General features: G+C 31.9%; 6 protein-coding genes across 6 annotated transcripts in view; 1 reads left to right on the forward strand and 5 right to left on the reverse strand.

Annotated features, from left to right (window-relative positions):
- Positions 1–16,046: 16,046 nt before the first annotated feature.
- Positions 16,047–27,995, reverse strand: LOC145576309 (uncharacterized). Its single transcript, XM_081634086.1, has 14 exons — positions 27,894–27,995; positions 27,719–27,802; positions 26,180–26,329; positions 25,834–25,989; positions 25,674–25,733; positions 25,280–25,417; positions 23,431–23,796; positions 19,156–19,311; positions 18,975–19,052; positions 17,585–17,737; positions 17,178–17,333; positions 17,013–17,072; positions 16,157–16,294; positions 16,047–16,064 (listed from the first exon to the last, which is right to left on the reverse strand). Exons 1-14 carry the CDS (start codon positions 27,993–27,995, stop codon positions 16,047–16,049), a joined length of 1,815 nt encoding a protein of 604 aa, XP_081490212.1.
- A 3,815-nt stretch (positions 27,996–31,810) lies between these two features.
- On the reverse strand, positions 31,811–35,413 carry LOC145601435 (zinc finger BED domain-containing protein RICESLEEPER 2-like). Its single transcript, XM_081657458.1, has 4 exons — positions 35,280–35,413; positions 32,439–34,703; positions 32,262–32,359; positions 31,811–32,172 (listed from the first exon to the last, which is right to left on the reverse strand). The coding sequence occupies exons 2-3, from the start codon at positions 34,696–34,698 to the stop codon at positions 32,262–32,264; spliced, it is 2,358 nt and encodes a 785-aa protein (XP_081513584.1). The 5' UTR covers positions 34,699–34,703; positions 35,280–35,413; the 3' UTR covers positions 31,811–32,172.
- A 2,588-nt stretch (positions 35,414–38,001) lies between these two features.
- On the reverse strand, positions 38,002–39,585 carry LOC145588630 (uncharacterized). Its single transcript, XM_081645250.1, has 2 exons — positions 39,418–39,585; positions 38,002–38,658 (listed from the first exon to the last, which is right to left on the reverse strand). The coding sequence occupies exons 1-2, from the start codon at positions 39,556–39,558 to the stop codon at positions 38,092–38,094; spliced, it is 708 nt and encodes a 235-aa protein (XP_081501376.1). The 5' UTR covers positions 39,559–39,585; the 3' UTR covers positions 38,002–38,091.
- Positions 39,586–40,782: 1,197 nt separating this feature from the next.
- LOC145588637 (uncharacterized) lies at positions 40,783–42,854 on the reverse strand. The gene is made up of 3 exons (XM_081645255.1): positions 42,714–42,854; positions 42,438–42,633; positions 40,783–41,509 (listed from the first exon to the last, which is right to left on the reverse strand). The coding sequence occupies exons 2-3, from the start codon at positions 42,555–42,557 to the stop codon at positions 41,015–41,017; spliced, it is 615 nt and encodes a 204-aa protein (XP_081501381.1). The 5' UTR covers positions 42,558–42,633; positions 42,714–42,854; the 3' UTR covers positions 40,783–41,014.
- A 5,306-nt stretch (positions 42,855–48,160) lies between these two features.
- LOC145588642 (putative LRR receptor-like serine/threonine-protein kinase At1g74360) lies at positions 48,161–52,111 on the reverse strand. The gene is made up of 2 exons (XM_081645261.1): positions 51,700–52,111; positions 48,161–51,515 (listed from the first exon to the last, which is right to left on the reverse strand). The coding sequence occupies exons 1-2, from the start codon at positions 51,779–51,781 to the stop codon at positions 48,262–48,264; spliced, it is 3,336 nt and encodes a 1,111-aa protein (XP_081501387.1). The 5' UTR covers positions 51,782–52,111; the 3' UTR covers positions 48,161–48,261.
- An 11,330-nt stretch (positions 52,112–63,441) lies between these two features.
- LOC145588651 (uncharacterized protein At5g01610-like) overlaps positions 63,442–64,157 on the forward strand; it is a 1,655-nt gene continuing 939 nt past the window's right edge. Inside the window, exon 1 of the mRNA XM_081645269.1 lies at positions 63,442–63,627. Coding sequence (XP_081501395.1) covers positions 63,523–63,627 — 105 coding nt within the window. The 5' untranslated portion in view covers positions 63,442–63,522. The remainder of the gene's footprint in view (positions 63,628–64,157) is intronic.

The following is a 64,157-nucleotide window of genomic DNA, read 5'->3' on the forward strand; positions in this document are numbered from 1 at the left end:
ATCATACATACCTACCACTAATAAAACTATTCTCATTGACTGAACTGAACTGAACTGAACTGAAATGAATATTTTATAAGAGAAGGAAATTAGGAGCTGAACTGAACTGAACTGAACTGAGCTGAATTGAACTGAACTGAACTAAATTTCAACGTAAGAGAACAGGCCCTTAATCAACTTGAGTTGTTAATTAAATACAATTATTTCTAAATTAAATTTTAATGTCATTGCAAAAATACACGTAACTACGTAAGTGGTGCAAATGAATTACCTTTCAAAGAAAGTTATATCAAGGACGGAGTATTTAATGAATAAACAATTTAATTGACAATTATAAAATTTTCTTAACTAAAACGTACCCGTGTTAAAGCACAAATTATATACTTATATGTATTTGTTGCGACGAAAAATAATCTTTGTATAACTTTAATATGTAGTTATGGTGGTGTTGTTTTTTTAAATTTAAAAAGTGATTATATAAATATAAATATATATATATATATATATATATATATATATATATATATATATATATATATATATATATATATATATATATATATGAGAATTGAGTTTAAGAGTGTTGTGGATAAAAATTGGGGGAAAAATGTTAATAGATACAAATCATACAAGCATACAGCGAACAATTAACCAAAAAACTTACACAATGTTTATCGGGATATACAAGTTGATTAACATCAAAGACGCTGTAATTCAGATTGGTTCTTAAGATGGGAACAGTTTTAAAAGGGCAACCACCATCTTTGATTTTGATGTCATCATCACCTTTTTGTTCTTGAAGTTTTTCCAAGTTCGGTATCTGCACATATATAAAAACCAAGTCAAATCTCATGCAATAGATGCACAGTTGTTATTTGTTAAATAAGTATTATTAAAATCAAAATATAAAAATGTAAGGACTCGACACACCAATTATTCAAATAAAAAGTATATAAACACTATAATAGTTACTCCCTCCATTTCACTTTGTTAGTCTCATATACTACTTTGAGCGTTTCAAAATGATATACCCATATGAAATATATTCCTAAAATTATTATAGGGTGAATGAATTTCATAATCTGTGAATAATTAATCTAATTGGGTGTTTAAATAGTCTAATAATTCTGATTGGTTAATATATATGCTAGTGGATTGCTGACATGTCAAAATCTTCCAATCAAGATTTATTATAGGCGATTTAATTACAGTCAATTCCCATAAATAAACTAATAAAACAAGAAAAGACAAAACATTAAATACAAAGCTGCAATCAGATTTCAAATTATTAAGAATCCTCCTTTTCTTATTTTAAGTGATTGATTGCAAAGGAGATTAACACAATGAAACGGAAGGAGTATAATAAACAACTAGTTTTTTGGCCCGGGCGCTGCCCCGGGTCATTGTATGCATATAAAAATACTATATTAAAAAGGAAAAAATAGAAAAAATAATCTCAACTTTCATTTATTCTGGAATAATCCGAACTTTGGGGGGTCTTCTTTTTCTTCAATCCCAAATACCGGTTACCAGTTGAATGGGTTATTTATTTATTTATTTATTTATTAAAGTGACATGTGTCACGAATCAATTGGCTAAAAAAATTAAAAACAAATTAAGAACAAAACCCACCAGCCAAAGCCCAACCACCTAGCCAATCCGGCAACCGCCCATGCCAGCCACCTACATACATTGGTGGTTTTATAAAAACAATATCGACCATTTGTTAATTATTAATTAATATGAAGTAACTAAATATTATATCGTATCATTAAAATTCCTTCTAGTAACAAATTTCTTAGTTAAAAAAAATACCTTTATTTAAATTTGGGTTACACATTTTAATACTTAAATATAAGTGTATAACTTATACTAAAGGTTGAGTAATGGAAAAAAAAATAAAATTAATTTTATAATTATTTGTTGTCAAAATATACACATATAAGTTGGCTATTAAAATTTTTGTATTTATGAACATGAATAACTCTTTTTAATACAACTTTATTATCATAAGATTTGTTGTTGGAGTAATGGTTAGAGTTTAAATTTAATGAAGATGAGGTCATGGGTTCAAATACTATTGCTCACAAATTATTAATTTTTGTGTGGAAACATTGATGATTGGTAATAGTATGTGACATGGCAACACGTGGCGAGATTGACAACACGTGGCAAGATTACAATGCTTGCCTTTGAGTTTTAATATTGATATTGATGTAATATTTTTGAAAGTTTAGTTTATATTTTATGTATGTACATCAATGGTCATTATATATTTAGATACAATCCTCTTTTAAGGTAAGGTAAGAATACTTTATTTTAAGCAAATACTTTTAGAGAGAACAATTATAATATGACGTTGTCAAGTGTCCCTTTATTCACCTTTAGTAATATGTAATAGATAGATAAATTATGATATACAAGTATATTAAATACTAATCATCAACAATATAACACATATTATGTATGAAGAGATATATACAGGAAAATGAAGAGAAAAGGAGATTTGTGTTATCATTTGTTTGGATTTCTAAAGCAAGGAGAGAAGGGAAGAAAATTGGAAAGGTCCATTTTTCTTTCCCTTTCAATAAACCAAATCCTTCCATTTAAAAGGAAAATGAAAAGTCACTTTCTCATCCCCCTCACTTCCCTTTCCCTTCCTTTTTTTCCTTCCCCTCCCTTTCTCTTTACTATTGTTATCCAAACATAGTGTAAAACTTCCTCTTTTTTTTAAGTTGACACCATTTGATTTTGCACTATTCACACATTTCATTTGACTAACTTTTATAATTTATTGCTATGAGCGATAAAATATAGTCATCTGAGATATTGTTTGAATCGTGCTAATGTATATTTTATTAACATCCATTTTTTTTTTATAATTTAACAATATCAATAATTAGAGATACTAATCGTTATAATAATGCGTTGGCTAGCTGGATGATAGAAAGATGTCAACTAAAAGAAGCGGAAATAGTATATGGAAATATTAAAAAAAAATTGTTATGAAATTTTATAATAATATTTTATATTCTAAAAAAGACTTTAACTCAACATTCATATTTTATACATTAATATAATCTATCATTCAAACATTTTTAAACTTTACATCAAAGTAAAAAAAACAAAAAAAAAAAAAAAAAAAAACGAGTAATTATACAACTCACTATAGTCAAAGTTATTACATCAATTAATAGGGTAAAATGTCAAAACGTATTAATTAATATATAATGGAGGATTTAATAATAACCAAATAAATAATGGAATAATTATAGTTTAAATACTCCATCCGTCCCCATTTGTTTGTCACTTTTGTTTGTCACTTTTGCCAATTTGGGTGCCCCTTGATGTTTGTCACATTTCATGTTTTCATAATTATTAAGATATATAAAAATACTTTTATATATACCCTCATTTTTTTGTGCTTATTAAGTCCTCTTCCTATTTTACTGTTTTACCCTAATATTTGCCAAAAATTGTATCAACTTTTGATTAATTTAATGTTTTATTCTCTTGAATCTCTTAATTTCTCTTCCTATGTATTTTAATTAGTACTTTTTTTAATTAGAAATGTCTCTTTTCTATGCACTTTTATTACTTTATTGATTGAAAAATTCACTTTCCCATATACTTTCATTACTTCACATTCTCCACCTTAATTCCCGTGATTTTTCTAGTGACAAATAAAAGGGGACGGAGGGAGTATAATCTTTAAATGTAGAATATGTTCAGTCATTGTACGCACTATATTTGCACCAAAAAAAAAAAATGTACACACTATATTCATTCATACAACAAAATAACTTGCCTTATATGCATGATTCTTGAGCAATGGATGATTAAACGCTGGTTGTTTGTAAAAGTCTACGCAATCATAAACATGTTTTGTCTATTGGAGAAAAAGGAGTTAAGAACAAATTATTTTTAGTTACATAAAGGCATAAAGAGAACTATGGAATAAGAGACTGAATTCTATATTACCTTGATAGTCTTCTTCACCTCTTGTTGGTTAGAAAACGTAGTCCCGCATAATCCACACAAAATCAATGATGAAAAAATCACTAAAAATGATGTTGAAGAAGTCATTCCTATTTCCACCACTAACTTTTGTTGTCCTAGAAATGAGTTATGGCACTCTAGTAGAGAGCTAAGATATCAGTTATATGTAAGTATACATAATCACAAAATTAAATAAAGAAATCAAGAGTATTATCATTGATTGGCTAAGGATAAACATTACCAAAAAAATTAGAATTATTGATATTAAATCACACTAATTAACATGGTAACATATCATGATATATTTATTATGTGTTGACTAATCACACTAATTAACTAACATGGTAATTGGTAACATATCATGATATATTTATTATGTGTTGACTAATCACACTGATTAACATGGTAACATATCATGAATATATTTATTAGGAAAAATTGCTCCCATTAATCTGAACTTTGCCTCGTCCGCCTAAATTAATCCTAACTTTGGATTATTATCTATCACTTCCAACTTTAGGGGGTATTAATTTCTATTGCACCCAACTTACCTGCAACCGGTTAATTCGGTCAACATTTGTGTTTTAGATTTTTTTTAGACACGTGTCACTACATGAATGGTCAAATAAAAAAAAATTTTAAAAAAAATTTAAAAAAAAATTGAAAAAACATAACCACGCAAAACAACTTCCACCACCACCACCACCCTCAATCACGCCGGAACCCTAACCCCAACCCTCAATTTCACCGCCCAACCACCGACTTCCACTAAAAACCACCGCCCTTTCTCCACCACCCATCCCAAACCCTGGAAACAACCCAGCACAACCATTTTCGTGGCTAATTGATGGGGAAGGGGGTGCCGTTTTCGTGGCTAATTGTCGGGGAAGGGGTGAAATTGAGGTGAGGGAAGGCAAAGGGATGGGTTTTGAGGGTGGGGGAAGCGAAGGTTGGGCGCCATTTTCCGGCTACGGGGGAGGGGTTTCGGGGTAGGGGAAGGGAAGGGGTGAGTTTCGAGGGAAGGGGGAGTGCTGGGCGGTGGTTTCCGGGAACGAGGGAGGGATTTTCGGGGGTTAGGGATGGGTTTTCGGGGGCGGGGGAAGGGAAGGGGTGGGTTTCGAGGGAAGGGGAAGGCTGGGCGGCGGTTTCCGGCAGCAGGGGAGGGATTTTTCGGGGGTGGGGGTGATTTTCCGGCAGGGTGGGGGTGGGGGTGTGGTGGCAGCCGCTTGGTATGGGTGGTTTGTGGGGTTTTTTTTTTGTTTTTTTTTTAAAAAAAATTTAAGCCAATCATACGCCGACACGTGTCTAGGTAACCTGCTACATCAGGTTGGATGACCTGTTGGGTGCAACAAAAATTAATACCCCCTAAAGTTGGGAGTGATAGATAATAATCCAAAGTTGGGATTAATTTGGACGGACGAGGCAAAGTTTAGATTAATGGGAGCAATTTTTCCTATTTATTATGTGTTGAATAACTTAGCTAGACTATCTTGTCACGTGTTTTAATTACCCTATATGTTTTTTTTAATATATTTCACCATGCACGACTATTTTAATTACTCTATATGTTTTTTAATAGATTAATTTCTCCGTATTCAATGTTATTCTTAATTAAGAGAGTCACAAATTTTTTTTTCTACGGTTTAATAAAATGAAAAGAGCATATTATGTTGGACTACTTAATGTGTCAAAATTTTTTGAACTTTTTAATAAAAGAAATAAATAAGAAGAATGTAGTCCATTTATATATTGAATTAATTTATAATTTTGATAAATTTCTCAATTTTTATAATATAGTGATTTCTATATAGAAAAATATATATAAATAATTTTTTTTTGTAAATGGGTTAATGTATATTCAATTGAGATTATATTCTTAAAAATATTCCATCAGAATTACATTGTTTTCCGAATGATTATTTATTTCCTTATTACTATGTAGTTATTAATTGCATATCAACATAAGAAAGGTAAATATGTTTGCTCATATGTATTGTTGACAAATACAAAATTTTTTCAAAATAACTTCCTTAAATAAAAAAATTATTTAAAAAAAAAAAAAAACTAAAGACACACCAGAATTTGACTCGTGTCATTACTTGTATGTCTTTTAGTATATAGTTACTGATATTGATATATGTTGGTAAAAAAATAAAAATAAAATAGTCCTATAATATATGAGATGGCTTATATAATAATAAAGATTTGAATAATTTGATTGATTTATAGTGGTTACTAGGTTGGAACCCGTGCGATGCACGGTTTATATAAAATCTATATTTATAATTTGAACATTTTTTTAAAGATGGATAAATATAAATAAGAATTATGCAACTTGTACAAAAATATCTGTACTTTTAAAATTTTAGATTGTCATTAAAATTATGATATAATACTTGTTCAACTTCGCCTAATACATATTTCAATGTAGGAGTCTATTTGTTAGTGGGCTATTTAAAATTATTTCATTTTTTAAGGATGTAATATAGAAGCTTCTAATATTCAAATTTCAAAATTATTAAATATGATAAATCAACGCAAACAAAAAAAAAAATATATCATCGTTGCATTTAGTCGGGAAAAATTTTATTATGAGAGTGACATGTGGACAATAATAGCTAGGGGTTAGCATAACTGGGTACCCTGTTTAAATTCCAAGACCCGAAACCGGAACATGTTGCAACAAGTTCCTCTAAATGGGAACCGAAACCATTAGTTAAACCGGTTCCTAGAAATTGGGAACCGAACTTACAGTTTTCGGCTATGATTCAGGGTACCCTATCTTGTAATACACTTAATAACTTTTTGCGATGAATACAGGGTCTAAGAGTTGAAAATTAGTGAAAATAGGGGTATTTAAAGACCGCAAAGTTTTGCCTCCGCTATGCTAAGATTCAATTCGGAGTACGTAGTATAAATGGTGAGACTCAACTTTGAGTTTTAAAATATAAAATGAGTTATTTTTTATCTCCAATAGTAATACCCAACTCACTTTTCAATTTAGCAACTCGTGTAAAGTTTATTTTCTCAATGGTGAGACTTCTAAAGTATTTAATGTCACTTTCAATTTATGGCCCACCATCATTTTTAAAGTTTTTTTTAGAAAAAAAATAAAATCAAAGCTTAAATAAATTACAAAATATATTATAATAATGTTAAGGGCCCACACTTTTTGTCAAATGAGACTCAAAGTTGAGTACTCAACTTAGCAACTTTCTTTTAGACTTGCTAAGTTTAGATACCAATTTATTGGTATCCTTTGTAAAAAATACTCTTTCTCTCCTAAAAAAACTCGCTCAAATCTCACCATTGGAGAGGGTCTATTACATATGCATAATGTAAAACTAATATGTAATCCCTCCGTTTTTAAATACTTGTTCCATTTCTCCATGCGCGGAGTTATAGGAGAAATTGGAGAAAGTAATAAAATATAGAGGTAATGGGATTGGTGGAAGAATAAAAAATTGGAAAAAAAAAACAAAAGTAATGGAGAGAATTGAAGGAGAGAGAATATGAAATTAATATTATTGAGTCCACTTGGTGAGAAAAATTAATTAAATATTGTTAAATCTTTCCAAACAAGAAAATGGAGCAAGTATTTAAAAATGGTCGAAAAAGGAAAGTGGAGCAAGTAATTAAAAACGGAGGGAGTAATACACTAATACCGTATTAATGTATAATATCTACTGTTAAACTAACTCGATTTCGGGATAAACTCAAGTTAGTTTAAAATAGCGGAAATACAACAAATATATGTAATATACCAGGAACGCCATAAGAACACCCCCCACTAAACTACCTACTATTTTAACCATTACAATTGCCAGAACTTAATTCTTCAACAAACTTATTCTTAGATGGTGATGGCATTGCTATGATAGCGAACTAGAAGGAGGAGAAAAGTGCAGTGAGCTCTAATGGAGGAAGGAGAAGGGGGAAAAAAGGGAAAGAAAGTACAAACTTACCCTCAAATAAATAACGGGGTTAATTGACCCCACTTAATTTTTGTAAAAAAAAGTTACTACTAACATTTACAAATAAAAGAAGTTACTAATTTAAATTGAATTACTTAATATGGGAAATACGATATCAAAATTTGAAAAAAATTTATCAATGAAAAACACACATATTTATATACCTCTTACATATTAGTTGCAAGTTTGGAATATTTAATGTCTCATAAATAATACCCCAAAGTTGCAACTAATATGCAACAGAGATATATGTGCAACATATAATATATAATATATAATGTACGAAGTATAATTTAATTTATTTTTTGGATTATTTTACAGTCACTATGAAAAATTATTTTAAATGTTTATTCATAATTTAGGATAATAAATTCAATTACTTTTGGTTATAAATTAGTTAAAAATGATTTTGAACCCACTTGTTAGAAAGCTTGCTCCGTCACTGTATACATGGTTGAACACTCAATTATAATAAACTACACAATATTAATGGAAAGAATTGCTTTTGTGCTATTGCAGTTACCCATTATTGAGATATGAGGGAGTATGAGAAAGGAGAAGAGTATGAAGCATAAAAATGTAAATCCCTCTTTTTTGGCTGATGATAATTCTTTTTAGTAAATCATTACTGTTGCACGCCTACAAATCATTTATTTAGCCAGATTTTTAATATTAGTTTTTATTTTTTTGAAATTTAAATTTAGATTAGATAAAATTGTTGGAGGGATTTTACGTTTTGGTGAGAGTGAATGAGAATTTAGCATTGAGATTTTAGAGGCTCCTCGTTAAAACAACCATTAAATTATATAAAAGATTAAAGTGTACGCTAGGATTTTCGAACTTAATGTTGATCATCTACAAGATACTAATAACTTCCGTTGTCCTTTTCTTAAGCATGACCATTTCTGACTTTTTAGGGGCTTAAGGGCAAACTAACAACGTGCCCCTATAATTTAGTATGTTTACGCAATATACGTACTAATTTTATGTGTTTACGCGATATACCAATTAGGAATGCAATTTCATAAAGGCAAATTAGGACTATCACATATTCAATTTCAATTTCATACAAAATTATGGTACAAGTACTAAGTGAAAAAACAAAATTGGCACCGGTTCAAAACCCCTAAATGCCACCGGTTTTGAACCGGTGCCAATGTGGGGGGTGCCAATAAGTGCATGAAAAAGGCAGCGGTTTGAACTGATGGCAAAAAGGATTTTTTGGCACCGATTCTAGTTCAAAACCGGTGGCAAAAAAGAGGTTTTTGGCACCGATTCTAGTCCAAAACCGGTGCCTTTTATGACCCAAAAAAATAATTTTTTTTATTATTTTTGTTTTTTTTCACTTGAATTTATCACCAAACTGTTATATATATACATAATATACTTAAAACTCATAATTTTCATTTACAATCAGTAATTTTACACTTGCAAAAAAAAAATACAAAACAATATACAACTGGATTTTTTTTAAGGAAAGCACAACGTAAATTAATTAATCAAAATAGCAGTCACTTGATACAAAAATGAGGGCTTCAGGTGGCACCTCCTCAATCCATACCCTAAGGCAATAAATTTTTTTACTAATCTGTGCTAGTTTATGAGCAGTCTGGTTATCCTTTCTACCGATGTGGGAAAACTTGATGTTGAGACAAGAGCTGGCAATTTCCAGAATAACAAGAGCAGAGCAACAGGAGCGTAGTAGCATAATAGTAGAAGTAGCAGCAGGCATCAAAGACAATTCTACTTCAGAAATTCACCAAAATGATCATCACTATACATGAGTCTTCACCAATTATTCTCCATGTTCAATATAATAATAAGCAATCATCATTAAATTTTGGGTCTTTATCAATAAAAAAAATGACTAAAATTACTAATCCCCTAAAACAGAGGATTAATCACTTCATATCTTCGTTTAAATCAAATAATCTATTATTTTCCTGCTAACAAACCAGCATATTGCTAACAAATCAATAACTTTCATGAAAGTATGCATATTAACTTTGATAGAGTTGGAGCATAAGATTCAGTAGTAATAGAAATATTTTACTAATGTCAGGCTATTCATATTACTAGCTAAAAAGTTTATATCACTTAAAAGAAAATAACAATAAGAGTACTAATGCAACTTCTACTACACTATTATTAATATTAAAAACCTGAACAAACATCATATACAGTAAAAGAGCAATTAAATATAGCATAAAAGAATCACAAGCAAACTCTCCAATGAAAATTCAGATGGATGATTGTGATCTCCCATATATACCACAAATAAGAAAAGGCATCTTAGTTCATAGTCAAAGTACCAATGCAAAACATGGATCACTTATACTGTCCAACAAGAATTTCACCAATCCAGCCAATCCACACACACAAAAAGAGAGTAAAATCTCCATCCCATTCTCTTGCATATAACTAAAGACATGTTCATATATGCATGAGTCTAGGGTAATCGAAAAATAGAGTAAGGAACCCCATATAATTCATGCGCATATAATGAAAATGAAAAAGAATGATACAAAGTCATATAGTAAAATATTTTCCCCTTCTTGGATCAGCAAGTCTCATTCTTAAGTGTGCTCTCGCCTAAAATAATTTCTTTTCATTACTTTTGTATGACAAACAAACATGGAGCAACATACAAAAAGGATGGAAATTTTGAATTTTGAGCTAAAACTTCTAGTGCCAAATTGAAAACAACTTACACAAGGCCAAGACTACAACAACATTTATATAATAATTTGAGTCCCAATAACAACAGCTTTTTAAGGACGAATACCTTTATGGAGACGTAGTTCTCCAGCTGACTGTTTTTTGACATGGGTCTTTCCATTAAGATTTTCAGCATTTTCATTTTGTTTTGCTTTCACTCTGAATAATTTAATTATCATCTCTGAACAACAAAAGGAAAAGGGTGAATAACAACCTCAATTGACCAGATACCAGAATTCATTATACAAGTACAATTTTGAAGTCTCATTGACATAGTCATAACAAATGAAAAGAGGAACAAAAAATTAAGAAACCAAACATAGCATTAAGCACATACATTATAAATCCCCTATTTTCGACCAAAAATCTACCCAAAACCGAGCATAATTGTGAGAAAATTGAAGTTTGAGTTTCGAATTTAGGGTTCATTTTTTGGTTCTACGATTGCAATAGATGTTACACACAGATCTAAGCAAAGAGGTTTGATTTTCGTTCAATTTAGTAGCAATTTGTTACGATTCTCTTAAAGTTAGGGTTCGTACTCAATAATATGGAATTTTGGATCTATTGTTGCTGAAGTTGCAAAATCGATTTTATGCAAGGTAAGACCTCTTCATCTCTTTTCTTTTTGTTCAACACTTCAATCTACATAGATATTTAGAGTTCAAATGTAAATTAACTAAGTTTAATCTTCTATTATGTTGCTATTTTTGCACGAAATTTAGAATTACAAGCAAGTTTCTAAATACAGCTTTTTGGGGTTCATATTCGAATTTAGGGTTCATCAAATGCAATCAAATCAAAGAAATTATGGATTTATACTCGATTCTAAGGATTTTTGGTTCTGTTTTGGTGAATTTTTGTAGTCGATTTCAACAAAGTTCAAATCTGTTATGTGTTCTTACTGTTTCCTAGTGTTTTCAACTAGATTGAATTTAGGGTTCTATTTTGGATGAACTTAGTTTAATTTTACTATTTTTTTGTATTTTTTGCACGGATTTTAGAATTGCAGATATACTTAGCCGTGAATAGATAAACTATGATGTAGTGTTTGTATTGAAATAATTTTACCAGGCCGTTTTGTTAAAAATAAACGATCACTCCTAGCCCTGCCTTACACCCCTCAAGAATATGAGCATCCGAGTTTACTTTAACACACCCAAGGCACAGTTTCTTCCAGCTTGTAGCAGCATCATTCTGTCTCAGAACAGAGGGGGGCAGCAGAACCTTTTTAGCGTAGCCATTGTAATCATGAACTAGACTTGCAAACCCCGCAGCCAGTAGCACACTATTCGGATTCTCACCTTGAAACATGATTAAATTTCTCCCTCTCCAAGCAACCCACATCAGTGCGGCCATAGAACGAACTAATTCTACATCATATTTCTTACAAAGCCATAACCATAGCTCTGCAAAATTATCATTTGGCGCATCTTCCAGGTTGGTTTTGTACTCACTGTAATGCCAAATTTCCTTTGCAACAACACACTCAAATAGAGTGTGATGAATTGTCTCATTCACACCACATCATTGGCATGTAGCGTCAGTTGTAATGTGACGATACCTTAGTAGATCTTTCACTGCCATATTCCCCTCCACGGCACTCCAAAGAAAATGCCTTAATTTTGGTGGCCCTCTTGGTTTTTGTATTAAGAAAATCCTGATCGAATCGTATAAATGCCATTCTTGGTTTTTGTATTAAGAGGTTTTGCAAATAATTGGCATCAATCCTCTATTCCTCTGCTAGTATACTTAATTAGAGGAACAACTATTAGTATTTTCTTGGAAAGGTAATGTAGTTGTTTAAATAATTGTAGAATATTATTTTGTTGCTTTGATGCTTCATTCTCAACTCTGATTGTTTATTGATTCATTGTATTTGATATCAGGAACTGGTGACTTTAAACTGTTTGCAAGAGAAAAAGGAAGTGGACTTCCATTACGGACTTGTTCGTGTTAGGGAAAATGAAGATTTTGTCCCTAAATTGAATTATTTTGGCTTCAAATTCCATATTATTTATTGGATTATTTTGTTATAGTTCTTAGGCTTGAAATTAACGCATTTGGTTTAGCAACATTTGGGTTGGTCTGGTGCTTGTGTTATACTTATTAATGATGAAGATGTCAATATTGTTTTGTTGTAAACTTATTTGACAGGTTGCTAATACAAGGCGCTGTCATTCCCAATTAATGGGTAGGCTAAAATACAAAGGAAATTATGTCGAAATTTGTATTTGATCTTATTATTTTTATTATGATTTTTTTTTTGTCTTGAAATATTGTATTATATGAAGGGATACAATTGGCAAATTATAATGTTACTTTAATGTGTGGATTAAAAAAAATTTCATTTGAATCACTCTTTAAAAAAGAAGCGACGCAAATAGTTCATTTTCTCTTCCTCAAACTAGTCATTTGCGTCACTCGTTTATTAAAGAAGTGACGCAAATATAAGAATATATCTTATTAAAAAGAGTCATTTGCGTCACTCGTTTATTAAAGAAGTGACGCAAATAACAAATATAAGTTACAAAAAAAGTCATTTGCGTCGCTCATTTAACAAACGAGTGACGCAAATAACTCTTATTTACGTTGCTCCAATGAGCGACGCAAATGACTTTTGAGTCATTTGCGTCTGAGTCATTTGCGTCGTGAGCAGTTGCGTCGCTCATAGAAGCTAGTGACGCAAATACAACCCAAATGAGCGACGCAAATGTAGGTTTTTGTACTATTGCCGGGGATGTTGTGGTGGTGGTGGTGGCTTTGCAGTGGTGGTGTTGTTGTTGTTGCGGAGATGAAAGAAAATCGACGGTGAGATGAAAGATGATCGAAGGAGAGAGGAGATCGAAGAGAGAGAAGGAGAGAGGAGAGAAGGAGAGAGGAGAGAGAAGAGAGGAGATCAAACGAGAGAAGGAGATAAGAAGGGAGAGGAGAGAGAGAGAGAGATCGAATGAATGAATAAATGAAGGAGGCGTAGGGGAGAGAGAAGGAGCTGAGGTATGGGTTATAAAGTAGGGCGGCTTTTGTTTTGTTTTTTTTTTTTTTTTTATTATTTTTTTAACTTTTGCCACCTGTTTAAAACCGGTGGGATTTATATTTTTCCCACCGGTTCGGTTTGAACCGGAGGCAATACTCTTCCCTTAAAATTCCACCAATTTTCCCCCTTTTTCTTCCCACCGGTTTTTAAAAACCGGTGGCCAAAACTCGGTGCCAATTACCATTTTTCTACTAGTGATTCCTTAATTCTTTTTAATAGCTATATATACTTTATTCCCACAATACCCTCACAAAAATATTAAATTTTTTTGCCATAAATTCTCCTAAAACTCTCATAAAAAGAAATCTCCTAAAACCATGTGAAATTTTGTATATACACTCACGTGCTCCATGCACCGAATTAACCTAAGATTAGTTATTGCTTTTCACTTGATGATTAAATAAAAAACAATCATCAAAATGAAAACAAAATACATGGGTGTACCGTGCACCCGGGTGTATATAACAATCACTCAAAACCATGCTACTCCCACAATACCCTCAAAAAAAAAATATTAAAACAATTTGTCATAAATTCTCCTAAAACTCCCGTAAAATGATCGAAATCTCCTAAAACCATGCTACTCCCTCCATATCTTATTGCCTGCTCCAGTTCTCCTCGCATGTATGTCAATACAACTTTTTAATCAATAATCATGTGAAAAAAGGAACTTTTTATTTAATTATTGATGATTTTACATAAACTCTAGAAAAACATGGTTACAATATGGCACTCTTATATATCATGCTTCCTCCCCGGTTGCAGAGGCTCTTCGGACCGATCGATTCTCCATATCCGCCTTGCTTATCTCTAAAAAATAAAAATATATATAATAATTAAACAACTCTAGATGATTTTACAAAAACTCTAGAAACATGGTTGGCTCTCATACCTCATTATAACCTCCATACAACATGAGTCGACCAAATTCTTGATTTTTCCAACCAGCATCTTTAACAGTATACGATGCTTCGCAATCCCAAACCTTATGAGTGTCTTCGGGATCCAACACCTTGGTATTATTTCCGTCGAAGTATGAAGCATGCATAACTGATGCTGTATAGAAAGGGTTGTAGAGTGCCTTCTTCCCATTGCCCATCTCAGGTGGTGGATAACTTTGTTTGGGATTTGAAATTTCACCTCCCCATTCTACTTGGCTAAAATAATCCGGAAATGAAAATAATTCATCTGGATAATATCCAATTACTTCTGTTGTATTGGTATTAGTAATTATTGATAACCAATAATTTTTATCGTCATGATGCTATACCCTCACAAAACAATACAAACACGAATATTAGTAAAGTATTAGTAGAAATATATATCTATAATATAATATAATAATATAATTAATATTAAAATAACAACCGCTGACATCATCCGAAACATATGTCAAGTTGTTATTAAATTTTTTCCCTCCAAAATTATACATGATCACATTATTTTATAAATTTTATTTTATTTAATTAAAATTTTGATTAGCTATATATTTATTATTATTATTAGTATCAGTTTATTAAAATCAATCTAAATAATTTAATTTCTCTTCCTTAATACCCCTTTCATCAGTCAATTTTTCTATAAGCTCTATATGTTTTACAAAGATATTTCATGTATGTAGTATTAATTTTGGGATTTTTTTAAATTTTGATGTAAGAAAATGAACAAATTTAAAATATTTCATTTGTTTGAATCGTGCATCGCACGAGACTCTAGTAAATGAATAAAAGGATGCTTCCCGTCAAAAAAAAAAAAAAAAAGAATGATAGTTATGGTAAGGTCAAATTTATTAATTTCAAGAATAATATGATCATATAATCTTTATTGTATATTGTATATATAAAAGAATTACAAAGTACCGAGTAATATAGATTTTTAAACCATTTACTCCCATTCATTTTTTAAGTGGTACAATTTGAGGTTGTTGACTATTTACATAACAATTTTGACTTTATTTTTTATTTATTTTTTTACCACGGAGTTATATATAATGAATGTTATTATATACTACCTCCATTTCTATTTAATAACCTTTTAACATGTTTGCAGTATGTGGACATTTGAATCGTTAATTTATATCTCTATTTTTTTTTAATTTTTATTTTTTTTTGTTGACATCAGTAATATATATCTCTAATTATATATTAGTAAAAAAAAATATATATAATTTGATATTGTAAAAGCACTTATTGAGATGACCAAATAAGATTTCATTTGACTTTACTTTTAATTTATTTATTTATTTTTTTTTTTTTGAAAAAGCACTCAAGGAGCAGGTTTAATTGATTATCTATATTGAAAAATAATTAAAACTTCTTCTAAGTTGTTAATATTGTCTAAAAATTTTAAACAGAAAAAACTTAAAGTAACAAAGGGAATAATTAATATCTATCATTGTATTAAAGAATAGTTTTGGATCGCCTTGTACCTTGTCAATTGTTATATGCCAAGAATATTGTGTTCCTCCATATTCAGAATACTTGCTTGAGGCAATACCCAAAGGCAGATCTTTAGCCACTTGAACAAACCCTGGACATAAAAGATTTATGCATCCTTCTTGTCTAGCCTATCAATGTTTTTATGTCACATAAATCATAAGAATATATATAATTAGTACAAGAAACTTATGGCATACATCAAAATAATGGTGCATTCAAGAGAATTCAAAATATGTATCTTCAATATGAAACAATCACAACATGATTATGTGCGTGGGCACATTTATATACCATACACTACACCTTTTGTATTTTTTTAATTGCCCCATTTTTCTTTTGCGATTGTATTTTATTACTTAATCTATTTCTTTTGTTTGAAAACTTTTATCAATGTATTCCCTCTGTTTTTTTATTTGCATCACTTTAACCGGCACATTTGCCGAGATGCAACTTTGACCATTAATTAATATCTTTAATTGTCTATTATTAAAAAATTATAACAAAATTATATTATGAAACTAATCTAATTATACATTATATTAAATTATAACAAAATTACATTATAACTAATCTAATGATACATTATATAATAACATTTATTTATTTTATAGTGGTGAAAAAATTAAGTTTACCATGGTATATTAATAGTGCAAAAATCAAATTGATGTACTATTTCACCTAACATTCCATGTCCAAAGAAATGGAGCATACAAAGCATTAACGTACTTTGTATGGAGTATATGCTAAGACTAGCCACTCAGCACTAATAGAGTCATAGGTGCATGAGCCATGCTATAATATATCATTATGGTATATTATCCTATATAACATGATGAGAATACTTACAACTGCCACAAAACTTGCATACAAATGTGCTTCATTATCGTTGAATACTTCCGGATTTACCTGAAATTAAACACATGCATTGACATTTAAATAAAAAGGTTTTACATATTCTTTAATGACTTACGACCAATTTTTATTAATTCTAATTAAAATATTATGTCTTACCATCCATCCAGCTTCAATGTTATCATTTTGATTTAAAATCTTAATTCGTGCTGAAGACCATTGTTTAGGATGTACTAGAGGTTTATAAATTGCAAGTTGACCACCAACTCCCAAAAATTTCCGTTCTTCGGGGTTATTTGTATGAACTAAAGCAACCTGCACCAATTAATAGCAATTACTAACATTATTATCATTTTAGCTTAAATACAATTTTTTTTTTTTTTTTTCCCAAATTTGAGTATGACATTTCATACATAAATGCACATTGCACAATTTGAGTTACCTTTCAAGAAAAGTTATACTGAGCACTGTGAGCAGTGAGCACTCTAGTTTTTTTAATTTATTATTATGTTTTTAACGAGAATACATCAAACAATACTTAAGGAGTAGGAAAAAAAAGAACTTACACAATGTGTATCAGGAATATAACTTTGAATTTTGAAGACACTGGAATTTAGATAGGATCTTAAGATAGGAACAGTTTTTAAAGGGCAACCACCATCTTTAAGTTTATTGATGCCATCACTTTTTTGTTCTTGAAGTTCTTCCAAGTTTTGCAACTGCACAAATGTACAAATTGTGATATTACTGATATATTGTAATAAAGTTCCTTGAGTTGTACATGTACGAAGTATTTCTTCTTGTCTATAGGAAGATATAAAAGTCAAAGAACAAAAAGCACAAATAATTTTGAATTGAAGTGAAGACTACTTGGTACTACTCCGTACTTCTTTTGTTTCACATTTGACTTTGACCCAATGTATTCATCAAATCTACTAAGGATCTATTCTGGTTGGTTAAATTGAGCTGAACTGAACTAGGGATGACAATGGGGCGGGTCGGATGCGGATGATGATACCTCCATACCCATATCCGCCTAAAAATCTTATACCCATCATCCCCGTCCCACCACCCATGGCGGGTACAATATCCACATCCATACCCGCCCCATTGGATGGGTACAAGATAGGATTCATCCCCGCCCCATCACCCACTTGGATATTCATACCCACCTCATACCCTCCCCAAAATCGTCCCAAACCCTTTGCCATGATGCTCTATTGTATAACATTAATGACGATTATATCAAATTAGGTTAAGAAAATTGGGACTTTCACTATATATTCAAGCTTATTGGGTCTTAGGGGGTATCAACTTTCATAAATTCTCAACTCTCCTAAAAGAAATATGGTACGGGTATAAGGTCGTGGGTACGGGGCGGAGCGGATATGGGGCGGGTCTACTCTAACATCCATACCCGTCCCATCACCCATGGCGGCGGATACACATTTTAAACCCATCCCCGCCCCATCACTCGCCAAACCTCCCTCCATCCTCGCCCCACTTGGACGGGGATGGGGCGGGTCTCCCATTTAACCTGACCCACTGACATCCCTAAACTGAACTGAACTTATTGAAGCTGAACTAAACTTAATATTCTATGAGAGAAGGAAATTAAGAACTGAACTAATTAAACTAAATTGAACCGAACTTATTAGAGTTGAACTGAACTGAAAATAAGCTGAACTGAACATGCCCTAAGATTATATTTTGTCATTTAGGTTCTGTTCTGTGCTGTTCACCTTATTTCCACTTATTTCAGGGTTAATAAGATCAGATAAGTTCAGATAAGGGTTAAAAAGTTCAAATAAGATAAGTTCAGGTTAAACCAACAAGTTATAAATTAACCAAAGATTGATTAATAATGAAATAATAATTAATACTCTATTAATATAATCGTTAACATATTTCAATTAATGCACGCATCATATATATTCAGACAACAAAATAACTTGCCTTATGATTCTTGAGCAATGGATGACTAAACGCCGGTTGTTTGTAAAAGTCTACACAGTCATACACACCATGTTTTATCTATCGAAGAAAAAAGAGTTAATAAGAACAAATTGATTCTATATATACATATATAAAGATAACTGCGGACTGGAAGAGATTGAATTCTAAAGTACATATGTACCTGGATAGTCTTCTTCACTTCTTGTTGGTTAGAGAATGCTGTGCTGCATAATCCACACAAAACTAATAAAGAGAAAATCACTAAAAATGATGTTGAAGAAGTCATTCTTCCTAACTCCACCACTAACTTTTGTTGTCCTACAAATGAGTTATGATGCTATAGTAGAGAAGTAAGATATCAATTATATATAAGTAACATAAGATCACAAAATTAGTAAAGTAATCAAGTGTATGATCATTGATTGGCTTAGTAGAAACATTACCAAAAATATGGTACCACTTAAATGGTAACATATCATGATATAATTTATTATATGTTGAATGTTGACTAGACTATCTTATGTCACATGTGTTATAATAGTAAGACCCTGTTCTGATACAATTATTTTCAGTTCAGTTCAATTCAGTTCAGTTCAATTCAACTCTAATAGGTTCAGATAAGTTCAATTCAGTTCAGCTCAGCTCTAATAAGTTTAGTTCAGTTCAGTTCAACTCCTAATTTCCTTCTCTTATAAAATATTCAGTTCAGTTCAATTCAGTTTAGTTCAGTTCAGTTCAATTCAGCTCAGTTCAGTCAATGAGAACAAGCCTTAAGTGTAGGCGCTAGATGAGTGGTCCTTAGCATAAGTGAATATACTTATTAACGTATAACAATTAGTGGATGTGATATAATACGATTAGGGACAAATGATAAAGTAGTGAGCTGCTAATAAGTTTTTAACGTAACTTGTAAACCGTTAGTGGATCATTGTATGAAGAGACAAAGATAACCAAGCACGATAGATTAGGGGTGAATCCGAAAGGTAACACAAATTGTTCCACATTTCCACTCTTACAACTTACCTAGCCTTCGAGAGATTGTTGACATGGGAATTTGGGGATGAAGGTATGAAATTAATCATAAGGATCAATTCCACCAGTATTGCCCCTCTACTAAGTTCTTAATATGATATATAAAATTTGTGATTCAAAAGGATACCCACAATGATTCAAAAGGATACCCACAAACAAATATTCAATTCGTTCCAAATTAAATTGTACAATAAATTGCTTGAATATTATAATTGCTAAATTATGATCACTTTATCAAACATCATAATATCGGAATTCTAACCGATTGTTCAAATTATCATATTATTTGTGATTTATAACCATTCTTATTTAACCATATATGCAACAAGGTGAACAAAATAATAATAAAGCAATAAAATAAAACATGCATACTAAAAAAATTTGAAGCATGCAATTAAGCAGTATCAACAATCGAAGGAGTACATATATCGATTGCACAAGTTGAAGATTATTGAGCAAAGTAGGGCAAATCGGAGATTTTTTAAATTTTTATTTATGTTTCATTTGCTTCAATTGAGCAAAGTACTATCGGTACTTAGCTCACTTGGGGGGCAAATCGGAGATTTTTTAAATATTATGTGCTTCATTTGGTATATTGCAAATTTTCGAGTTCGAATAATACATCAAGATTTCATTTACATACAAATACAAAAGTGAGAACATCGGTTTTACCAACGTCCTCACTTGGGGGGCTAGTTGTACGGGATAATACCGACAGTAGTGTAAATAGGCCGAAAGTTAAATCTTGCCCGTGCCTATTTAGTTGAACTCGAACATCCTTAACGGCTCTCCCCTCGGCCACGTGGAGAGCTTCTTCCGGCCACGTTGGCACCTGCTACGTTTAAGGTCGGTTTGCCACGTAACGTCATAAGGTGGCACCAGCTTGGTTTTTCCCCTATATATACCCAGGCGCATTCTCACAACAAAGGTACAATCTTTTGATCTATCTCTCTCTCTTTCTCTCTAAGCACCTTCTCTCTTTTCATTCTTGCTTCTCCAGATTACTGACTTTAGCATCGGAGCGGTTATTCCCGGATAACCCCCCGGGCTAGTTAATCTGTGCTGACTGTGCAGGCAGCGAATTGGACGGTAAACCTTTACCAACCCCAGGACATCACGGTATCGGAGCTCATCCGGAACAATTATATCATGAATAAATTGTTCAAAAGGGGATTTTTCCCCCCCAACTTTTTAGACCACAGATATTATTATTTTTTTTTATATTTTTTAATTCTTTTTATTTTTGCAATCTCATTTAGTAGTCATTTAGAATCTCATTTAGTAGTCATTTAGAATTAGATAATTCAAGTACCACCCAAAATTAATTTAACGAATGATTTTTGAGATTTTAAATTAATCAAAAAATAAAATATTAATTTTGATATTCGAAATTTTATCAATATACTAATGAATGAGAAAAAAAATATTACAATCCATTTTATAATAACCATTCAAGTAATAAACAACAAATAAAATCATAAAATTTATTATACAAATCCATAAGATGTTTGATTAAAAACAAAATATGAGCAAACCATGTAGCGCACAGATTTATATCAAGTGCATCCTTTGTTTAAGAATATGTTCAGATAAGGAAAAAAAAATGAATAAAATAAACCCTTAGTAGTCATCTCTTGATTACGTATGAGGGAATTTGATAGTCGATACCTCGAATTTTACAAATTTTTAGATTGAACCTTTGCTCAACATGATCTTACCAAGTTACCATTAGTATTATTACTCACTCCGTATTGTATTACTTACTCCATCTCTCTATGTACGGAGTTTTAAAAGAAATAGTAGAAAATAATAAAAATAAAGGAAGTGGAGTTGATGAAAGAATAAAGTAGACTTATATGGTACCGTAATTGGGAGGATAGAGAATATGGAAATATTAAAGTATGGTAGTTGGGGTCCACTATGAGAGAAAATTTTAGGGCTTGTTCACTTCAGCTTAATTTCAGTTTAGTTTAATTTAGCTCCAATTAGTTCAGTTCAGCTCCAATCAGTTCATTTCAACTGCAATTAATAAGTTTAGTTCAGTTCAGTTCAGCTCCTAATTTTCTTTTCTCATAAAATATTCATTTCAGCTCTATTCATCACAATTCAGTTCAGTTTAATTCAGTTCAGCTCCAATCAGTTCAATTCAATTAATGTGAACCGACCCTTAGTACACTCTCCGTTTCGTAATAATCACAACACTTTTGTTTTATGTCCTTTTCATTGTAATTGCCAACATTTTCTAATATGGTAATAATCCATTATTATTTTTATTATTTATCTCTCCTACTAACCCCACTTTCACAAATCTTCTATATCCTATACTAAAGTATTCCCCAAAAATATCCCTAGCACCTCATAAAAAAATTTCCTGCCCTAAAACTTTTTTTTTCCAGTAAAAATAATAAGATAATAATTGATAAAAAAAAAAAAAAAGGAAAGAGATTTTACAGCCTAAATAATAGAACAATAACAATTTGAAATACATAAAATATAAATGTATACAAAATTTAAAAACAAATACAAACTTATAGCAATATATAAATATAATTTTTTCCCCTCTAAATATCCGAGCATTGCTTCTCATAAAAAATTTTCCCGCCCAATTTTATTTTATTTTTAAAAAAAAAATAATAAGATAATTGATAAAAAAAAAAAGCCTAAATAAGAACAATAACAATTTGAAATACATAAAATATAAATATAAAAAATTATAAACAAATACAAACTTATAGTAATATATAAATATAATTTTTTCCCCTCTAAATATCCGAGCATTGCTCGGGCAAAGAACTAGTATTTTATTATTTATCTTTCCTACCAATCCTACTTACACTACTTTATTATTATTCTCCCATACTGATTATACTTTTTTTTTTTTTATTAAAGCATACAAACTTATTTACTCTATATCTTTCTTTTTTGAAAGAAACTCTATATCTTTCTTAAACTATGAAACTATGTCCACTCCCTATGATTACGACTATTGCGAAATCGACGAAGTAAAATATTGTGAGTTAAAAAAAATGAAACAAGTAATAAAATATGGCCGCAAAATAAAAGTAGGAAAGGTAATAAATACGGAGGCGGAACGTACTTTTAATTAAATTTATTGAATTGATTGATATGTTAACACATAATTCATTAATATTGTACTAAATATTTGGTGTATTGCTTTTAAAAGCATTAGCAACACCAACTCTACAATCAATAATCATGGTTACATTAATTAATTTAACAACTTTGATGAGAGTAAGAGATAGCTCAATTGGTTAGAGTTTCCTTCCCGATTGCAGAGGTTCTTGAGACCGATTGATTCTCAATATCCGCCCTGCTTACCTCTAAACAAAAAAAAAAAAAAATAGTAATTAGACAACTCTAGATGATTTTACAAAAACTCTAAAAACATGGTAGGCTCTCATACCTCATTAAAACCTCCATACAACATGAGACGACCAAATTCTTCAGTTTTCCAACCAGCATCTTTAACAGTATACGATGCTTCACAATCCCAAACTTTATGAGTGTCTTCGGGATTTAACACATTCGTATAATTCCAGTCGACATAAGAAGCATGCATAATGGATGCTGTATAGAAAGGGTTGTAGAGTGCCTTCTTCCCATTGCCCATCTCAGGTGGTGGAAAACTTTGTTTGGGATTTGAAATTTCACCTCCCCATTCTACTTGGCTAAAATAATCCGGAAAAGAAAATAATTCTTTTGGATAATATCCAATTACTTTTTTTATATCAGTAATTATTGATACCCAATAATGTTTGTCATCTTCATGCTATACATACCCTCACAAAACAATACAAACACAAATGTTAATACCATCAAAAGTATTGATTGTACCCATGCTATAAAAGGATGCTAGTTCAGATAAGTTACGATAAGGTCAAATTTATTAATTCTTAGGGATAATACTATACGGTTCCATAATCTTTTGCTGTATATGTTGGTGTAAATTAATTTTTTTTTTAGGTAAGAAAAAGGAAAGAATTAGGACCCCCTCCTCACGAGGGGCGTTGGTGTAAATTAATTGGAACAACAAAAACATACAATGGATCTAGGCGTGTACGAGGAACACTTTCCTAAAAACGTTATTCGCCCCACCATACTAACAAGGCTATGATGAACACGTTTTTGGGAAACTGATAAAAATAAATTATCGTATTTCCGTGTCCGTGTCAGGTGGCCAAGTGCTAAGTCTTTGATTATAAATATATATAAGCCATTTAGCCTACTTTTCCAAAACACCACTTAGCCCATTTCATAACTCATACCCAATTGTTTACAATATAAACAATACATCACCTTCTTATTCTTTCCATGTGGGATAGCCTCCCACACATAACATAATTATTGGAAATATTCCAACAATATATATATTAAAGAATCACGAAGTAATATAAATCTTTAAACCATTTACTCCCATCCATTTTTTTAATTGGTACAGTTTGACTTTGTTTACTACTCACATAATAATTTTGACTTAATTTTGTTACCACTGAGTTATATATAATGAATGCTATTATATACAAGTGTAAGAGAATTGAGCTCGTGGTTAAATTTCTGACATAAATGTCATAATTCCCACAATAAGTAAATTAATTCATAATGGACAACAGCAAATGTAATTAGAGAATTTATAGTTTTCTACTTCTTTTAAATATTTTTAAGAAACTATTTAATACTCCTAATACTCCTTCCGTTTCAATATGCTTTACTTTTATGGATGTTAATTAATACACTTATAACTTACTATTTTTAAAGAAGAGAACAATATTTTTCTCTCAGAAGCAAATGTTTATTTTCACCTTTATTTTTTCTCTATTCCAAATCTAAATGCATTTTTCGGTAATGGTGAAGAGAAGTTTGCCAAAAAAAAAAAAAAGAAAGAAAAATAATGGACATTGTATTTTAAACATGTGTAATTTAAAATAAAAAAAATTCGCCATTTATTCCCTTAAAATTTTCCCATTTTCTTTTGACACATATTACAATTGACATCTTAATTGTCAATATATATCTCTAAGCTAATTACATTTTAAAAAAAAAATATTAAATTTTGATATTTAAAAGAACTCATCAAAATGAATCAAACAAGACCTTATTTGAGTGTGTGTTTAATTCTCTTATATATTGAAAAAAGGATTCTTCTAATTTGCGAATGCTTGAATTTTAAATAGGAAAAACTTTCATAAACAAAAAGAACAAATAATTATTTTTTATATCATTGTATTAAAGAATAGTCTTGGATCGCCTTGTACCTTGTCAATTGATAAGTGCCAACCATATTGTGTTCCTCCATATTCAGAGTAGTTAGCTGGGGTTATGCCCAAAGGCACGTCTTTAGCCACTTGAACAAAGCCTGGACATAGAAGATTTATACATCCTTCTTGTCTAGCCTGTCAAAGTTTTTTTGTCACATAAATTATAAGAATATATAATTGATACAAGAAATTTATGGCATAAATCAAAACAAAGGTGCATTCAACAAAATTCAAAATACTATCTCTGATTCACAACATGATAATGTGCATGTAGAAACATTTATACATAACACACTATTTAATGTGTTACGGAGTAAAAGACTTTAGCCACTCAATAGGCCAATGTATCATAATGGTATATGATCCTATTTATTATGATAAGAATGCTTACGAGTGCCACAAAACTTGCATACAAATGTGCTTCATTATCCTGGAATACATCAGGATTTACCTGAAATTGAACATATTGACACCCAAGTAAAATGGTCATACGTATAGTGTAATAATTTGCGACCAATTTTTTAAAATTCTAATTAGAATATGCGTCTTACCATCCATCCGACTTCAATATTATCATTCTGATTTAAAATCTTGATTCGTGTTGAAGACCATTGATTAGGGTACACTATAGGTTTATAATTTTCGAGTTCACCAGCAACTCCCAAAAATTTCCGCTCTTCAGGGTTATTTGTATGAACTAAAGCAACCTACACCAAATACCAATCAATATCAATTACTACCACTATTTGGTGTAATTATCATATTATCTTAAATAGTATGTCAATACATACATAAACACATGTGGCACAATTTGAGTTACCTTTCAAGAATAGATATATGGCATACTCTAGTTTCTTTTTATTTAACAAGAATATATCAAACAATATTAAAACTTACACAATGTGTATCAGGAATACCACGCTGAATTTTGAAGACGTTGGAATTTGGATTAGATCTTAAGATGGGAACAGTTTTTAAAGGGCAACCACCATCTTTAAGTTCAATGCCATCCCTTTTTTGTTCTTGAAGTTCTTCCAAGTTTTGCAACTGCACAAATGTACAAATTGATCATTGACTTGTATGAAGTATTTCTTTTTGTCTATAGGTGGATACCAAAAAAAAAAAAAAAAAAAAAAAAAAAAAAAAAAAAAAACCACACACAAATTAATTTTGTAGACTACTATGTAGCAATTAAGACGTACGTACTTCCTCTGTTTGATTACACTTTGTCATTGTCATTTATAATTACAATAAAAAATAGTTATGTGAACACTTATTAAACACAAGAAGGGAGTATATGATATTACCTTTGTTTCAATTTATAGCGTCTGTTTTGTACACCTGGGTAATTTACTTATTAATTTTTGCTCATTTAATAAATGAGCAAAAAATATTCTCATTTATTGAATGAGCAAAAATTAATGAGTAAAATACCCGGGTGTACCGAATTCTGCTCATTTATTGAATGAGCAAAAATTAATGAGTAAATTACCTGGGCGTATATAACCAATTCTAGTTTCATTGCAATGCAACTATTTGACAAGTGAATAAAAATGTCTAATCGTTGCAAATAATGCGTAATAGAGGTAGTATATTTTTTATAATATTAACGTTTTATAATTTTTTACTTATTGATAATTAGGGATATTATCATTAAATATTGTCTTGGCAAACATTATAATAAAGAAATGTATCAACTAAAAAAACAGAGGAAATATATATAAGGAATAATTTGCCAATTACTACCGCAAGTTAATACCACTTTGTAAATTACTACCGCAAATTAAAAAAGTTGTGAATTACTACCGCAAAATTTTTTAAGATGTTGCGATTACTACCAAACCTCCATTAAACCCAACTATAACGTCATTATATCCCTTTAACCCATGTTTGACCATGGTTAAGGGCTTTAACCAGCCCCCCCAAAAAAAGAAAATGGGTTAGGGATATAATGACGTCATGGTTAAGGGCTTTAACCCATGTTTGACCATGGTTAAGAGCTTTAACCATGGGTTAAAATGATATAATGACGTCATAGTTGGGTTTAATGGGGGTTTGGTAGTATTCGCAACATCTTAAAATTTTTTGCGGTAGTAATTCACAACTTTTTTAATTTGCGGTAGTAATTTACAAAGTGGTATTAACTTGCGGTAATAATTGACAAATTTTCCATATATAAATTAGCACTCCGTATTATTCACAAAGCATGAAACCAAACTCACTACTAAATTCATTCCACAATAATTAACGCATTCAAATGTGACACACATGTTACTTTAATGCACTACTTTAAAATCATGTTTAAAGTTAGTATTTAACGACACATTTCAAGAAAAAATAGTTTTTGTCCTTTTTGATTACATTATAAAAAGATCTTGGTCAAATTTAGTATGAATATAATGTTAACATATATATTCATAAAACAAAATAACTTACCTTATATGCATGATTCTTGAGCAATGGATGACTAAACGCCGGTTGTTTGTAAAAATCTACACAATCATACACCCCATGTTTTGTCTATCGAAAGAAAAAGAGTTAAGGAACAAATTAATTCCAGTTATATAAAAAGAACTATATTTTGAAATAGATTGAATTCTAGAGTACGAACCTGGATAGTCTTCTTTACTTCTTGTTGGTTAGAGAATGTTGTGCCGCATAATCCAAACAAAATCGCAGAAAAAATCACTAAAAATAATGTTGAAGAAGCCATTATTCCTAACTCCACCACTTACTTTGGTTGTTCTAACTGAGTAACAGTGCTTTATAATAGTAGACTGAGAACTAGGATATCAATTATAATTGTATGTATAACATCACAAAATTAGTAAAGAAATCAAGAGCATGGTCATTGATTGGCTTAGGAGAAACATTACCAAAAAAATTAGAATTATTGATGTTAAATCACACTAACTAAAATGGTAACATATCATGATATCATTTATTATATGTTGAATGTTGACTACACTATCTTATATCACACATTCACATATTAGCGCTTGATTGGTTGGTCAACCTTAGCATATTTGAATATGTTTAGCAACGTATAAGAATTAGTGAATTTGACATAATATAATTAGGAACAAAGAATAAAGTAGTAAGTTGTTAACAAGTCTTTACCATAACTTGTAAACCGTTAATTGATGAATGAAGGAATACATTAATTAATTAAGCAAACAATAAATTTGCTTGTGTGTTAAGATCACTATATGAAGGGATAATACATTAATTGATTGACCCTAGGGGTTAATTTCACCCATATTGGCTTCTATTTAGCTCTTATAATGATATATAATAAGTAATTTAAAAAGATACACACAAGTAAATATTCAATATGTTCCAAATTAAATTATACCAAATTGGTTAAATATTATTATAATTTCTAATATATTCCTTAAAAAAAATAAAAAATAAAAAAAATAAAAAAAATAAAAAGTCTAAAATATTATTCTTTCACAAATTGTATGATTATGCCTGAATACTTGAATATGTCATTTGGTTATTTTGTGGCTTTCTACTAAAGCTCACCATGGTCCATCTAAGCTGAACTGCGAAAACATTAGGCCCGTTTCAGCCCGAGGGACCAGGGAAGGTCAGGTCAGCTCGTACTTCCTTCTTCTCCGAAACTTTGACTTTTTGAGTTGATTTCGGGATTATTAAGAAACTTAAATAAAAACAAATAAAAGCATATTGGAAAGATAAATTTACATGGTGTTTGTAAAAAAGTAGAGGGATAAAGTATTAAAAATACAAGAAAAAACAAAATTTTATATGGGGAAGCTGATTTTGCACAAATATTGTTGTAAATTAATGAGTATTTTAATACAAATGAGTCGATCATTTTGAGACTAAAATTAGGCTAAAAGGGTCGAAGTTTTGAGGATGGAGGGAAAACTATCCATAGGGAATACAGGGTTCAATTAAAAGTAACACCTCTATCTTGTTATCGAATGACCCTAAGGTTTTACGTTACTCATTAGATCAGTTTTGTTCATTAAAAAAAACTGACATGGACAAACCTAGGGGTGCTAATCGAGTTGTGCAACTCGTGAACTACTCGGACTCAACTCGGTCAAAACTCGGCTCGAGTTGGCTCAACTCAAATTCGACTCGACTCGAGATGTTAACGAGCACGAGTTGAGCATGCTCTAACTCGACTCAATAAGTGCGTGAGCAAATCGATAATATATTTTATTAATATAGAATTCACAAACAAAGCTATTTATATTATCCAAAAAAGAAAGAGTATATCTTGAATAATAAATAAAACAATTATTGCTATATAAAGTGAACAAAAACAATAAAAACCTATCATTTTAGAAGGGCTAAAGATTTAACGAGTAGATCGTGAGCAACTCGACTCGACTTGAAACTTTAACGAGCACGAGTCGAACAAAAATTATTGACTCAAAACTTTAACAAATACGAGTTAAGCACATGAAAAAAAAAATTCGAGTTGAGTCGAGCACTCCTTAGCTTGTGATCGACTCACTCGATTAACACTCCTAGATAAACCTAATGCTAAGCGTATCTGGAAACAACTAAGAATTTGTAATGAAATGACTGTGCAGTGTGCTCACATCTCTACACATCCTAAATTAGTTAAGCACTTCCAATGTCACACGACAATTGGTGAGATCTAGGAAAGAGTGAAAGACGGTATAATTTCTATCCCCCCTAATTAGTTAAGAACAGGAACAAATTGTTAACAAAAGATGCACGACTATAAATTGAAGTGGCTGTTAACAATCTCAATTCTTAAACACAGTAGTACTATAGCAACAAACAAGGCCACGAATTTGGTACCATTAAACTAGATTGTCAACAAAGTTTACAGGCAGCAACATTCCTTGTAAAATTGTATTGCCGCGCTATCTATCACTTTCAGCTGCCATATCAGGTCAGGGTAGGATACATAAAGCATCATGGTAGGCAGTACAGAACCAAAGAATAACGCAGATTGTAATGTATGAACATGGAGTTTTGATAGGATTTGAAACAAGGATCCCGTATATGTGAAAATTTCAAGAGATTATTTGTTCCTTCTTATAAGATTTCAAAGATCCTTGCTAAAAGGATCAGAAGCAAGTAGCATTGGCTATAGGCGGAACCAAAAGTCCTCCAAAGTGAGGTTGGGGGTATCATAAGGGCACGACATTTACATATTTCAGAAACATAGATTGTCTGAAACACAAACTGCTAATGAAGCTGTTGAAAAGGCAACGAGGAATGACAAATGGTAGAGCTTCGGACATATCTTGCTCTGTGTTCAGCCCTAAGACGTCAACATGAAAAGGAGGAACAACAGACACAAGCAGTTAGTTATCTTCATCAAAAAGCTAGGAATCCAAGAAGATTATGGAAAGCTTTCCTTCCAGAGCCATGTGCAGAAGTGCTTGCTTCTACGGCAAAGAGTAAAATGGCTGTGCAAATGTGCCAAAGTTCAAGGGTGGATCCAGAAGAATTCACCAGGTCCACAGTCCACACACATGATACACAAATTACTGTACCTAGTAATGCAACAAATGCTATATCCTGAAAGCTTACTTCTGATATGCGGGTAATCCAAAAAAGGCGAGGAAATCTAGCAGGGAACCATTGCTTCGGGCAGGACTTAATAGCACTGAAGTACTTCAGTAAAGGCACTTAAGCTACAAATTTTCAGGAATAGATCAAACAATTGGGAAATTCACTTGTAAGAAATCACACACACATAAAGAACAACTGAATAACAGAAAGCCATTGTAATAGACATCTAGTAGTTACAACGAACCCATTTGTAAGGCGGAAAAGACCTTGCAGTGATTTTGAAACAGAAAATCCTCAGTATTATTAAATCCACTCAATTAGTAAAAAAGAAGCAGTGAACTGTTGGAATAATTACAGACAAGACAATGAGTTCCTTGTGCCATGCCATGCCTACTTGCAGAATCACAATTCATATGTGAGATTTATTCACATTAAGAAAAAAGCCAGATATGCAAAGGAAGAAATGCAACGATTATATAACACAGTTAACACTGGTATAACAAAAGTGTCACTAAGGCTTTGTTCTCTTCGCCTTATTCTTATAACTTATGTTACTCTGTATAATCAAACTAGTTCAACCTATTATAATTTACAAAGATAACGAGTCAGGAAAGCTCAGCCAGTCACCGGAGTTCTTCAAAAGTTTCACAATCATATTCTGTAGGGAAAGAAGAGGCACCCTGTTAGGGTGGGAGAGAGAGGGGAGAGGGGAGGGGGGGGGGGGGGGGGGAACTAGAACAGAACAGTTGTCCATTCAAGCCCGTGACTACATCATGCAGTACAGACAAACTTTAGGTAGCAGTATGGACTTAAAAATTGCAGAAAGTCTCACATAAAAGGTAGTAGGTCAAAAAAGGCACAAAACACATCTTGAACATGCATAACAAACCTAGACAGATGGTAATGTATGTTGGGCATTCAATAACCAACTATATTCATTGGCATTCAGCACTGAATTACTGATGTTTGTGAAAAAAAGATAAAAGGGCAAGAGAAAGATTTTGAAATGCAGTAAGTAAATTATATTATTACCTCAGAACCAGGTGTGTATTATAACCACTGTAGAACAGCATCTAATCATTTCATAGATAACTAATAAAAAAATGCTAATTTCTGACTACAACAAGAGCAAATAGTTTCACAAGCTCAACATTCTAACACCTTGCATAGATAGTAGCAAGAAGAAGAATATACATCAGAGAGACAGAGAATAATTGTTCCAGAGTAAAAAGGAAGAGCCTTGCACCTAAAAAATGTGACCGCATACTGCACAAACGGCTACTCAACTACAAGAAGACAGGGAGAAAGAGCAATTCTAGATAAGCAACAATGATCCTTGATCATCACGACTACCTCAAAACCTGAAGAGAAGCAAAACACATATATGTAAGCACACACAGATAGGTAAATTCTGTTAAGTGTATACAGAGAAAGGAGATAACGCAAGCACCTAAAAAGAATCAGTAAGTACACTATCATCATCATCATCATCATATTCAGCATCTTCACTGGACCCACTAGGATCCTCAGCCGTAACAGTTTGGTCATCTGCATAAAACATTTCAAAGGAAAGTTAACTTCACAGCTTGCGTTCATAATTCAAAATAATTAAAAAAGAAATACTTACCGGTATTATCTTCTGCACTTAGCCAATCTTGAAGACATAATAAAGCTTGAAGTGTCTCAGGCATAACGGAACTTTGAACAGAAGACAAGGTTTTACTCCCATAGCTAAATGCCTCCTTGGCATTAACAGTGAAAACAGGTATAGATAGAATGTCACGTGCCATCAACGAGAGATTGGGATACCTCATTGAGCTTCTTCTCCAGAACTCCAGAACATCTAAGTCAGAATTTAATTCATAACTTGGCTCTTCCAAGTAAAGATCCAACTCAGACTTGTTCCCATGAGATCTTGATGTAGAGCTCAGAAACTGATCATAGTCTCCAAACATGTCTCCCTCGTCATCTCCACCAACAAAGTTTGTATTCATGCTAGAAGACCCCACAGCTGTAGAGGAAAAATGCATAGATCGTTGCTTATACTCAGCAAACAAACAGTAGAGAGTGCTTACAACTTTACTAACACGGTCCTCAAAATTTGCTGGGCCAAAAAGTTTCATATAGCAGTATTCCACAAATTTTACCTTGTACCGTGGATCTAAGATTGCAGCACAAGATAAAATCAAGCTATTCTCGCACCAGAAGTCATCGAATTTAGCTTGCATAGCTTGAACAGCATGAGCTAAGAATAGATTTGGACCTTTTACTATATCCATCATACGGCAATGAACCCTCAACATCCCCTTTATAAATAAATTTGCTGTAGGACCATTGGTGCCTGAAAACAAGCGAGTTACATCATAAAGAACCCTTAGGAATTTGTGAATAATGCTCAACTTTTGCCACTCTTCTTTAGAAAGAGCCAAGTTGCTTAGCTCTTGCTTTGAGTCCAAAAGATGCTTGAAGACACTCTTATAATAAAGGGTGCGGTCAATTAACTTATATGTGGAATTCCATCTTAGCATCACATCAAGGCTCAACCTTTTCCTCGCTTGCAATTCAAACATCCTCTCAGCAAGATCAAAGAACTTCTTCCTCTGAAGCGGAGATTTGTTGACATATTTAACCAACTCCCGTACCCTATCAATAATATCTTCAACCAACTTTAAGGCAGATTGTGCAAGAAAGTTCAATATATGAGCATAACAATTAACTTGGAAAAAGGAACCACCACTAGCAGGAGAATTCTTCGTAAAAAGACCTCTTTTAATAGAAGAAACTGTTGACTCGTCATAAGAAGCTTCATCCACTGTGATGGTGAAGGTCTTACATTCAATGTTATATTGAGATGATAAACATGCCAATTCATCTGCAATGTAAGTTCCATCATATGGGGGTGCTAAAGCTTTAAAACACAAAACCCTCTTCAGCAACTTCCAATGCTCATCAATGAAATGTGTAGTTACACATATATACTCATCTTTTGTATCTCTTGCTTTCCAATTACCAACTGTCAAACATATGCGGCCTGGAGCCTTTGCTAACATTTCTTTTACGTTGTCCCTTTCCCTCATATACATAGAAAACATTTCTCTTCTTACAATCGCCCGACTGAATGGCTTAAATTGTGGACATGCTTTAGACATCATAGACCTAAACCCTCTCTCTTCCACAAAGCTAAATGGATGAGCACCTTTGATTATGCAGACTGATATATATCTTTGCAGCTCATCCTGATCAACCTGGCTATTTTCTGTGGATTTGCTTCCTTCAGCCAAATTGTCGCCAATTGTGGATAGGCGTTTCAATTTACCAGATGTAGGTTCATCTTTGGGGATCTTATCTAAACTGTTTCCTTCTATTAGCTTCTCATTTGAAAGGAAGTATTGTTCTATGTTACCAGTCAAAGTCACACGCCTTGGACACTTGTCTAAATGACGCTTTAGGTGAGATGTCCCATTTTTGGAAGCTGCTGAAAGAACCATTTTACAGTGCTTGCACTTGGCTTTTGCATCATTCATATTAGGAGATGGAAATAAATCATACTCATGCCAAACCTTTGAGACCCTTTTCCCAAGCTTAACACTAGGTCCACTACCTTCAAACTCGCTGAACCCAAAATCCATTGAGACAGGTTGCACATCAATTGCTGCACGCTTGGCACACCTTTCCACGTGACGCTTTAAATGAGACGTTCCACTCCTAGGGGTAGCACTAAAAACACCATCACAATGTATGCATTTAGCTTTACCTTCATTCTTGCTTTCAGTAGGTAACTTCTCGAAATGATCCCAGGCCACTGACCTCTTCTTGTTTCTATTACTACTATCAAATTCAACAAGTCCATTCTTTTGATCTACGACTGCTATTATATTTCCATCCATGGCACCTACACCATTAAAATGGGAATACAACACTAAGTACTAGAAACCACACAGCACTACATTTTAGTCTACATATACTGGATACGTGCTTAAATTGAAAATATACAGTAAATATCCGGTATATAGAAAACGCAAAAACTATGCACAAAATAGAACAAAATCAACATAAAATCAGGCAACATTGCAAAAAACAGATAAATCAGGACATTATCTAATACAATTGCTCAAATATATATATACAACTGATCTACCGTGGTGAAAATCTAAATTTTACTCGCAATGGATCAAATCTTGTCTACATCACTATAATATATATGCCTCCGACTACACCCAATTAAAAATCTCACAAAAGTACATGAATTTGTGATAAACACATACCCAATACAAACCTAATTGCTCTACTACCGATACATGAAGTCAAAAATACTGAATCATACCAATCAAAGCACACCATAATCATGAATTCAGGAAAATTTAAGAAATGGGTATTACTCAAATCTAACAAAAGCATACTAAAAACGAAGATCAAAGCATCTGATACAAATCGCTGGAAAAAAAATTAGGGTTTTAGAGCATCTTACCTTCAGTAGCCTAAGAGTGAGAAACTAGCGGTGCAAGATGCAAGAATTAATCCCCTAGAACTTGAATTTTTCTGGGAATTGAAGGTTTTTGCGATTAAACCAAGCAAATTTCGAAACTTTTGGTGGGAATTGATGAAATTTCGATTTGGAGGGAAAGGGGTTTTTTTTGGAGAGTGCAGTGGACATTTGGAGTTGCAAAATTGGGGATTTTGTGCATTTTACAGTACTATATTCTCATTTTTTAATAACTTTTTTTTTTTTTTTTTTTTTTTTTTTTTTTACAAGTAACAAAATATTTGGGTAAAGCAAGTTTGTGAATGTAAACTAGACTTGCTTGTCAAATAAAATTTAGGATTGATTAGATAGTCATGAGAAAGTTTCAAAGCCTTTGGTTAGGTTCATCCGTGCATATATACGCCTTTTGAGTCTATAGTCCCTTCGTCTAAAATTAATTGTTTACTTATTGGCTTATCCGTCGTTATCTTTTCATTAATGATATGACAATATTAATTGAATTTGTATAATTATCGACTGATCTTGTTATACCATCTTTTTATATAAATGAAAATATATATATTTGAAATTCAATCATAAACTATTATACTTTTACGAAACTTTATAAATTACTACTATAATGTAAGGTGAATATTAGTTAGGGATCAATCAAGAAACACTGCAAAGGGGAAAAAAAAAGCAGGGGCATTAAACTTTGAAAACACTGTAAGACTAGAGTTTACAGGAAATCAAGAAGTGTCCAATCTTAAAACTCAACATAAAATGAACAAGTTCCTCTAAGAAAAGAAGAAAAAAAATAACATGAACATATAATAGTCACTTAGATTGTTAAAATAAAAGTAGATTACTAACTAAAAAGGGAAAGTAAAATCACAAACATTGTCAACCAAAGATTAAATATGGCTAAGCTTTCAATTCTTCCTCTCAGCAGTATGCAGTTTGAGGGTGTGGCTCTTTCCACTAACATGCTGCTTCAATGAAAATTCATTCATGCACCAAATGTCACACAAATCACAGTACAGTCTAGTCTCGATTTCCATGCTTTGTCCGACTCCTTTGCCTTTCATCGCCTGAGCTTTGTGCTTTTGGCCCATAAAATGCATCCGAAGATTAGGAATAGAAGAGCACTGCACCTCACAAACTTCACAAAATAACTTCCTCACCTTACCATTATTATTGTGACTAGTCTGAAATTGTTGAGTAGGAGTAGGTGCCTCTTTTCTTTTGTGGCTTAAGCCTATAGTGGGCTCAAACCTCTGGCCAGAAGGGGTTGATAGTGAACTGGGCCTTGGACCTGTATTTGGGCCAACGCGTGAGGTCTTTTGCCATGGAAGTGATGGACGTGGGCTTTGAGGTATGTATGGACGTGGGCCTGTTACTACTGACTTCAGCCTTGGGCTTGTCTGAGATGAGAAAATGGGTCTTGGGACTGGGCTTGGGCCTGTATGAGATGTGAAATTTGGCCTTGGGAGTGAACTTGGGCCTGCCAGAGATGAGTAAATGGGCCTTGGGACTGAACTTGGACCTCGAGGCAGGAGTTTGATCGGGTTGTTCATTGTTTTGGGCCATGGTACTGAGAATGAAGAGCCTGGCTTTCGAGTTGAATTAGGTGATGAATTCGAGCTTAGCTTGGGCCTCGGGTTTGGAATTTGGCTTGGCCTTGTCTGAGTTGTCTCTGAAGTTGGCCTTGAAGCTGGCACTGAAGTTGGCTGCAAGGTAATGCATAGAGATGCTGTTAATCATTTATGTAACAAGTATAATCAAGCAAAGTTAATGAGTCAGATTTGGCAAAATCATGTCTGAATTAACCAGTACAACTAACATGAAGTATATGAAAAATAGGTCTCTTACATTAGAAGATGCAGGGACTTGTTTAGCTTCAGTGCTTTTGATCAGCTGCATTAACTCCAAATGTTCGCGATATGCCATCTCCCTCTTAATTGCAAGCTCAGGTGAAATCTCATACTTACCCCTTGCACTACCCATATTTTAGTTTTCAAAAGACTGTCAAAATCAGGTTACCAGGAAGATATGGAAGAAGAGACTGTTGATATATATAGTTTGAGTGTCTATGAAACTAGTGGGATCACAAAGATGGTGCATATATATTGTTCTGAGGAAGAATACGGAGGTTATTTTAATAACTTTCTTAGTACTACTGAATGGAGGAACTTATTACTGTTTTTGCTGCTTACAAAGTCATGAACTTATTCCATGTTAATTGTGTGAGTTCAGACTTCGGAGGTATCCTTTGTCCTCCTTGTACTCGAATCAGATATCTTTATCTTACAAAAAAAGTATATGATTGATAAATGGCCAAGATGTTTACATATTTATACAACAGTACAAATGCTAGCTTTTCTAGTGCCTTTGTTCAGTAAAAAGGAGAAAAGATGCCACCAAAATCATGTCATTTGTTTGTCGATATTGAAGGCTCTTGGATGAAGTTCACACTCTTTACAGATCGCGAATGTTAATTAGTTCCTATAATAATTTTAATTTAGTAGAGATTGTCATTAGAATATAAGTTATATGATGATGACATAAACAAGGTGCAAAATCAAAACAGAAGAAAATGAAAAGGTATGTACATGGTGCAAATATTCATTTAAGGACAGTTGAACCTTTGATTTCCATAAAAATAGCTTCAATATGCACTGAATTGCATCATAACAGCTAAAAAAGCCATACACAGAAAACAGGCCTACAGTTAAACTATGTTATTCTACCACACTACCAATTATATATTGTATGTCCAAATAACCATATTAACCAATTGAGCAATGGTAATACCCAATCACGACTTGATTTTTTTCCCGGCAGCATGTAGTTTGAGAAAGTGGCTCTTTCCATCAAGATGTAGCCTGAAGGAGTTCTCATCTGTACACCAAATTGCACACAACTCACAGTATTTATGCGGTTTTACACCCTGCTGTGACACGACACCTGCAGAAACTTTCTTACTGTTTGCATCTCGCTGTTTGGCCTTGAGCTTGTGACCCTTGAAGTGCATCCTGAGATTGAACTCGCTAGTGCAGTCAACATCACAAAGCTCGCAGTAATATTTTTCTGCTTCAACTTGCTGATGGATTGGTTTCTTCCTCTTCAGATGACCATGATAATGAATAGCACCTGGTTTCAGTCGAGGGCCTTGAAATGGAGGTGGCCTCAGAAGTGGTCTTGAGCCAGTAATTGGTCCATGATGCTGCAAGTAAGGCCTTGGCTGCAGAGTTTGCACAGGTCTAGGTCCAAAATATGGGCGTGGAGTAGGATTGTTGGTGGGCGCCACAGTCAGTCCTGGACTTACATTTGGAGTAGGCTGTAGAATTGCCCTTGGAGTGTGGCCAGAAGTTGGTGCTAACACCTGCTTGATACTCGAACAAAAGATATCTAATTAAGCTCAAAAACACTCTAGTCAACCAGAAAAAGTGATTGATCAGCAGAGTAAAGAACTCGAGTTGCTATGTTTGTTTCTCTAGAAATCAACTATTCAGGGCAACTACTAAATCTCTGAAAACAAGCATAACCATTTACTTCAATCTGACATCTTTCATAAAATTATACTACTGTTGTTTGAAGTAATGAAGTATATGTTTCACTTAGATGCAAACTAACATATAATTGATAAGAGTTGGTAATTATAAATTAATCTCATCATACCCAATGTGCCAACAGGTAATTAAGCTGAATGTCATAAATAATTGTATAGTCAATATCTTACACATCAAATGTACGCCAAATACCCCATTTGATCTGATATTAAAAGTTACATATACTATTCCGCATTAAATTAATACGTCTATTAAGCAAGTATTCAACATTTGAAATTTTTGGTTAAAGTTATGTGGATACTTCTGATATTTAAAAATTATGACCTTAACCCATGCTTTAAAGACATAAAACAACTAGTCAAGTCGAAAACCTAAGCATAACCCTTGTTAATGAAGCATAATAACTAATTTTGTTCCTTCTATTTTCAAGCACTCCATGTAATCTAACATGAAGAAATACCCTTGTTAATGAAGCATAATAACGAATTCAGGTTCAGTTATCACGTTACTAGTTCAAATCACACTATCAACACGTAAATATTAACTTTGGACCGAAAGGAATAAATTGTTACCTTAGGAGGCAGGGGGTCATTCCTGGAAAACATATTAGTACTATTAAGTCTTCCTTCAGCTCTGAGCTTTTCCCTGTATGCCATTTCTCTTTTCATTGCAAAAGCTACTGACATCACATAATTTTTCCTATCAGCTGCCATTTTTCTCTCTAATATTCCTGCAATATTTAAAACTAAAACGAACATCAAATTATCATTCCATTTTACTGAATATTAACAATACCCTTCAACAATATTATTGCAACAACCCAAAAAAAGGCAAAGATGCACCCTTTTTTTAAATCATACATTCATACAATGCACAATATTGGCAAAAAAAACTCTAAAGTTTGGAACTTTAACTTTCTAAACATAAGGATACAACCACAAATCAAACAAATGAAAAAAAAAAAAGTGATTTTGATTTACTATTATCAGAAAGTTTATAACTTTGATGCATGTAACACACATTTTCCGCAGAAAAAACATGAAAAATGGTAGTAACATTTATGGAGCTGTTAAGAAATTTTCTTACCTTATAACATTTATACTTGATGAAAAGCCTGATTTATGAACATAATGGATTGAAGATTCAGAAACTTAGGTTTTTTCTTATTTTGGTGGAAATTACAGTATGATGAAATTTGAGTGTGTTTGATGGTTTTTTTTTGGGGAGACTATTAGTTTCAGCAATGAGAATTGAGAAGGCATAGTGGCTTTCTTAGATTCTATGGTACAATTGTGAGGGCATTCTAGTCTTTTCACTAGATGGATTTGTACTGTAGTAGAAAACTTGAATTTCATGTTAAATTTTTATCATCCCAACAAATCAAACATATTGGACCAACTCACCACCAATTAAACACAAAAAAAGTTTTTTTTTTTTAGAAAGGAAGGGGAGAGAAGCTTGGATGTAGATGAGACGTGTCGAGTTCATAACAGGTATAAAAACCTTTTCCACTCATAAGAAACAATTGGAAATGCGGGTGGAAAATAAGGGGTGGTTTGAGTAATATAGGGAAAAAAAATAGAGGATTAATTGGAGCGTTTGGTGAAAAGTCTATCATAATAAGAGGCTTTTATGAGAGCAATGTGCAAGTGTTGCTATGTCAATCAAATGTTTCTTAATATCAACCAAATGTCTTTGTACAGTTATAATTGAAGAGTGTAATACTTGTGAAAATGCCATGTTTTCTAAGAGCACATAAGTTTTTCTATTTTGATGGTCGTCACTGAAACCAAAGACGTGAAGAACTGAAAGCACCATGAAGTGTGCAACCGAAAAAAAGTTTACAAGACATTATGTGCAACGTGCATATTGTATGACTCTAGTTGTATAATACAAGTACCAAACAAAACCCCAGCTTTGTAGATGCTACTAAAATATCGAAACAAAAGGCAGTGGACGAATTTATTAATAGAGAAAATTAACCATACATTTCTAGTATCCTGGAAGGAAGATCCATACATTTTCTCAAATGCAGAAAATGCAGCAGAACTTTGATGAATAAAATTCATGAATGAAGGATGAACGACAAACATTTTGTTAGTCCTCCCCTCACCTGATATAAAATGGCATTATTAGAGAGCATTAACTGTCTGATATAATCATACAGTATTATAAGACCATCCTTTTTTTCATCAGCCAATCATACTGTTTGAGAATGTGATTCGTGCAGCTGAAGTGCAGCCTGAAAGTATACTCGTCAGCACACCAGATCCGACACACATCACAGTAGGGTCGTTTCTCATTTTCTCTCGGTGTTGATGATCCAACAGCAACTTCCTTACCCTTTTCACCTCGCACTTTGGCCTTGTGCTTTTGACCCTGGTAGTGTGACAGTAGATTGAAGCCAGTTTTGCAGTCAAGCTGACAAACTTTGCATGTGAAAATTCCCTCTGGAAGAGGTACAGGGCCATTCCGGTGCTGATCAGCAGACCGGGATGGACATGAACTTGGGCTTGGTCTTATATGTGGGGGATATGGATACGGAGAAGGCCTTGCAGGTGGTACTGAACCGTGATTCTGAGGCAAGTAAGCTGAATTCATATTCAAATTCACTGTTGCCCGAGGTGTTCCCCTTGTATCTTGGCTTGAAGTCGGTCTTGGCACCTGCACAAACTAAGTTACTACTCTGATAACTAGCAAAAGTAAAAAGTTCAGCAATCAAGAACAATCTGTAAGAGACTCAGAATTACGAACCTCAGAAACATGTTCACTTTTTACAGTGTGTGTGTGTGTAACAGCACAAAGGAATCCCTCTATATAAGGTAAGGCGGTGTACATTTAGTTCTCCCTAGACTTGCCTAGCTGCAGGATATACACTAGGTGGTGCCATTGGCCAATGTCTTGACGAGTTTCTCACCGAATTGTAGTGGCATTAAGCTCTAAACACTACATATGACTTATCCTTCCTTACCCCCTTCGCGACAACACAATTAGAACACCGATACATTACCTATTTATCTATGTTTGTGACATCTTAAACATGCTTATGCCACAACTTGTAAATTACAGCTGCTGCTGTAATTGCAACAGTCTCCTGACATTAGTATAGCAACAGCACAAGGCTGCTCAATATCCTGCACATTAAACTATGCCAAATTGGCATCAAATGTGAGATAATTATCAAATCTGTTACCACAATTTATGTTTACCAAGTCGATTATAGACCAAGAACTCCATTAAAGTTCATTACATATTCTGTTAAAAAAATCGAGTCAATTAACTATTCAAGGTCCTTTCTCATATATTCGGATAAGGGTTAATAAGTTCACATAAGCAGTTTTAAGGTGAAAGAACGAATGTCCTAAGTTATAACCCCCAGTCCCCCACCATATCCCCAATCCCCCACACAAACATAGAATGACACAAGTACTCTACTATTTCAAATTACACAATCGCGATTCAATGTGACAATTAATTCCGGACAAATGAGTAAGCTAATACGAATCATAATCAATCAAAGCCTTAATCCCATAAGTGGGGTCGGCTAATACGAATCATAATAAAGATTGAAAATGAAAAGCAAGAAAATAACCTCTGGTAAGTGAGATTGGGCAGAAACTTTTAATTCCAGCTTTTTCCTGTAATTCATCTCTCTTTGCATTGCAAATTCTACTGACATGAAATGATTCTTTCTGTCAGCTCGGATTGCCATTTCTTGTGTCTCCCTCTTTGATATTCAATCCCAATTATTATATTTTTGAATTTTCTTCATAAAAATTCAATTGGATCTGCATATTTGCAATTAATCAGCAAAATTAACCAGTTTTTCAATTTTTACAATGTACAAAATTTGTTCTTAGAGTCTTACCTCTTTAATAGTGAGTGCATTGACCCAGTTTGTTATTCACTTACTCAGTACTGAAGTACTGAGTGAGGACTGAGTAGTTGATAGTTCCAATAGAAAAAAAAAAAAGTCTTTATTTCTTTTATTGATTTTGAGAATCGGTGTGTTCCATTTGTCAACCTATTATGGCTTGTTTTGACATGAGATTTGATCTACTCATCTACGGAGTATTACAGATGATAGTGGGTCGTGTCACGTGATGGACCAATTACATTAGGCATTTAGGTCTAGTCGACTCATATGGACCTACGTTAGGCCTAATAGTCGAAGATATATTTTACTAATACTACCTCCGATTTTTTTTTAGTTGTAATTTTGAAATATTTTATATCACTCAAATAATATCCTAAAGTTGCAAAAAAAAAAAAAAAAAAAAAAAAAAAAAAAAATCGGAGGTAATAGTTTTTTGCTGTGTTTATGTTTTTAGTCGAACCTATCGTGTTGGACCGCAAACTAAGGGCTTGTTCCGATTGACTGAACTCAGCTGAACTGAACTGAACTGAACTGAACTGAGCTGAACTGAACTGAACTGAACTGAACTGAACTTATTAATTAGTGATTTTTAACTACGGATTAGTGATCTTTGATTATTTATTGATTATTTATTACTATACATATGTGTATATACAAATGTACATATTAAAATATTTACGAAAAATATACTATATAATTATAATTATAAAATGTATGGAAAATATCCCTACTTTATAAAAAGTAGAAAGTTGCGCTTATGAATAGTGCACAGACCTTTATACCCTTCAAAATGTTTTTTTACCTTCTTACCCTTATTTGTAATTTTATAGTCCAACTTCTCTTACACTTTTCCTCTAGCAAATTGTTCTTAGCCGTCAATATTTCCATGTACATCCCTACTTTATAAAAAGTAGAAAGTTGCGCTTATGAATAGTGCACGGACCTTTATACCCTTCAAAATGTTTTTTTACCTTCTTACCCTTATTTGTAATTTTATAGTCCAACTTCTCTTACACTTTTCCTCTAGCAAATTGTTCTTAGCCGTCAATATTTCCATGTACATTATCTCTGTTCACCATCTCCAAGTATCAAATTATAGTCCAACTTCTCTTACACTTTTCCTCTAGCAAATTGTTCTTAGCCGTCAATATTTCCATGTACATTATCTCTGTTCACCATCTCCAAGTATCAAATTCTATATCTTTGTTTACCATCTTCCCAAAATTACAAAATCAAGTTAAAAACAATAAAAATCAAATTGTGGCCAAAAGAAAGTTGACAATACCAAGATATAGCGGAAAAAGAGGAAATGACGAAACCTTTTCGCGGTCAAAGGGCTGTAAACGGGAAAGCCTTGAGAAGGAAGGGAAGGCGGTGGAAGAGAGCGGCCGGATTTTCTGAGAGGAGGGTTACCGACCACTCCGGTAACTCTTTATCTATCCTCTCTGCTTCTTTATCTCTCCATAGCTACTCACTGATCGACTTTCTATGAACATGAGTATAAATGTTTTGTACACATGCATTATTAACTTTTGTAATAAACATTTTAGAGTCCTATTTTGATTAGAAAATTATTACTTGTTTAGAGGAAAACCATATAAATGATATTTGACCATTCTATCGGAGATCGATCAATTTGATTTTGTTCTTTTTTTTTTTTTATATCCTTTGATTCTGCTCTTTTATTTATTTTTTTTAATTAATCACAATATGTAAGTTTTGATTGCAAAATTCTGTCTATGTTTTTGTTTTGTTTTTTTTTTTTTTTTGATTACTTACCTCATATGGTCTAAGAACTCATTGGTTAGACTGGACTTGATAGGTGGATATGGGCTACTTCAGTATAATATATTTACAAGTACTTTCTTCTAATTTAAAAGTACAATCCTTCTAGATAGTAATTTCTTTTATTGTGATTTAAAACTATTCCATATTATTTACTCTACATATCACTTGTTGAAAACGTTAGACTAATGTTTATAAGGCTGCAAATCTGATCTACTTCGTATATCAGTACACTCACAACATTTCCTCTAAATCATATAATCAAAAGTAATAATTGACTGGCAATAAAGATGATAATTTTGAAATGCTTTTAATCTACTCAATGGAGGTTAGATTTAATCCATTGCGCAACATCTAAGAAGCTTAGAATCATATATATATATATATATATATATATATATATATATATATATATATATATATATATATATATATATTTGGGAGTTTTTTCCCGAGTTTTTAGAGCGCCACGTAGGATTTTTATTTTTAAAAAATTATTAGAGCACCCGAAGGATTAATATTTTTAAAACACTACAATAGGATATTATCTTTTGAGATTAGAAATTTTATCTAATATTTTAAAACAAATACGGAGAAAATGATATATTACGTACCACTAATAAAATAACAAATGTAATCAAATAAATATGAAAATTATTTTTTTAAAAAAATAGATCGACCCGTGCATCGCACGAAATATTATCTTATGAGATTAGGAATTTTATCTAATATTTAAAAAAAATACGAAAAAGTGATATATTATGTACAACTAATAAATACGGAGTAACAAATGTAATCACATAAATATAAAAAATATACTTTTTAAAAAAAATATAAACGATCCGTGTATCACACGGGTTTCATCTAGTACTACAGTATTGAAAAATAATTAGCATTAATTATTCCTATTTACAATAACTGTAATTCTTTTCAAATTCTATGCATTCATTTCCTGTTATCATTTCAATTCAATTCTAATTAAAACCAAGCTCAAGAATTTGCTAGAGTTTGTAACTGATTTTCATTTACTAAAAGCCCAATAGTTGCAGCCTTCACACACTTATGCCCAACCGTATCACATACAAAGGTAGCATATGATTTCTTCCTTGAACCTAAAATACCTGCATTCTTTGCCTAATTTTGAAATAATAAAATATGTAGGCTTCTCTCTTGCATGCTCCATGTCAACTAATATCATCTCAGAACCTACTGTAAGGAAGCAAATGGCTATTAACCAACATTTGCTGGTTTTTTTGGTGATTCAAAAGGCAAAATCGATTTAACAAACACTAGAGGGTAATCAAAGTGAGGAATATTGATATGATTCAGAAGAATTCATATTCTTGCTATGATATTATGTATTGTTAGGAATCAAATTAATACATAATATGCTTGGAAGTATCTTATCAAATCGATTTAGCCTTTGTGGTGGATTAGGAATGATTGGTCATTTCGGTTTCATCATTGATGATTCATTCTCTATTTCGTATTGTATCAATAACACAATTAAGTTATACTTATATCAACACTGGGAAAATAAACAAACATTATGACATTTGTTCCTTTTCTGCATCATTGAAAAACTAAGAATTATATACTTAACTCTACATAGTATTCCAATTAAAAGAAATACTATATATATTTAATTTTTTTTTTATCGACATTTACATTAAATAAAAATAAAGATTTAAATTCAATATTTGAGATATTTCATATGTAAAATTCAACTTACGACTACAAACAAACAATGGCTCAGCAATAGAGATATATTCCTTTACCGGTCCATTATTCCTCCATGTGAAACGCAAACACAACACAAGAAAAATTAAGACGCAAAGGCTAGCCATCTCGCGCGCAACGCGCGCGTTGGCTACCCTAGTATTATAAAATGTATGGAAAATATATTAAAAACTTGAAACCTCTAAACATTTTAAACACATATACTATTTATTATTATTATTATTATTATTATTATTATTATTATTATTATTATTATTATTATTATTATTATTATTATTATTTATTGATGATTATTATTATTATTTATTGATTATTATTATTAGTATTATTATTTCAATTATTATTATTATTATTATTATTATTATTATTATTATTATTATTATTATTATTGTTGTTGTTGTTGTTTTTGTTGATGTTGTCGTTGTAATAAGAGCTTAAAAGAATGAAAATTGGCTTTATATCATTAGCAATATCATTAGACATAAATTAAGAGTTGAGCTGAACTGAACTGAACTGAACTGAACTGAATTTCAACGGAACAGAACAGGCCCTAAAAATATAGTGTCAATGTTCAGCACAACAGGCTTCATGTTGGACTATAGCCCATTCCAATACCATAGTTGTGAGAGTACATCTTAATGGTTAAATTATATTTCATATTTTCATTAGATCTAACTCTTAATTTTTTTTAATAGAATAATTTAACTTTTAATTATTTTGTCTTTTCACTATGTCTTCTCTTTCAACCTTATCAAGGGCAAATAATAGTTGAGTCGAAGGGAAAGATAACAATAGAGTGAAGAAATGAACAATATCTTAATCAATACTATCATAGTCACATTTGCTTACTTTTTCATGGAATGTTTTTATTTTTTTCTAATTATGTGCATTAACCTAACCAACTAACATAGGTGTGTTTAGTGCTTAAGGTACTAAAAAGTTAGAGAATCATGTTACGTACACTTGACTACAAACATATATGGACTCTTTTTTTTTTCCCTTTGATGCAAAAAATGTATCATGTATGGATTATTATATTCCTTTGATTGGGTGAACTTTTAGTTCTTTTCTTGTTTAAGTACATAATATTACTTTTGTTGAGTTTGGGCCCGTTCTCTTCAAATTATTTTCAGTTCAGTTCTTAATTTTCTTCTCTCATAAAATATAAAATATTCAGTTCAGTTTAGTTCAGCTCCAATAAGTTCAGCTCGGTTCAGTTCAGCCAATCTTTTTTTTTTTTTTTTTTTTTTTTTTGGTGACGAAATTTCACATTTCAATATACAATCTTGTTCCTATATAAAATAATTTATTTACCTTTAATCAATCAAACCTCATAATTTTATGTTTTTTTCAACCAAACTGCATTTTTTTTTATCAACCAAAATCCATTATCTTTTTATTTTTTACTCCATATTTTTTTATAATTAATCACCTCTCCTTGTTGCGCGTGCATTGGTCATATCTTTAATTTAGGAAATGAAGGAGTAGGTACATAAAGATTAAACATTTGACTTAGCTTGTATGGCTCATGAAATCATGAATATCCCAAAGTACTCTGCCTGTATGGTTTTCTGACTAGAATATACTCCTAATCAAGAGAGAAATGGCTAATGTATGCACATTTTAGAGCTTACACAAGAGTCCAAGCTCAACCACCACTCCCTCCCAAATCCCATTAAAAAAAATAAATAAATAAATAAAATTGCAAACATCAGATCAGATGCATATATTTCCTGAGTTCCTGACAACAATTTCAGGCAGCAAAATCCTTAATATACCATAATACAGTATATTTCATAATAAGTAATTGAATAAGTAAAGACAGAAGAAAAACAATTTCTTCCAGTTTTATTAGTGTTATTCTTGAAAACAATGAATTAGATGTGTACAAGAAAAATGATTACATGTAATCCTATGTACTGTATGTACCTATTCTGATCTGTGTGTCTGACTGTAAAACCAAAACAGAACCTCTAAAATTATCAACACTTTTTTTTAACTCAAAACTGAAGTCCTATACATCACAAACTACAGAAACATAATCTAATTCCTTACATATATCTCCTTCATAGCCTAAGATTTTAACCAGCATTGACAATACCTCCTTCATGTTAGGCCGCGCTTGAGGTGCCTCTGAAGTACATTTGATTCCGATGTTTAGCAGTTCTCCCATCTCTGATGCACCTTCATTTTTCCCTGGTCCTACTACAAGCCCCGGGATTGTGGAATGATCTAATCCTAGCTGATTATTTTTACTCATGACTCTTCTTGCCCACTCTAACAGACACTCCTCCCCATCATCTACTGCCCTCCTACCTGTCGCGAGCTCCATGGCTAGTACTCCAAAGCTGTAAACATCGCCTTTTGTTGTTGCTTGCCATGTTTGGCTATATTCAGGTGCAACATACCCTACTGTCCCGGCTACTGTGGTTGTGACATGAGTCTCCCCTGCATCAACCATTCTTGCTAGACCGAAATCTGTGACTCTAGCTTTTCCATTTCTGTCTAATAGTACATTGCTTGCTTTCACATCTCTGTGCACTATTGAAGGGTAACACTCATGGTGGAGGAAGACTAAGGCACGAGTTACATCGATTGCAATTTCAACTCGTTTTTTCCATTTTAGCCGTGTTCTGTCTGAGATGAGATCCTCTAAGGTCCCCCCTTCCATGTACTCATACACCAGCAATTTGTCAGCCTTATCAAGGCACCAACCATAGAGGTTGACAAGGTTTGGGTGAGGCCAATTGACACCTTGCTGTGTAAGGACTTCCATTTCTGCTCGGAATTCTCGTTCTCCTTCAATGCCTCCTCTCAGTAGCTTCTTGACAGCAACCACTCTTCCATCAGGGAAGACTCCTTTATAAACTGTCGCGTACCCTCCTCTCCCAATCTCTCGATCTTCAGAGAAATTTCCTGTTGCTTTCAGGATATCAGAGTGTGTGAATGCTGTTTTGTCGAGCCTAATGACTTTGATGGCATCTGACATCCATGGTGAGGAAGAGCTGCTCGAGCAAGATGAGCTATCATGCCGGCATTGGGTGTCTTTTAAGAGATACAATGATGTTTTCTCTGACGGAGTTTTTACAAAGTTGTAGACTAAGACTGAGAGCACACCACATATTAACAAGACAAGCACCAGTATTGCAATGACTAAAGAGGTTGCTATCTTTGCAACTGATCGAACACTGTCAGATCGTACATTATTTTTGGATGAGTTTGTGGGACTTCTGATAAAAGATGGAAGGACTAATTGAGGATCACCAAGGTAGGAGCTCTTCTCAAACGTTGATAGTTGCCCGGTAGAAGGTATTACACCGGAAATGAGTGGATTGAAAGAGATATTGAACTTGTTCATCTCATCCAATTCGTTCAAACTCGTAGGAAAAATACCTGAGAAGTTATTAAAGGACAAATCAAGATCCTGCAGACACTTGAGGTTTCCAATTTGCATAGGAATTGTGCCTGAGAAATTATTCCTCGAAACGTTTAGAAAAACAAGGGATAATTTCTCAATGTCTGAGGGCAAAGCACCGTTAAAGTTATTATCAGCAAAATGCAGCATGCTAAAGTTCTTCATATTACCAATTTCAGAAGGTAATGCACCAGAAAACCGATTTCCTGTCAGCTGAAGATAGCCTGAAATCTGCAGTGTCTGAACTTTTGAGCCGGGTTTGCAAATTGGAAATAGACCATACCCTTTTAGTATCCTGTCCCATACACTTCTACAACTCTTTCTTGTAAGCAAACTGTACACAAAACTAAAAGGCGGGTACTTTTCAGGTATCCATCTTCTCATAGCCAAACACTCCCCTGAGCCAGGAACAAGATTTCCTCGTCTATTTGACATGAATGTAGGCATAGGATTGCTCCCAATGTTTGTCAGTTCAGTTGGGAGTTTCCCATACAGTTTGTTATTGGCTAAATTCAGCCATAACAAGCTGCTGCAGTTTCCCAACTCAGGTGGAATTTCACCTGTTAGGGAATTATTCGCGAGCATAAGCCAAAGAAGGGAAGTTAGCTTCCCCAAACTTGGTGGGATAGAACCAGTTAATCTGTTAAATGAGAGATCAAGGGCTAGAAGCTGATTAAGACTTCCATATTCAGAGGGAATTTTTCCTGTAAAATTGTTATAAGCAAAGTCTAAGAATTGCAAACTAACCATCTTCGAAATCTGAACAGGAAGAGGACCTGAAAAGTTATTGTAACTGAGGTCTAATCTCTGAATGTTAGGTAATCTTAAAATTCCAGAAGAATTCAACCCTGTGGTGAAGAAATTCCCATGTAACACCAGAACTTGCAGCTGAGTAAATCTCCCAAGAATCGGCGGTATATCACTGCCAAGAGCATTCCTGCTAAGATCCAGGAACTTCAGATTTGTGCACTGCAGCAGTGTTTCTGGTATCTGCCTTGTGAAGTTATTTCCTCCAAGAATCAACACTCGAAGGCTAGGAATCGACCCGAGAGTATCAGGAACACTCCCAGTGAAATTGTTCCCACCTAAGATCAAGGTAGACAAGTTTTTGCACTTGGAAATTTCATCAGGAAAATTCCCTGTAAAATTATTTTCTGACAAGTCTAAGGTCTCCAAGCTGCAGTTACCCTCAAAAAACTCAGGAACAATCAACCCCGAAAACTCATTCTCCCCAACGTCGAATGCCTTCAGCCTCGCGAAATCAGGCCAGACCTTCCCATTAAAATTATTTGCACTAAGATCAACATACTCCAACTTTGAACACCCATCAAAACACCCATCAATAGACCCTGTAAAATTATTAGTAGAAATGTTCAAGACCCTCAAGTTGCTACATATTGCAGGGAAACTAGCCCGAATTTCGCCTCCAATATTATTTAATGACAAATCCAACACCTCCAAGCTACTCAACCCAGTTAAATTCAGCTCCCCCTTAAGTGTATTATGTGACAAATTAAGGTGCTTAAGGCTTTTACACCCACTCAAATCACTAGGAATCACACTTAAGGTATTTCCTGATAAGTCAACAGAACTGAGTTCTGACAATCCTGAGAAGTTCCCTGATATCTCCCCATTCAGGCTACTCTTCGACAAATCGATTCCGGTGACTCGACGTGTACCGGGATCACAGGCTACACCAGACCAATTACAGTGGTCTGAACTCAACTTATTCCAATCTGCATATTTTCCTCTGTTCACCTTATTCTTTTCTTCTAAAAATGACTTCAAATTCAGCAAAATAACTCTGTCACTTCCTGCTTCCTCAGTTTGAGCATCTGCTTTGGTGATTGTGCCTAATCATTGACATTCATTACTTACAATTCAGTTCATTGTTAATAATGTCAGAAAAATCTTTCTCGAAATCCACACCATTATATTTATTTTTTTATCAATATAATATAAAGAACTATATAAATAACAAACCCGAAATAATATTTATTATATTAAAAAAAAAATGAGTAAGACTTGAACGGGTACCTGGAAATATAAGGAAGAGGACAAATAATAGCGGAATTATGAAACTATGGTGAACCAATTTATCATAATGTTCTTCTACCATGATCAATTTATTACTTGCACTTTTTTCGTCTTCTTCGTCCTCCTCGTCCTTGCCCTTGTCCTTGTCCTTGTCCTCGTCTCGTCCTTGTTTTCTTACCCTATTAAGTATTAACCTTATTTGTTATACTATTGAAAAGATTTCATGGCTGAAAAAATGAGAGAATTTTGTGCTCTATTACTAAAACTTTTTACAAGAAAAAATAAAATAAATGTTGGGAAAATATAAGAGTGCCATACCAAACAAGGAACTAAATTCTTGGTGGTCAACAAAATGGAAAAAGAAAAGTGTAAGATGGTTGGCTTCTTAATGTAGTTTCCTAAAGTAAATGGAATAAAGTTTTTTTTTTTTTTTTTTTTCCTTATTTATGATATTTATTTTGTTATTTTTATAAAATTTAATATAATGGGTTGATGGAGTAAGTAACAATATATTTCATGTCATAGTTTTTGCAACGGTCATTGGTAGAATGAGCCGCCCATTTTGACTAAACCGGTTTTTTATTTTAAATGAGCCGGTTTTTTTATTGAGTTGAAATATGTGACTTTAAAAAAAGGTGTTAAAAATAAAAAACCTCTAGTCTAGAACGTGGTTTATTGTGAGTAATTTTCTTTGCTTCTTCTTCTATTAAATTTTAATTAAGTTTGAAAATATGGGAGTTGAGCTAAGAAATTTCTTAGTCAATGTTTGGTAACTTTTGTTTCTTTTCTTTTTGTGGGTGTGGGGTATGAACAAGAAGCCTTATCAAAAACAATTACTCCAAGAAAAAAGATTTTTTTATATAAAGTATAATAAGAAAAATTTAATAAAATTCCAGTTATGAAGATATATCGAAATAATGTAATAGTCATCTTATTTATATGATAGAATTAAAATAGTTATCATTCTATGGAGTAGTTTATGTAAGATTCGTGTAAATCTATAGTTAATTCACACGTTAATATTCTATGTATAACTTGTCATATCTAGCTAGTACATGGAAATCGAGGGGTTTTTAAAAAAAAAAAAAAAAAAAAACAATACTTTACAATGCAGAATTGGTTATATTATAATACTTGTAAATTAAAATAAAAAAAAAATTTAATAAAAGCACTCAATCAATGACCTTGTGACCTTGAAAAATTATACACAAACTTTAAAAAAAATCGGGTGTACGATAATTATTGTACATCTATTTTAAATCTCTTTTAAAGTGATTAAAAGTTACCCCTAAAATAAATAAAAGTTACCTTAATATGTATAAAAGTAACCCAATACAAATAAAAATAATCTACGTTTTATTGGTAAAGAATCACATTTTAAATGATTAAAATTCAATTATTAGTGATTGAAAGCAATTTTATCACCCTTATAAAACTTTTCTTGTTCGATTTATAAAAAAAAAAAATCATATTATGTTCAAAGTTACCAAAAAAAGGCAAAAAGTTACCCTAAATTGGCTTAAAGTTATCCCTATACTGCTCGATATACACTAATATTAGTGTAAACCGGATGTATACAAAAGTTTTTGAAAATTATATACTTCGTAATTGGAGAACCCTTATTTTGAAAAATGTAAATATGCAAAAAAGTTGTAGTCTGCTAAAAACGACCCTGCATGATCCTTTGGATATACAGGATAAGGCACATGAATCAACAAAAAAAAAAAAAAAATCAACCATAAACTAGTTGGCATTTACAATCCTTAATACCCGTACAATTAAACTGAAAACAACTAAACTGAACTGATTATGGCTGAATAAAACTGAATAAAGCTGATTGCTTAAAAGAAATAAAAATAAAATTAAAAAAATTGAATAAAGCTGAAATGAATTTTTTATGAGAGAAGGTAATTAGGAACTGAACTGAAACTAAGCTGCACAGAACAGGCTCTTACTTGTTCTTGTTTTGCTATTGATATTTTCATAAATCCTTTCTCATTTTAATAGTAAATCAATATTTCTTCGGTCATATGGCTCAAAGTTGAATCATGGGAAAATCAACTTGTACTACTTTGTATATTTTAATAAAATTCAAGTGAATCATAAAAACTAAAATGAAACTAGCTAGCTAACTAATAACTAACACAAATTTTTACGTCATTAATCCTAATTAATTTAATCAAGTAACTCAAATAAAGTTGGAATTTTTTTTTATTTGAAGCAAAATAAAGTTGGAATTAATTCTACAATATGCCTCCATATTTATAATTATTAGTTGATTACTTATAATTGACACTATGTTAAAGTGCCACAATTGCATTTATTTTTATTATTTGAATGATGATTTGCAACCTAGCTTAATTTCAAGATTGATTGATAGATTACAAATGGTCAAAAGAAATGAGTAAGTATGTTTGGCTTAATGGTAACAAAGAGTTGTTGGGCTGCTTACCGATTTGAAGATAAGCAATAGTTAAAAAGTCGCAAATATGTAGCTTCTATTCAAAGACCTTAAGCTTAAGCATAACACGCATGCATGTTCAATCTTCGTTATATTATATGGTCAAATTTAGGTATTATTCACGATGTATGTTTTTCTCAATAATAGTATGCCAACATTGTACTTGTATTCAGATTTCACCCCCTCCAAATCTATCTTCTAGAAAAAATTTCAGTTGAATATAATTAACAAGGTATCCACTGAAATTTACAAATTTCATTTTAGATGTCTCGGATAGTTTTATTTTAAATACTTCATTTACAATTTTCTATTTATTCCATAACAACATTCATATAGGACAAAAAAATATATAAAAAATAAATTAAAAGTTCAACTTGTGTTTTTATTCACATCAAAACACAGACTGATCGAGTTTCCTTATCCAAGTAATCTCTGACTTATTGGTAACTCCTAATCGACTAAGAGTCTGTTCTCATTGACTGAGCTGAGCTGGACTGAACTGAAATGAAATAAATATTTTATAAGGGAAGAAAATTAGGAGCTGAACTGAAATGAACTGAATTGAACTAAACTGAGCTGAGTTGAACTGAACTGAACTGAATTTCAACTTATGAGAACATGCCCTAAGTAATCTCTGACCAAGTAACTTCGGCCAGTGTGGTCAGCATGGGCGGATCTAGGGGGGTTCAAGGGGGTTCATTGAACCCCCAGATTTTTTGAAAAAAAATTATAAGTTTTGATATTTTTTTTTTTAAAAAAAAGGAAAAAAAAATAAGGTTAAAACAATTTTTTATGAAGTAAATAAACAAATATGTAACTCTGGCACATTGGTAAGGGAGTGACTAATAGACTAATAGACTTGGGATTTTTGTTTTTCGTGTAATATTCATTTTTTGCAATATAATTATAGATTTATCATTTATAGAAGTAGTAATGTTTTAGCACGCTTTCAAAGTATAAAACTCGAAGAATGCTTTTGTAGGGTTTTTTTTTTATATTTTTTTTATTTATTATTTTGTAACTGTTTAATCCATCCATTTGTAATAAAAAATTTGAACTTATATATTGAATATTTAATTAATATATGAGCATTGTTTGTTTTTTAAGATTCCGAACCCACAGTTCGGAATTCCTGAATACGCCACTGGTGGTCAGCCACATATGAAACTTTATTTTAGAACTTCTATAGGGATTTTAAGTTTTTTTTTCGCAAAAATATGAACATTGCAAGGTAAATTGCAACTTTTTTAATAATCTTCACTATATTTTAGGAGTTTTTTAAACAAATATATTGAAAAAAAATTGTTTCAAAATAGGATTTTAATTCATTTTTATGGTGGCCTTTTTTCACAAAAAAAAAAAAAAAAAAAAAAAAAAAAAAAAAAAAAAAACTATGGTGGCATATGTGTGATTTTCGACTTTCCATCTACAATTAAATAAATTGTATGGAGCACTTCATAACTGATAAACCCTTTCATGGAGCATAATAATCAACATATTATCAAACTACCTATACAGTAAAAATATTTCTGTTCGTTAAAAATATTTTATAAATTTATTCAAAGTATGAAGTAAATCTGTTTTCCTTGTTAATATCTTAGGCTCAGTTCACTTCACCTTAAAAAAAAATATTCATTCAGTTCAATAAAAAAAAAATGAGTTCAGTAAAAATAATTTCATTTAAGTAAAATTATTTCAATTATTCAACAAAAATAATTTCATTTCAGTAAAAATAATTTCACTTCAGTAACAAAAATTTCATATTTTAGTGAAAGGGGGCCTCATATAAAGTACATTCAAATTAATTTTACGAAAAACTTTTGCATACACCTAGTTTACACTAATATTAGTTACATTAAACAGTATAAGGGTAACTTTTAGCTAATTTTAGTGTAAACAGTATAAGGGTAACTTTTAGCTAATTTTAAGGTAACTTTTTGCCTTTTTTTTGGGTAACTTTAAACATAATACAATTTTTATATAAATTTGATAATAAGAAAAGTTTTATTAATTGAATTTAATTACATTCAATTACTAATAATTGATTTTTAGTCATTTAAAATGTGATTTTTTTTTTTTTTTACTAATAAAGCATAGATAATTTTTATTTATGTTGGGTTACTTTTATGTAAATTGAAGTACTTTATTCATTTAAGGGGTAACTTTTGCTCATTTTAAGATAATTTTATAACCTTATTATACATTCGATTTTTAAAAAAATTTATATAATTTTACTCGATTAATATATTCTCGGTAGTTAAAAATAGAAACTAAAGAGTATCTATTATCTATCACGTCGATTTGTTTGACGCGGAACAACAAGATTATGTTCACTTTCACTCCTAAAAAGGATAAATAAGGTCAAAGCACGTCTTCTTCTTCTTAAAAAAATAAAAAAAAAAAAAAAAAAAAAAAAAAAAAAAAAGAAAAAAAAAAAGGTCAACATTATTTTATTAGTTTTGAGCCAATAGGAAGCTCATTAGCTCACTAATGAGCTGACCGCGGGCAGTAGGGCAGTTACACGTGTGAAGACTTTGTAGCCACATAACAACCTAATAAGTACGTAGATATGTACGTATTCGGTTAAGTTTAGCCTAATACTAGTATTATAACGATTATTATTATCAAAACTAACCCCAACTAAAATCTTCGCATCCCTCTCCACTATAAATATTTAATTATACATATCACTATCTTATGTATGTCATTTTCTAAAACATCAATTTTTGCTGACTTCTCATTTAATTTTTCTACAATTACAACAAAAAAAATCATCTACTATTCCGTATTATTGATTTTCCTATAAAAAAAAAAAATAAAAAAATAAAAAATAATTATTACCATTAATCCCAACTTTGCTCCATCCGCATTAATCCCAAGGATTCCCAACACAATTTATTCCCTATCACTCCCAATTTTGCACTCTATTAATTTTTATTACCCCCAACTGACCTGCAATCGGTTAATCAAATTAACATTTGTGAGTTAGATTTTTTATTTTTTTTGCACACGTGTCACTATATGATTGGTCAAATAAAAAAAACAAAATAAAAAAATAAAAAAATAAAAAAAAACAGCCACTTTTAAGGCAGTCGAAATTCGGGAAGGGAAAGGAGGGGAGGCCGGAATTCGACGGGGAGGGCATTAGGGTGGTCGAAATTGAGCGGGTTAGTGAATGGAAGGCCGGGAGGAAACGATGGGGGATGTCGGAATTGAAAGGGGATCGATGGAAGAGTTCTGGTCGGAATTCGACAGGGAAGGTGAGTGAAGGCGGAAGGGAGATCATGAGTAATGGGGAAGGCGGCGGAAATAAAGGAGGAAGGGAGATCATATCGTGTTTGATGGAGTTGGAGGGGGAAGGGAGATCAATGGTGGTGGACGACGGAAACCGACGGGGAAGGAGGCGCGCGGATCTTCCGCACAACCACGGCAACAGATCCAGCAGCAAGGGGAAGGGAAGGGGGCCGGAGACATCGATTCTGGTGGTGGAACGTATAGAGAAGGGGGTCGAAGGTGGCAGGGGTTGCCGCCTGCCGGAGATGGCCTATCACTCAGCTCGCTGGGTTGGGGTTAGGTTTTTTTTATTTTTTTAAAAAATTTTAATTTTTTTTAAGACCTATCACGTGTTGACACGTGTCTGGTAACTTCCTACATTAGGTTGGATGACCAATTGGGGATGATAAAAATTAATAGGGTGCAAAGCTGAGAGTGATAGGAAATAAACTGAAAGTTGAGATTAATATCGGTGGATGGAGCAAAGTTGAGATTAATTGTAGCAATTTTTCCTTAAAAAAAATGAAAAAACCCTAATATTATTGATTCAAGAACTATCTATACAAATAAATTGTGAAAGTCACGGATGTCAAGATCGAGAGATTGGAGAAAACGGTTTAGCCTTTGTATTGGTATTAACGACATATATATCAATTAACTTATACTAAAAGCGAACCTAAGATGACATTTGTCACGATGTCATTAATAATTTCCCCTCCTTTTTGCACTTTTCCTTTTTTTTTTTTTTTTTTTTTACCAAATTTTAATGACTTCCATTTTATAAGCTACAATAATACTTATTTCTATTTTGACAACATATCTAATCCAATCATACTCAATTAATATTTTTTTTAACATATATTCTATATACTATTAATCTTTTAGCTAAGTATACAAACATAGATTTAAAATAAGGTTTTAAATATTAAGGAGTATCAATTTTTTCCTCCAAGCTCCAACATTAATCATTTGACATTAATCGTTATGCAATGTGTTTATTAAAATTAAAATAAAAACCGCTACTACTCACTATAAATACATTTTAAAAAAGTTGATTATGGAATACTAATTATCCTAAAGTAATATAAATCAACTAAATTTTCATTTAATGCCGGTCAAAGTGTGTCAACAAAAATATAAGGACAAATGTATATGAGTTCGTATACGAGTACTAACCTTTTATTTTTTTTTCCCTTTTTTTTTGAAGACATATACGGGTACTAACCTAAGCTTATATTTTCGTTTTCTTATATAAAACCCAATAGTTTCTAAATTTCTATTAATAAATTATTTTTTATAAAATTCAAAACAATAACCTTTACGCATTTGGTATAAAATAAAATTCAAGTTATTTTGTCACAAATATTTTTTTTTGATAAATTGTTAAATTAACAATCATTCTTTATTCCCCTCAAAAATAAAAATAAAAAAATAATTAAAAACCATTCTTTATAATTTTTGTTGTAAAGTTTAATTATAACCGTGCATGGCACGGGACTTAACCTAGTATACATAATACATACAAAACAATACCTAAGTTACCTAAAACCCCTAAAAAGATAAACCTGACAAATATATGATATTAACACATATAAAACCAATGGACTTCTAATATAATTAAATGGCCTATCATCAATGTCAATTTGTCCGCCTAGTGATTATTTCGACCCTGAAGTTGAGCTGTTGAGGTATTGGGATTTGGCCATTTGGGAGTCAATTCCACTAAAGATACTTTAAGGGTTAGAGTGATACTCTTCTCACTACTCTCGAAATGTCTAACTTGTAACTTGATACCTTAGTTTTATCACAAATTAAGATATGAACACACATCCCTTAGCTTTTATATCTTCGATCATGCTTTTTATATGATTCCTTGTGATCTTTAAACATACACGTAGGTTATAGGCTATTAAGAACATAAAGAGAAATTTATTTTCCACATTCTTTTTCACACATGTTCATGTTCTTTAATATAAATTTATGTTCAATCTGCATTATATCTTAATCTCACTTTTGGTGTGAATAAGAAGATTACATGTTGAAAAATAAACATTACTTGTGAGTTTTTTTTTTTTTTTTTTCAATCGGTTCTCATAATTTGTTGCTTTTTATTACTCCATATTAAAGAAAAACTTTATCTTATTAATTGGATGATTGATTATACACTGTATTAATAATTTTGTATATATGTTTGTTCATTTACTCATTAAACATATTAAAATATAAAACATGTAAACAAATGACATGCATGGAAAGGATACAAGACGACGGGAGTAGTAAGTAAGAAAAATGTGATTATTTAATTACCCTCTATCTTAGCAAACCATTATATTGTAGCAATTATAATCCCATAACTTCCTTTGACTACCACATACACAAATCAAATTCTACTTGTCTATTGTCTAAGGTCTGATATCTGAATATATAATCGACTAAAAGAATATATTGTATAAGTATAAACATAGTTCTTATATTATCTTAAGTTAAAATTTGCATAATTATTTTTTGTAATTCAACTTACTCTATTATTTACTTTAGAAACTTGAAAACTCCAATAATTTTGAATAAAATAATCATAGTGATAAATAATTAAATACTATTCTTTCCAAAAAAAAAATAAAATAAAATAAAATAAAAATAAATACTACTCCGTATTTCCATAATACATGATTGAAGATGTTATGCTCATTTTTTTGTATATATGGTCATAAATAAAGTTAACGTTGCAACTAGAAAGCCAAGGAATAAATTAAAAGAGCAATTTATAAAATGAAGTTATTGTACTTGAGTACTTCATAGCTCATACGGATTATTATTTACAAAATGACCTACTTCCTCCATTATAAATTACTCGCAACAAAGGGGTATTATTTGTGAGACATAAAATATTCCTTTGTTGCGAGTAATATGTAACGGGGGAGTATAAGTTTTGAACACACGAATGCATTATTGCTCAAAGTCTCAAACCATAAATCAAGCATTGTATAAAATTTTGTTCATCCCCCTCTGTAACTGAAAAAAAAAACTTTTATTCAATAAGAAATACTTGGTGAGAGAGGTGCTTACTTACCTGTAAGAAATAATGTTGATTCAATAGTATCTCTTTTCCTTACCGATTAATTATTAAAATACTTCTTTTTTTAAATTTATTTTTAGTAATACCCCATTTATAATTGAGAAAAAAAATCTTAGGGTAAAAAAGGAAATAAATAGTGAAGGAGAAGGAGCCAAGGAGGTAATCCTTGATTACTTAGCACCAAAAAGGCATTAAACAAGCCTCTAAGCTAATGCACACTTATTAGGTAAGCAAAATATAGTCAAATCAAAAAAATTGTTGGTAGCAAAGCAATTATGAAAACACAAATTAAATGCCGCACGTTTGAAATGGTCAAATTTACATTAAATTTTCTTGGAGATGACGTTTAGTTTAGTTTTAGTCCTTGGTCATCATTCATAAAACACCTTGCCTTAGTCAATACTTTGTATGAAATTCCAACGATTGGACCTCCAACCTTGGAGGCTCTTAATTGATTTGCTCCACTTTGTTTTGTCGCAATCTTTACTTTGGCTTGTGGCCTTAAGAATTTGTTCTTGCTCTACTACTTTCTTGTGAATTTGGCATTAATTAAGAACTTGATAGTTGATACAATGGTACTATATAGTACTCCGTATATATGATCTTGTCCTTTTTCTTTTTCTTTTTTTTTTGACAAAAGAATTATCAAGAAAAAAACAAACTACAACAGAAAGAAACAAACTAGAATTGAAAAAACAACAACTGTCGTCGCCGAGCGCAACCAGCTAACCAGTGAGCCGGAGAAACCCATGACCGAGGAACCTTACGAATTTGGCATACCAAAAATGACTCTACAACCGCCCTTCTTGTCCTTCTTGAGTATATCTCATTGGTATTTAAAACTTTGGCCGAGTTAAGACCGTGTAACTCCATAGTTAAACAAACCTTTCACCGGGGCGTAAATGTTTGATATAAAAGGTAAATATTATTTTAAGAGTTTTTCTAAGTTATACCCCTAAACTTCTTCATTTTCTAAGCTGTGTCCATGTTTTTTCAAACGTCTAAGTTGTGCCCTCAATCTCACTAATTTTTATTAACAATAACCTTTGACGTTAAAAATAAATTTTTTTTTATTATTATTTTATTTTCTGATTTTTTTTTTATTTTTTTAAGTGTTAAACCAATTAGAATGGGACACGTGTCAAATAAATAATGTCACGACACCATTGTCGGAAATCATATTAGGACAAATCTTAGATATCGTACCAAAGGTATAGAATCTTATATACAGTCAGATGCATGGTATCAGGGTATTTTATACTCAATTTATAATTATTACGGAGTACTTATTAATTATCAATTTATAATTTTTTTTAAAGAACAGTTGATGATGTATTTGTAATTTTGTATCCTTAGGACATGGCCATAGTGCCATACCCAACTTCTTATGATTTTAATCCGTATTTTTTCACATACGTAGTAATTATCATTTATTTCAGAAATTTAAATTCAGTTAAAGATTCATAATCTTACAAAAATTAAATTTAGATTAACGAAAATCAAGTGAATACGAGCATGTTGATCAAAAACTTTGAAGCTCAGCTGCTCAGCCCCTCATTGCACTATGTTGCTGCTGTAAAGACTAACAAGCAAGAAAAGTATTTACTTGACCGGCCCAGTTTATTGGGCTGCGATCTTTTTAGACTTTAGGTTGGCCTGTTACATTCTTGTGTGTTGGGCTGTGCACCTGTCCAAAAAAAAAAATGCAAATTTTGAACATAACAAAAAACATAATTTAAACCGTTAAACTAATCAATATCTTACGTCACTAGAAAATAAAAATTATGTTATGATGATGTGATCACCGGACCTAATCACCTAATGTTTGATAAGATGTCCCAAGGTTCATGATTAGACTTCCACATAGATCATTTATGTTTGAAGTTATGTATAGAACCTTTTCATGACATATGTTAATTTTAAAAAGTTATGTATCCTTAACATCTTAAATACACTAGACTATTGGTGATCAACTCGGGGCCTGTTCAATTCAGCTTAATTTTAATTCAGTTCAGCTCCAATCAGTTCAGTGCAGTTCAATACAGTTTATTTTAGCTCTAATCTGTTCAGTTTAGCTCCTAATTTCTTTCTCTCATAAAATATTCATTTCATCTCAGTTCGGTTCAGTTCAGTCCAGTTCAGTTCAACTCAGCTCCAATTAGTTCAGTTCAGTTTAGCTCACCTCAGCTCAGTAAATGTGAACAGACCCAATGTAAAATAACATTGTTTTATATTATAATTCATCTTATATTGTATAAGTTGCTTTGCTAACTTGATTCTACCGTTAGATCAAGAATTCTAATTTGAAAAATAATATCAGAAACATTGATGGATCAAAAATATTGTTCTTTCCATCATACATTTATTAATTCAATTTCAATTGAAACATATCTTAACAAAAACACAAGTACTCACATACGTAGAGTGAAAATCATTCTCAATGCTCCCAGATACATTATCACATACGCACTCAATTACTTCCAGACTTCTAGTTATTGCTTCATACTTCTATCATAAATCGTTATGTACCATATGATGCTTCAATAAGAGGGACAATGTAAATTGAAAGACTTGCCTTAAAAAAAAAAATTGTAAATTGAAAGACATCCAATATGCAAATAATATGCATAATTAATCATTGATTAAATAAACTCCAACTTTAATAATTAATAAAATTGATCAATACATAATTTCCTCATAATTACAAAAACATTGAGAACGTATATATAGCTGTCAATTTGGAGTATTATGTCAATTCGGCGCATCTTTACTTGTTTTTCCAGCTTAACATATAAAGACATATTTGTCACATGAATACATGATACAACTTTCTTATAATTAGCTTAAATTATAAACTTGTATAATTGGAGAGAGAATAATAATTATTATAGTAGAAGCTTCATTATTACTACATTACACTAATAACATAGTTTCCCATTTTATTGCCTTTTTATTCATTCTTCATAATAGGGAAATGAAAAGAGAGAAAATAGATTAGAAGGAAGAGAAAAAAATGGAGAAAGCATTAACAAAAGTTGGGAGCTTGAAAGTTGGGAGTATTTGGATCTCTAAGAAGACCAAAGAAGAATTATCTACCGTTACTTATGATCTCTCATCGGTATGTTTTTCATCTACCGTTCTTTTTATCCTTTTCTCTTTCCTCATGTAAACATTTGGTTTAATATTTTTTAGTTAGTTATGTTCTACTCGGTTTACCTTTTGGGTTAATCCGAATTTAGGATCAGTTTTGGACTTTTGGATAGTTAGGTTCCAGTCCTTCCCAATTGTTGTACTGATTGGTTTTAATATTTTGTCGTCGTATGCTTTCATGTAGGCTAGTTAGTTCACTATTTGACGCTACCTGTTTATTTTTAGATAGATTTACTTTTTTAGCTAGTTTAGTTGATAAGGTTTAATTAGCTTTTGAAGCGTTATATGGTAATCAAGATTTAGGATCTAATCTCATCTATGTAAGTAATGTTGTTACATTCATTTATAGCTTTCAACAAAAAAGTAAAAGACCATACACATTTATTTTAGATTTAGATCAAGATAGCATCTATCTTTATGTGCTTCATATATGTTTTCATTGATGCTAGGCCGTTGGGGTGCAAAAGCTTATTTTGAGCACATTCCATGAACATTATT

This window comes from Chenopodium album, chromosome 2, assembly GCF_948465745.1.
Source record: "Chenopodium album chromosome 2, dcCheAlbu1.1, whole genome shotgun sequence".
In the NCBI taxonomy this organism is placed as follows: Eukaryota; Viridiplantae; Streptophyta; class Magnoliopsida; order Caryophyllales; family Amaranthaceae; genus Chenopodium; species Chenopodium album.

What these genes read in the sequence shown, in the direction of transcription:
- LOC145576309 (XM_081634086.1), bottom strand. Translation starts at nt 27,995, where the DNA reads ATGGCTTCTTCAACATTATTTTTAGTGATTTTTTCTGCGATTTTGTTT. An exon ending in ATGCAAGTTTTGTGGCACTC is followed by an intron (nt 25,418 to 25,673) that starts GTAAGCATTCTT and finishes AAACTTTGACAG; the next exon opens with GCTAGACAAGAAGGATGTAT. An exon ending in ATGCAAGTTTTGTGGCAGTT is followed by an intron (nt 16,295 to 17,012) that starts GTAAGTATTCTC and finishes AAACATTGATAG; the next exon opens with GCTAGACAAGAAGGATGCAT.
- LOC145601435 (XM_081657458.1), bottom strand. Translation starts at nt 34,698, where the DNA reads ATGGATGGAAATATAATAGCAGTCGTAGATCAAAAGAATGGACTTGTT. An exon ending in AAGTGCAGAAGATAATACCG is followed by an intron (nt 32,360 to 32,438) that starts GTAAGTATTTCT and finishes TGTTTTATGCAG; the next exon opens with ATGACCAAACTGTTACGGCT.
- LOC145588637 (XM_081645255.1), bottom strand. Translation starts at nt 42,557, where the DNA reads ATGGCAATCCGAGCTGACAGAAAGAATCATTTCATGTCAGTAGAATTT. An exon ending in CCCAATCTCACTTACCAGAG is followed by an intron (nt 41,510 to 42,437) that starts GTTATTTTCTTG and finishes TAGTTTGTGCAG; the next exon opens with GTGCCAAGACCGACTTCAAG.
- LOC145588642 (XM_081645261.1), bottom strand. Translation starts at nt 51,781, where the DNA reads ATGGTAGAAGAACATTATGATAAATTGGTTCACCATAGTTTCATAATT. An exon ending in CCTCTTCCTTATATTTCCAG is followed by an intron (nt 51,516 to 51,699) that starts GTACCCGTTCAA and finishes GTCAATGATTAG; the next exon opens with GCACAATCACCAAAGCAGAT.
- LOC145588630 (XM_081645250.1), bottom strand. Translation starts at nt 39,558, where the DNA reads ATGGCAGCTGATAGGAAAAATTATGTGATGTCAGTAGCTTTTGCAATG. An exon ending in ATGACCCCCTGCCTCCTAAG is followed by an intron (nt 38,659 to 39,417) that starts GTAACAATTTAT and finishes AGTATCAAGCAG; the next exon opens with GTGTTAGCACCAACTTCTGG.